Raw genomic sequence first — 72,089 nt, forward strand, 5'->3', positions numbered from 1 at the left:
GGTCCAAATTAATTAAAACTCCATTTCTTGGTTCAGATACACTATAATTTACAATCCACACCATCAATGACAAACCATAACAACGTTTTAACATATAGCATTAATCGACCTACCTTTACATTAATTAAATACTGACTACAATAATAATATCTGTATCACGGGACGTTAACTTATACAGTGCTAGTCAAAAGTCCGTACCCCCCTCGTATCTTTTGAACGGTTATACCTATAATAGTGAAATTTGGAGGGAGGAAATAAACGGACGTAAGCTTCTTAACTAGTGATGACAGGTGACGTAATAGTGACAGATGACGTTACAGAGCCACTGTGACAGATAATTTTAAATGGGACCTTATGGCAAGTGATACTTCGTTTGAAAGGTATTTAAAATACCTATTCAGTCATACTAATTTTTTTGGGTTTAAGTTGATTTTGATTTTGGTGAATAAATTAAATAAATATAATATTGTAGTTTCGCATTTAATTAATAAAAATTCAAATGTCCGCCTATGGTTTTTTTGTCAAAAAAGTTGACGTTTTTCAATTCTCTAGTAGTTTTTACGTCAACGTCAACCTTTTTGACAAGTTATCCTAGGCGGAATTTTGAATTTTTATTAATTAAATGCGAAACTACGATTTTATATTTATTTCATTTATTCATCAAAATTAGCTTAAACTTAAACAAAATAAGTATGACTGAATAGGTATTTTCAATATCTTTCAAACGAGGTGTCACTTGCCATAAGGTCCCATTTAAAATTATTTGTCACAGTGGCGCTGTAAAGTCATCTGTCATTATTACGTCACCTGTCATGACTAGTTAAGAAGCTTACGTCCGTTTATTTCCTCCCTCCAAATTTCAGTGTTATAGGTATAACCTTTCAAAAGATACGAGGGGGGTACGGACTTTTGACTAGCACTGTATATAGTCTAAACTTATATAACATCACGCGTTGCCTCGGTCATGGTCGATCGAGTGTATTATTTACTTTGGTTATTGACTTTCAATACAAACATCTTCTATACAGAGTGTTACTATAATACTACAGTTTCTATCCTTGTGAGATCGGTACTTACCGGATGAACAGCAGATGTTCGGATACAATTAGCGTCGTTTTGTAAAGACAAAGAAGTCTATTTTCAAAGTAACAAGATATTTACTCAACACACACACTACACTAGGTATCTGTTTGCAAAATCAACTGGTTCATGCCAATGGCCATTAGTTTTCGAGGCATTAAGCTAAATAAAAAAAAATCTGTGAAAATATTTGAAGAGTGGAGATATATAATAAGACAAGCGACAAAAAATAAATTTTTCTGATTTTGCTATTATAATGATCTATACAACAAAGCCGTTAACCTGTATTATGGGCAAAGTAATAGTCGCATTGGCAATAGTTCTAAATAAATTCAACAAATAGCGTCCGCCGTTAAGTATAGTGTTCCGTTTCCTGATAAAAACTAATTTTTCTCGATTGTACATTTTTGTCGCTTGCCCCGTTATATAGCTCCACTCTTCATTTAATCAACAAAGCTGTTACCAGGTTATGTTTATTCAAAATTGACGGTTAACCTTTCAATGCTAACGTGAAGTATTTTGACATAAATGCTAACGTCCGTCTCTGGGACCGTATGTTTTTACATGCCCTAGTACTGTAAATTTTACAAATTTTTAAAATTTAAATACTTCAAGGGTTTTATTAGATTCTTTTTTATTTAAAATATATGCAGTTTTATTTAAAAATTATATTTATAAACATTTATTTTGACAAAAATAATTCCTTAACAAAAACAAGCAACTATTCCAAAAAGTGAGAAAAAAACTCTAAAATCTTAATTTAAACAAAAAATTTGCTGAGTTATTTTTAAACTAAAGATGAAATTATCCACTTATAATAACCATACTTAAGCAATTCTAATAATACGAAGTAACTTTACACTTAAAAAAGTCAATCTTTTTTTGAACATTCTACACATATACCCTTTATGTGTTCTAAGCACATAAATTTATTACATGAGTAACAACTGTACATTGTTTTTCGACTTCTCGTAGTTCATTTCTATTTCTAAAAAGTAAAAAAAATAATATTTTATTCACTAAAAATACAACGCTAAAAGTTACAATCCTTACCTTTTGCACAGCCGCAAAAGCTAACATCCGTCTCTGAGACCGAAATCTTGTGTAACGAATGAACTATGCATCTACGTTCAACAATATTTTAATACTATCAACGGTTAGATAAAATACGAAGCTATTGAATGACCTAGCCCGAATATCGAAATAGATAATTATCGGTATGAATAGGTTAGCTCCGTCTATGAGACCATGCGTTAGCACTGAAAGGTTAACTGGCCTCGATGTTTTAGGCAGTAGCCTACTTTTTTGGCCCAATTTCGCCATCATCGGTCACATGATTCCCAGATAGTCGTACGTTGTTATTTTTTCTAATATTGTTCTTTTGCATTATTCCTCCTTATTGTTTTGGTTTTATATTTCATTAATTATCATCGTGTTTGTTTTATTTATAGTCACCTCCATTTTAATTTTTGGTATTTATTTAGCATACGAATTCGCCAACATTTTTATTTTATATGTATTTTTCGCTACCAGAACCTAAAATGTCAGAGGCAGAGGTGCTTATCGATGGCTTAGTGTGAAAACTTCATATCTCATTTTTTTTTTCGAAAATGACGTTTTGATGGTTTTATTTTGAAAACCTTGTATCTCCTGATTTACAACTGTTAGAAAAATTCCAAATACACTAGACTATTTTCTACAGCCGAAAAAAGAAACCACGTATATCAATTGCTCTCTTGATTTAGTGTGAACACCACGTATATTTATAGCCAAGAATTTGGTACTTAATTTGGAGTGTTTGTTTGAGAGATTCGAGTTGCAGAAAAGTTTTTTGTGAACAAAAAAAAGGTAGTCCGGCATATATGAACATTTTATGAACCTTAAATCAAAAGATTTGTATTGTATCGACCTAGTATTTGGAGGTGTGCAATAAGATATTAAAAATGAAAACCTCGTAAATAATAATAAACACAATCTCATTTGAGATGAAAAACACGTATATCAAGATATACGAGGTTACCATAGATACTTGGGCAAAGGCTCTATATACTGCAAGGATGTTTACGTGTTTTTTATAGTTAATATTTTAATTTCCAATTTAATAGCAATATTTAACCCTTTTAGCTCTGTGCCAATATCAGATATTTATCTCAATGTGCTCGAATTAAAAATACGTAACGTAATTTTTGTTTTTAGATTATATTATGCAGAAAATCAGTTTTTTGCCTCTCCTGTAAAATTGTAATTTAATGAGATACGAGGTTTTCACACTAAGCCTACTTTTTTGGCCCAGTTTTGCCATCATCGGTCACAATGATTCCCAGATAGTCGTACGTTGTTATTTATTCTAATATTGTTCTTTTGCATTATTCCTCCTTATTGTTTTGGTTTTATATTTCATTAATTGTCATCGTGTTTGTTTTACTTATAGTCACGTCCATTTTTATTTTTGGTATTTATTTAGTATGCGAATTCGCCAACCTTTTTATTTTATTTGTATTGTTCGCTACCAGTACGTAAAATGTCAGAGGTGCTTATCGATGGCTTAGTGTGAAAACTTCATATCTCATTTTTTTTTTTTCGAAAGTGACGTTTTGGTGGTTTTAGTTTGAAAACCTTGTATCTCCTGATTTACAACTGTTAGGAAAATTCCAAATACACTAGACTATTTTCTACAGCCGAAAAAAGAAACCACGTATATCAATTGCTCTCTTGATTTAGTGTGAACACCACGTATATTTATAGCCAAGAATTTGGTACTTAATTTGGAGTGTTTGTTTGAGAGATTCGAGTTGCAGAAAAGTTTTTTGTGAACAAAAAAAAGGTAGTCCGGCATATATGAACATTTTATGAACCTTAAATCAAAAGATTTGTATTGTATCGACCTAGTATTTGGAGGTGTGCAATAAGATATTAAAAATGAAAACCTCGTAAATAATAATAAACACAATCTCATTTGAGATGAAAAACACGTATATCAAGATATACGAGGTTACCATAGATACTTGGGCAAAGGCTCTATATACTGCAAGGATGTTTACGTGTTTTTTATAGTTAATATTTTAATTTCCAATTTAATAGCAATATTTAACCCTTTTAGCTCTGTGCCAATATCAGATATTTATCTCAATGTGCTCGAATTAAAAATACGTAACGTAATTTTTGTTTTTAGATTATATTATGCAGAAAATCAGTTTTTTGCCTCTCCTGTAAAATTGTAATTTAATGAGATACGAGGTTTTCACACTAAGCCTACTTTTTTGGCCCAGTTTTGCCATCATCGGTCACAATGATTCCCAGATAGTCGTACGTTGTTATTTATTCTAATATTGTTCTTTTGCATTATTCCTCCTTATTGTTTTGGTTTTATATTTCATTAATTGTCATCGTGTTTGTTTTACTTATAGTCACGTCCATTTTTATTTTTGGTATTTATTTAGTATGCGAATTCGCCAACCTTTTTATTTTATTTGTATTGTTCGCTACCAGTACGTAAAATGTCAGAGGTGCTTATCGATGGCTTAGTGTGAAAACTTCATATCTCATTTTTTTTTTTTCGAAAGTGACGTTTTGGTGGTTTTAGTTTGAAAACCTTGTATCTCCTGATTTACAACTGTTAGGAAAATTCCAAATACACTAGACTATTTTCTACAGCCGAAAAAAGAAACCACGTATATCAATTGCTCTCTTGATTTAGTGTGAACACCACGTATATTTATAACCAAGAATTTGGTACTTAATTTGGAGTGTTTGTTTGAGAGATTAGAGCTGCAGAAATGTTTTTTGTGAACAACAGAAGGTAGTGCGGCATATATGAACATTTTATGAACCTTAAATCAACAGATTTGTATTGTATCGACCTAGTATTTCGAGGTGTGCAATAAGCTATGAAAAATGAAAACCTCGTAAATAATAATAAACACAATCTCATTTGAGATGAAAAACACGTATATCAAGATATACGAGGTTATCATAGCTACTTGGGCAAAGGCTCTATATACTGCAAGGATGTTTACGTGTTTTTTATAGTTAATATTTTTATTTCCAATTTAATAGCAATATTTAACCCTTTTAGCACTCTGCCAATATCACATATTTGTCTCATTGTGCTCGAATTAAAAATACGTAACGTAATTTTTGTTTTTAGGTTATATTATGCAGAAAATCAGTTTTTTGCCTCTCGTGTAAAATTGTAATTTAATAAGATACGAGGTTTTCACACTAAGCCTACTTTTTTGGCCCAATTTTGCCATCATCGGTCACAATGATTCCCAGATAGTCGTACGTTGTTATTTATTCTAATATTGTTCTTTTGCATTATTCCTCCTTATTGTTTTGGTTTTATATTTCATTAATTATCATCGTGTTTTTTTTATTTATAGTCACGTCCATTTTTATTTTTGGTATTTGTTTAGTATACGAATTCGCCAAGCTTTTTATTTTATTTGTATTGTTCGCTACCAGTACCTAAAATGTCAGAGGTGCTTACCGATGGCTTAGTGTGAAAACTTCATATCTCATTTTTTTTTCGAAAATGACGTTTTGGTAGTTTTAGTTTGAAAACCTTTTATCTCATGATTTACAACTGTTAGAAAAATTCCAAATACACTAGACTATTTTCTACAGCCGAAAAAAGAAACCACGTATATCAATTGCTCTCTTGATTTAGTGTGAACACCACGTATATTTATAACCAAGAATTTGGTACTTAATTTGGAGTGTTTGTTTGAGAAATTCGACTTGCAGAAATGTTTTTTTTTTTCTATGGAGGCTATACAATGTGCAACTTCTCTCACTACTTACATATATTCAAAATGAACAATTCCTCAGGCAGTGAGAAAAGTCGGCCATTGCAGTGAGAAATATTTTTTCTCACGGGTTCACCGCCGGTTTACATACATATGATCGCCATTTCCATGGTAACATGCACAATACAAACACAATTATTTTTGTCAAACAAAATGTGTTTAAACTTTTCAAAACTTATCAAAAATTACCTTTTAAGTCTGTTCAACTGTGAATTATATTTTAAAATAAATAAAGTATATAAATATTAAGAATATTAAATACCTATTTGTATATATGTATTTTATTTCAATTCAGGCATATAATATACCTAAAAGCACCTAAATTATTTAATTTTAAAGTTTGAACTATTGACAAAAACGCATCCATAGAAAAAGTACAGTGTACAACACGAGAGAAAATTACACATTTCTCTCTCGCTTGATTTGAGATGAAAAACACGCATATCAAGATATACGATGTTATCATAGTTACTTGGGCAAAGGCTCTATATACCACAAGGATATTTACGTGTTTTTCATAGTTAGTATTTGTATTTCCAATTTAATAGCAATATTTAACACTTTTAGCCATGTGCCAATATCAGATATTTGTCTCAATGTGTTCGAATTAAAAATACGTAACGTAATTTTTGTTTTTAGGTTTTATTATGCAGAAAATCAGTTTTTTGCCTCTCCTGTAAAATTGTAATTTAATGAGATACGAGGTTTTCACACTAAGCCTACTTTTTTGGCACAATTTTGCCATCATCGGTCACAATGATTCCCAGATAGTCGTACGTTGTTATTTTTTCTAATATTGTTCTTTTGCATTATTCCTCCTTGTTGTTTTGGTTTTATATTTCATTAATTATCATCGTGTTTGTTTTATTTATAGTCACCTCCATTTTTATTTTTGGTATTTATTTAGTATACGAATTCGCCAACCTTTTTTTTTTATTTGTATTGTTCGCTACCAGTACCTAAAATGTCAGAGGTGCTTATACTAAACTTTGTAATTATTTTTCTAGTCAGTTTCAAGTTACTAACATAACCAATTAATGTATTTAGCTTTGATGTTCTTTATAATGTAGTCTATAATACGTCGAACAATAATGATGGGTTTAAACAATATCCTTGTTTTATTTTTTTTTCAAGTTTTTTAATATTTCAAATGCATTATTCATTGTATCTTTGGACTCCCAGTTGTACGTTTCGTCTGTCTCGTATGTGCTTTAACTAATTAATGTGGTAGATATTTTTAGTTGAAAGCATAATATGCGTCCCATTTTTGGTTTACGGGTTTACGGAAGATATCATTTCTGTCCGTAAGTTTGCATTTTCCTTTCAAGCAATAGTCTTTAAATGACAACTGTCGAACTATAGTAACTCCCAGATATTTAGAAAAAGTACACCGATGAAGGGTTTCAGTATACAAGTGAATGATTAGTTTTATGGAAGCCTTTCTGTTACAAATATCATGGTAACAGTAAAATACGATATACATAATAATATATTATTATATGGTCGATCGGCATCTGTTTAATGGATAAAAATTATTGGATATGTAATTTAGTATATTAACAATAATAAAAAACAAGAGGTGCCCGATCTAATAGTTTTGCTCTTACTATAATTAATTAATAAATTAAAACAATGCCTTTTGTATAAATTAAAAAAATGTCCGGGCAGATAATACTTTAGATTTTTTGGATCACTCTAAACAAAAAAGGTGTTTGATAATTTCTCTCTTAAGTTGATCGTTTTCGAGCTAAATACACAATCCACCACCAATCCCATCACCAAACGGATTAACGATAGGTTGTAGAATGGTGTTGAAGTACTTTTGAGCTGTAAGAAAGCGGTTTGGAAAAACGAGCTTCGTTCTGCCAACAACTATTATTTCACTTCGTACCATTAATGTACTACTTCTTATGTGTAAACTTCCTGGACATCTTTTAATAATTTTACATTTTTAAATTGTTTCCACGGTCTTACTAGGCCTGGATCCCGCGTATCAAAAAAGTTAATTAATAGCAAGCATAAGCAAATTTGTTAATAGCTTAAGGGTGTCTAGTCGGACAAACTTTGATGTACGGGAACACTGGAACAGGGAAGTATTAATAGTGAAACAGTTTAAACATTTTGAACGTCAGACTACGAAAACGTCCCACGTATTTTGTCGGACGGAACTACCAATTGATTTGTTACCCTCTCATTAAACTCTAATGCAAAAATCAGACTGCTATTTATCACCAATATAATTCCTTCCATTTGACATGTTCTACGTGTCGGACTTATTAATATACCCATCATCATCATCTTGGTGCTACAACCCTTCTGTTAGGTCCCTTACTTGCATTTTCCATTTGCCGACTCCGATCTTCTCGGCATATTGTGTTACCCCGTCCATCCACCTCAGGTTTGGTCTACCCCGTCTTCTCATTCTCGCGGGTTGCGCTGTTAGAATATTTTTTATCATGTTCGATTCAGGGGCCCGGGCTACATATCCTGTCCCCTGCAGGCGGTTTCGCTTAATTATAATGGTAATATCTTTTCCACCAAACGTATGCTTGTCGATATATTGGTCCAAAGTTATATCTACGCCTCCATATTCCGTTCTCACAGACCGCTCCGAATATCTTGCGTAGCACCTTTCTTTCAAAAATCTATAGAGCGTATTAATCTGTTTTATTTAGCGTCCATGCCTCTGATCCATATGGGGAACTATCCCCGCTAATTGGGTAAATACAACATCTAGAACCCCAGATCCAGTTGCAGAAACAGCAGTACTATTCTAAGATCCGATATAAGGTCGAATTGCACCGATCTGTTTAATGGAAAAAAATATTTTATATGTAAATTAGTATGTTAAATATTATAAAAAACAAGGGGTGCCTGATATAATCCTGTTCTGACTATAATTAATTAATAATTAAAAAATGTTTTTTTTTATAAAGTTGACTGACGTATTTAACAAAAAAAATTAACACTATCAATAAGTGCAAAGCCTATAGGATATGTAAAAATAGGGGTGCCTGTAAAAAGCCTGTTCTAAATGGGGGTTGAATAATTTTTTAAAATTGTACAGCGTCTACTTATGAATAATTGAACATGTGTAAAACTTTGTTATTACTAATTTTACGAAAAAAAGTTATTCTTTTATAAAAAGTTCTGCATGATGTAAGTCCTATGATTCAACCATCAGATGTCAAATTTTTTCAATCTTATACGAGTTATGTCAAAAAATGTCAAAAAATGTTAATTTCGGTCAATAGTGACTTCGGCCTTTCGGAAATTGTTATTATGAAACGGTATTAATAATCAAAAAATATGTATTAGTGCGCAATTACATCATTATAATTTTAAAAAATTTTCAAATTTTTCTGAAATTAGATTCTAAACTTCATTTTTATTTCTTACAAGTAGGATAACTCTTTTATTATCAATTTTGCGAAAAAAAAGCAATTGTTCATAAAGAGCTTTGAATTGTCTAAAACCTAAGGTGCAGCCATCATCAATTTTATAAGTATTATACGGGGTATGTCAAAAAATATGAATTTTGCTCGAGAAAAAAGTTATTCAGCATTAAAAATTTGTTGAAATATAGAATTACATCCTTAAAATTGGAATATTCTGAAATATAAAAGTATGAAACAACTCTTGAGCGAAGTTCATTGGCAAAATTGGCAAAAAAGAAAAATCACTGCCAAAAGCTCGCAATATATGTAGGTACTTATATAATTACAAGTACTATGAAATATCCAATAATTTGGAAATATATTTACACTGCGCGTCATAGAAAACGGGCACCCTAAAAAATGGGTGATTTTGATGTCGCGTATCTCCTAAATGTGTTGTCCGATTTACGTGATTTTTTGAATATGTTATAGCCTTAGTCTTTGTCAATATCCCTGTAATAATATTTTTGCTAAACAGGTAAATTGTCATTGTATATCGGGTGTCCGAATCAAACTGTGTTTTTTTCTCAAAGTTCGCAACACCCTGTGGAATATTCTAGCATTTATAAAATACTGAAATTAAAACCCAACTATAGCTTCAGGTTTTCTTAACATTCTGATTTTTAATCCATTCGCTTGTTGGATTATACAAGAGTTATGTACTCAGCAACTAGCCATGTTCTTCATCAATACAGGGCGTTATAAGTCTACAGGGTGTTAGGGACTAAATAAGTTCGACAAAACTCAAGGGGTAATTCTGCATTAAAACATAATGATAGTTTGCTTTATAATCATATATCCGCAAATGCTTCGTTTCCGAAATACGGGATGTTAAATTTTTTCTTGCAAACTGATGATTTATTTATTGATTTAAAACCGGTTGAGATATGCAAATGAAATTTGGTAGGTTTTAAGAGATGGTTATTGCGCATTTTTTGACATACAACTAAGAATTTTATATTCACCATTGGAGCGCATACGGGTAATATGACCGATCATATTATTCGTATGCACGCCAATGGTGAATAAAAAATTCTTAATTGTAGGTCAAAAAATGTTCAATAACTACGTTTTAAAACCCACTAAATTTCATTTGCATATCTCAACCGGTTTTAGGACAATAAATAAATCGTCAGTTTGTAGGAAAAAATTCAACATCCTGTATGTCGGAAACGAAGCATTTGAGGACATATGTTTATAAAGCAAATGGTCATTATGTTTTCTTGCAGAATTATCCCTTAAAGTTTGTCGTACTTCTTTAGAAACACCCTGTACTGATAAAGAGCATGCCTAGCTGTTAAAGTACATAACTTTTGTATTATCCAACATAAGCGAATGAATCAAAAAACATAATGTTAAGAAAACGTGAGGCTATAGTTGGGTTTTAATTTTAGTATTTTATAAATGCTAGAATATTCCACAGGGTGTTGCGAACTTTGAGAAAAGACACAGTTTGATTCGTACACCCAGTGTACAATGAAAATTTAACTGTCTAGCAAAAATATTATCACATTCATATTAATAAAGAATAGCGCTATAACATATTTAAAAAATCACTTAAATCGGACAACACGTTTAGGAGATACGTGACATCAAAAATTACCCATTTTTTAGGTTGCCCGTTTTCTATGACGCGCAGTTTATATTAGATTAATTAAAAAAAACTGTAAACAATAAATATTGAAATATATTATAATATATTTTTCAATAAAAATCCAAAAATCGGTCAGGAATTTAGATATTTTTGACAACTTTTTTGAAAGGAACGTTCGATATTTCCATATATTTAGATGTTGCCTGGAGACGAAAAATATCTGTATGGAAATCCTATTTCCTTACTGTAAGGAATAGTATACTGTACAACAAATGAGAAAAAACGACATATTTCTCACGAGCGCAGACATTTGTTGGCACGAGCCGAGGCACTAGGCGAGGGCCGCAAATCAAGCGAGGGAGAAATATGTAATTTTCTCATGTGTTGTACACTGTACTTTTTCTATAGCCGCGGTTTTGTCAAGAGTTCAAACTTCAAAATTTAATAGTTTAGGTGCTTTTAGGTATATTATATGCATAAATTGAAATAAAATCATCACATTTCCGAGTTACTGTAGCCTTCTTTCTTTAATTGTAAGTTCAACTTCTTTCTCTTTACCTACTCTTCTCAGTACTTCATTGTCCGTAAATCTATCTACCTAGGAAACTCTCACATTCTTCTATAGGTCCACATTTCAAAGGCGTTAAGTCGTCTCATTTTCTCCACATTTAATGTCCATGGTCCATAACTTACGGTTTTGAATAAAAAAATTCTTGTACTGAATAAAATATCTTTAATAATTATTTTTTATTTTTTAATTTGAAATTTTTGACAACTGACATTGTTCATTTATATTTACATCCTTGAAAAAGATAAACGTTTTAAGTAACTATGTGTTGCTTTCTGATTGCAATTTATAACGACACTTAAGGTACTAGTACACTTTAGAAGGCCAAAAATAAGCATTTTTTCAAGATTTTTTTTCTCAGAACCCTTATTAAAAATTAACATAAAACTTTTTTCATGTTAATATCTAATTCTTAGAGAATACAAAAAATATATCTTTTTTCATTTACGCACGTACACTAATATTGTAGAGGGCGCCAAAGTCGAGGCCTCGAAAAAAAGTAGTTCCGATGGCGGACAGTTAATCTCAAGATTGGGATCTCTGAAACAAAAAAATCGTACGCCATTTGAAAACGGAAGGTCTCTTACGTGACAATTTACCACCATTAGTGAAAAATTCCGCAAAAAAAAGATTTTACGGAAATTTGAAAAAAATTTGTGAAAAAATCGCCCGTTTTTCTTCAGTTTTTCATGGTTAAAAAATATATTTTCTTTATTTCTTGGTCAAATTGTGGTAAATTATCACGTAACAAACCTTCCTTTTTCAAATGCCGTACGATTTTTTTGTTTCAGATTTCCCAATCCTAAGATTAACTGTCCGCCATCATTTTTCGAGGCCTCGCCTTTTGCGCCCTCTACAATATTAGTGCACGTGCATAAATGAGAAAAGATATATTTTTTGTACTCTCTAAGAGTTAGATATTAATATGTAAATAGTTTTATGTTCATTTTTAATAAAGGTTCTCAGAAAAAAATTCTTGAAAAAAATGATTATTTTTGGCCTTCTAAAGTGTACTAGTACCTTAAATGGTTTATTTATAATGAATAATATATAATATATTTAAATATTTAATGTTTACAGTTTTTTAAATTAATCTAATATAAATAAGTTTCCAAATTAATGGGTATTTCATAGTACTTGTATTTATATATACATATATTGCGAGTTTTTGGCAGTGATTTTCCCTTTTTGCCAATTTTGCCAAGTTTGCCGATTTTGAAAATGAATTTCGCTTAAGAGATTTTTTATACATTTATATATTTGAGAATATTTCAAATTATAAGGATATTCTTCTATATTGCAACATATATTTAATACTGAATAACTTTTCTCCGGAGCGAAATTCAAATTTTTTTTTTATATACCTGGTATAAAGTATATAAAATTGATGATGGCTGCACCTTAGGTTTTAGACAATTCAAATCTATTCATGAACAATTGCTTTTTTTTTGCAAAATTGATAATAAAAGAGTTATCCTACTTGTAAAAAATAAAACTGAAGTTTAGAAATATAATTTCAGAAAAATTTGCAATTTTTTTTAATTATAATGATGTAATTGCGCACTAAAACATATTTTTTGATTATTAATACCGTTTTATAGTAACAATTTTCGAAAGGCCGAAATGACTCTTGGCCGAAATTAACATTTTTTGACATAACTCTTATAATATTGACAAAATTTAACATCTGATGGTTGAATCATAGGATTTACATCATGCAGAACTTTTTACAAAGAATAACTTTTTTTCGTAAAATTAGTAATAACAAAGTTTTACACATGTTCAATTATCCATAAGTAGAGGCTGTAAAATTTTAAAATTAGGCAACCCCCATTTAGAACAGGCTTTTTACAGGCACCCCTATTTTTACATATCCTATAGGCTTTGCACTTACCGATAGTGTTATTTTTTTTTTGTTAAACACGTCAGTCAAATTTATAAAAAAAATATATTTTTTAATTAATATTTACTTATAGACAGAACAGGATTATATCAGGCACCCCTTGTTTTTTATAATGTTTAACATACTAATTTATATATAAAATATTTTTTTCCATTAAACAGATCGGTGCAATTCGACCTTATATCGTATCCTCTACTATACCATTCGACGTCAAGAAGTTACCATAGAACCAACAACATAGACCACGCATAAGTATAATCCAAGAATTGTTAGTTTTTGGCAAGAATTTGAATACATTTGTTAATGCATTTAATAAGTCATATTTTTATTATATCTTTATTAAACAATAAACATGAGTAGTTAAAATATTGATTTGTTTGCTTCCATTCTGAATTTTCATGGTTCATGTTCAAGATTAGGACAAGACGAACATATACCTTGGGAGACTAAGCTAAGCTAGGGTGGGCGATAACTATCTTGGATGATTGAAATATTATCTTCAAATATTTTTTCCATGTTCTGTGTTAGTCTATTTCGCGTTTATTTCGCTTCACTGTATAAACACATTAAAAAATTTAACGTTGGATAAAATGGTAAACATATGATTTATCTTCTTTTGTTGCTTATTTTAAGCAGACGACCGGTGATTATTTCTGGTGTTCTTTATCTTTGTCGATACAATTATTGCAGAGGAAACAACAGTCCCTTGTTGTTTGTCTTTTTTACGAGAACATATATATACCATCGAACATTTCCCCTTTTGGCCCTGTTTGGTTGGGATGTAGTTGTTACTGTAGAAGTCGAAGTATCTTCTGAGTGTACGAATTACATATTGATTTAGACTAAGAGATTTATTCTTGCTAATATTACAAAGAACCCTGTATCTATAGCAAATACTTCTTGAACAAAAATCTCCATCATCTTTATCTGGATCTGCTACTCCGAATACACTTCTTCCTCTCCCAGCTCTTTGTACCATGCCAGCCATTTTTCCGGATCCTGGCTCATTTTTGACAACTACAGGTAATAATTCAAATAAAAAATCAAACTATAATAAAAATAAACAAATAACTCACCAACAAATAGCAAGCTCACAATGAAATTCAGAGGTCGCGTGGGGTACGTATGTGTCCCAGAACCAAATTTAACCTCACCAATAACTCTGAACAAAAAACTCACACATACGCACCCCACCTAGTTCTTGAGTAAACTGTTCGGGTGTATCACATGCACTATACAAGAACACATTCGCGGTTTTTCGGCTATTTTCTTGTGGAATGTTTATAATTAACTATTTAGATGGGAAATAAGCCGCAATTAAATTAAAAAAATAATTTCATTAACGTTTCTATGCCCAAATCGTTTGTCGTTTTCAAAATACAAAATACTACTAAATTAAACAAAAATGTGGTTGCTTAGTAAAAAATTCTTTTAATAATTTATTTAATCTGACTCATTTATATCGGCAATTTAGACATATATTATACATTTTAAAGTAGAGGACTTCCTCTACTGTTAAAATGATATTGCCAATATTTATGAGTTGCTTTCCTGGGACGACTTTACTGGAAGATAGTTCATAAGATTACATGAAATCAACCCCACCTTAATAATATTCGTCACAACAAAAATCATAGCATGTGATCTGTCTTTAAATTTAAAACGACAGCCAAATGCAACGATGACAGTAAAGTTCTCACGTTAGAGATTCCACAGCAAATCACAAGGGAAAACCAGGAAAAAACTCTTGATACTATCCCGACATCGTAAGTATTTGGTCTTCCATTTATTTTACTCTCAAAACTAATACCAAGTTCTGACTTTAATATATATATTTTGTTTAAATTATAAATAATACTAATAATACATAGATATATAAGTAATACTAAAATATAAAATATGTACTAATTCGATATGTTATTTTCTTACTAATCGTGGTATTTTATTTCTATTGACTTCCTCTTTCAGTATGGGTAACCACATCCTACTGCATTCTACCGAGGAATTTGCGACACAATTGGTTTCATTTAGCATAATTAGAGCCGCTTCTTTGATTTTTCTTTTTTTACTATCTGTTTCTTTCAGGACTATATTTGAATATCTCCACTGAACTCTGTGTTCATTATCCCATGCGTGTTGACATATTTGAGATGTATCAAATTCTCTATTTTTACTATAAGACTGATTCACTTATCCTAAAGTTTAATGGTCTTGATGTTTCACCTAAATAAAATTGTTCGCATTCACAAGGTATTTTATAAATGCAATTATTTTTTCTTTCTTGTTCATTGTTAGGTTTAGTTTTAGATAGAATAGACCTCAATATGGTTGTTGTTTTGCATATTGTTGAAATGGTGAATTTATTTCGTATTGTTTTAAGTTTCTCGGATTGTCCTTTTATTTATGATATTGATATTTTCATTTCGGCAAGTTGGTTACGTTGGCGTCCCAAGCAGGTACTGCATGGTTAATTGGACGCATGTTGTAAGTAATACGTTTTCTTCATGGTTATATTTTCTTCTATTCATAACTGTGTCTACTTTTCTCCCCATTTATTCCTTAGGGTAAAAAACCTGAATTGAAATTAAACTAAACAGTAAATAATTACGCAAAGTCAGAATTTATTTTAGAAAATATATATTCAAAGGACAACAAGGAGAGGGAAAATAAAAGAAATGTTATTTTTTTGTGTAATGTCGACAAATATCAAAGTGAGTAAATAAAATAAATATGCCGTATTGTTGTAAAATATATAATTTTAAGGTATACAGGGTGTTTGGTAAAGAATGGGCCATAGCTTAACCTTAGATTCCTGATCTTAAAATAGGCCGATTTAAGCTAACTTACCTTAATACGAAAGTTGATAATAACCAAAACACAGGGTGTCAAAGTTAAACAAAGTTATTTTATTTATTCTTGAATATTTCCTGACAGACATGGGATAATAACACGAAATTTGATAAATGGGGGATATTTGGGACGAGAAATCTAAATTGGTCACCAAAAATGATGTATTACCCAGAGTGCGCCACATACGTCTTTCAGCACTCATTTATTACTTGCATTTTTTTTATCCCCACTCTACATTACTGTTTGAATTAAAACTTTTATTCTGTTAATATTTTTACTTAAAAAAGGTATACTACAGTTATCTTGCTAAACTCAACTCTTTTCGAGATAAACGCATTTTAATTCTGCGGCGCAACATAATTTTTTGCATTATATCATTGTTGTTACACCCGAAAAATAAACTTGAAACCCTAATAATAATTGTGCAAATTCTTATATTTATGTCATTGCATCGCAAATACCATTTAAAGGAATTTGCGATACATTTTTGGAAATTATTATGGTTTAATTTTATTTTTCGGGTGTAACTACAATGATATTATGTTAAAATTGTGTTACATTACAGGTTAAACTGCGTTAAACGGTTAAACGGTTGAGTGTAGCGGGATAATTGTAGTATATTTTTTTAAGTAAAAATATTAAGAGAATAAAAGTTTTAATATACACGTATTTAGAATGGGTAAAAAACATTGAACGTATTAAATGAGCGCGCTGAAAAGCGTGTGTGGCGCCCTCTGGGTAATACATTATTTTTGGTGGTAGAATTTAGATTTCTCATCCCAAAAAATCCCGCCAACAAAATTTCATGCTGTTATCCCATGACTGTTAGGAAATATTCAAGAATAAATAAATAAAAGTTAGCTTAAATCGACCTATTGTTCAGAAATCTGAGGTTAAGCTATGGCCCAATCTTTACCAAACACCGTGTGTATAATTTTAACTTAAACGGAGGTAGGTTACTCTATTTGAGTGTAAACTTTAATTTCGTAGTATAGTTTTGTGAATAAACCAGAAGCAATATCAACGTGCACATAGTTAAACCCAATTCCTGGAGTAACTACTGGTATACTAGTACCTTTGTAAAGATCCTTTATCTGAAAAAGGCGATAACAAAATATTAATATAATAAAAATTATTAAAAATTGCGATTATGCCAATTTGTATTAGGTCTTAGCTATTTCATTTTTGTAAAATGGTATGCGGGAAATCACCCTAGGTATAACAATAATCAAAAAAATCTCCAGCAGGAAATACTAGAACTAGTAGGCCTTAGGATGTGGTCTCCAATAAATGCCGTAATTCGCGTCTGTATGCTTAATACAATAAATAATAGTGTAACGGTCTGTTATCGTACTTCGAACGTAGCATCAAACTGCTGTACACGGATTGATAGGCGGTGGCCACAAATAAACGCCGTACGCTTCCTACACTGTCACGCAGTACGTTGCGTATGTGTGCCGTATACAATAAATAATGGATGCCGCCTCTACTGGATGTCTAAGTGACATCCATGACGCAGTGTCTATCTGCTATGAGCGACATCAGTGGCAACATTTGGAATCAGCGTCTTTAGTCATTTGCGAGCACTGCAACGTATATTATCAACTTAATATTGAAAGTTGAAATATAGCACTTTCCTGGTAAAAAAAAGATCGAAATATTGTTGCCGGCGATCGACAAACGCTCTACCAAACTTACGGCATTTATTGGTGACGACAGCTGACTCTGGACGCGACCTACGGTGTATATTGATCATCATTTTCTATATTTTGTATTGACTACGTGAACTTGCCCCTAAGTCTAGATTGACGCTGTACGTAACCTAGAGCATTTATTAAAGACCACACCCTTAGGGGTATAGATTCGACTCAGAACTTTTCCAAAGGCCATCTAATATTAATAGCTTCGTTAAAACGATTTAAACATAATGTATACGTATAGATGGTCAAATAAACGGTAAGAATATACATTGGTGGTGGATACTGGGCCTACCAGAACCACTATACGCCAGATAGTTATGAACAGACGTAAAAATCTTTTACTAACGAGGTTGCGAATGCGGACTGCAACGGATAAAAAGTCAGCATCCACAGAGAAATCTGTAACCTTTCAGGAATTGGGGCAGAAAAATTTGTCCACATTATTATAGTTGCTGACATCAAAGAGGATATTATATTAGGAATTTACTTATTTAATCTGTGGCGTTACAATCCTTCGTGGGTTTTAGCCGACTCGACAACATGCCTACACTGTTCTCTGTCTTGAGCAACCTCTATCCAATTATCCGCGCCCATAGCTTTCACGTCTCCTGCTATGTTATCTCACTAACGAATTCAAGGGCGTCCGCATGGTCTTCTTCCAGTTGGAACTTCCTCCCACACCAACTTAACAGTTATTTGGTCAGAATGTCATCTGAGGCCCATTGGAGTCTTCTGGACTTTACTTCTTTTAAGATGATGGCGTCTGGTACAGTTCATCGAGCTCTTTGTTAGTTCCTATTGTATATTGTCCTTATGCTTTACCTAGCACAGGCCCAAAGAACTTCCTTAGGATTTTTCTTTCTCAAACACGTATTCTCTCCCCGCTTGCCTTTGTTGTCGTTCAAGTTTCGCTACCATTCCTTGCAGTGGTTCGTATATTGTCTTATCCACTTCTATCTTCGTACGTATTATTAATTGTTTTGATTTTACAAAGTTTTGGACGGCAAAAAGACATCTGTTGCAGGAGTGTATCCCATTGTTTTTTTTTTGTTGGTATCTGCTCTTGTCTTCAATTATTGTTGTTCCAAGATACTTAAATTCTCTAACGCGCTCAAAGTTAAAATCATCGATGGTGATGTTCTGACCGATTCTGTCTCTGCTTTGATTATTGCGGCCCATATACATATATTTCGTCTTATTTTCCTTGATTAGAAGCCGCGCAGTCTCGAACCTCTCGAAAGTTTCCTTCATCCTTAATCGGGTGTTTCCTATTAAATCGATATAGTCTGCAAATGCCAATAGTAAGTTTGGTCATTCTCGATAAAATACTCTAGTTGGTTGTTCGATTCTTGCACTTATGATTATGTGTTCCAGAGCTAAGTTGAAGAGCTGTGGTAAAAGTGCATCTCCCTGTTATATGTTTTTTTATATTAGGAATGAACGTAATGAGTCCGTTCCTAATATAATGTAGTAGTGTACCTAATGGAATGGTCCAAATCAAAGTAGGTAGGTAATGACGAGATACTTATTTATTCACATGCCTTGTAGTGCAGTAGGTGGATATGAGCTATTACCTCCGATTTCCTTGAACTTCCATAGATTTGCATGAAAATTGGTGAGTGGTTAGAGGATATCTCAAGGAACAAAGGTGACATGGTGCCAACTTGCGCTTTTACCCTGGGGGTGGATGCCACCCCTTCTCGTGGGTGAAAATTATTTTATTGAAAATAACCCCATAATTCGATAGAGGGACAAATTCTAAGCAAAATTTGTTATATAAAGTTATTAAAATAAATCAAAACTTTTTGGGTTATTGAAGATCAAAGATTTTAATTTTTCTTGAGAAAAATGCATGTTTTGAACCGATATTTCATCAATAACTCAAAAACTATAAGTTTTTGCAAAAAAGTTAATTTTACCAAAATTGAAGCTAATAAAAAATTAAATAAATCCTTTACTAGAAAAACCTTTTACTTTTAACTAAAAGTGAGTTATGGGTAACTGAATATATATTTTCTTCGGCGAGTAAAAAAATTTTATTATTCAAGCTGAAACAACGGGAAAATGATGCATTTTAAAACATAAACTTATTTAACGTTTGTCAAAGTACTTAAAAATATCTATTAAATGAGCCCCCGAACATGTTAATAGCATAAAATTTATGCACAAAAACTTTTCCAAAATTTATTTTTTTTTTAATTTTTCCAAAGAATGTTATTGTTTTTTTTAAACCTCCGTTTATTTTTAAGATATTAGGTTTATCTAAAAACCGTTTGGAAGTTAATTCCAAGGGCTATTATTTAACCACGTTGAACTTAATTTTTCACATCCCTCACTTTTTTAAAAATAAAAGGTTAAATGGCCCCTATTGCATGGTTTTCACAGCAAAATTTGAGATTTAAACGTTTCTATCTCGGTTATTTATTACCCTATGGAAATAGTAAAACAGGTAAAATATTTGACACAGAATAAAATAAAATTTAGTTATGTACCATTTTTTATGTATATTAAGTATTTTTGGAGTTATCATCAAAAGAATATGAAAATTACAATAATTTTAAAAATTATGATTTTTTTACATTACATCTTTTTTTTTCAAAAGTGTGCATTCTAAAGCAGTCAAAATTATTGAAATAGTTACTTATGCTAACATAAAGAAGTTATTGTAAGGATTATTACAAATGTTAATTTTTGTGGAAATGGCGTATGTTTCATTTTTCACTTTTTCCTAAAAAGTTCGAAAGGGTTCTTTTATTTTCATCATAACTTGCTTAATTTTGACGCTATTAACTTGTTCTGAAGCTCATTTAACAGGTATTCCGAAGTACGTTGACAAAAGTTTAGCAGGTATATTTTATACATTGCATCGTTTTCCCGTTATTTAAGCTTGAATACTTTAATTTGAGTACTCGTCGAGAAAAATGCACATTCAATTGCTAATAACACACTTTGAATTAACATTAGTTTAGTTCTTTAAGTGAGAAATCTATTCAGTTTTTTATTGTCATCAATTTTAGTAATAATAACTATTTTTTAAAAGCTATTGGAATAATGACGAAGAGGTTGAACTTGGAACAACAATTAGAAAGAAATTAGCTACTTATGTCAAGGAAATTCCTGTAAGACTGAATGCCAATGATTACCTAGTGACCATCAAGAAAGAGACAAAAGTGTGTACAAAGAGACAAAATGTGTACTGGTGTATCAATGACGTCCATAATTCGCCAGACGGTAAAATCCGATAATTTCCACGTTAAAAATCGATCAAATTATTACAGTTACTCTAAATCAGGCAGAGAAAACGAAATTAAGAAAATCTCTTCCACGATATCGTGGCATCTTCACATAAAAAGGAAAAAACATAGGAAAAATTACCGTTGCCGAATATAAGATCCATACTGGTAATGACCAGTAAACAATTCATCAAACAGATCGACGAATACCAGAGGAAGCAAGAAAGGAAGCTAAAAGCATTGTTCATAAAATAGAGAAAGACGTGGTGATAGAACCTCATACCAGTCCATGGATCCCTCTCGTAGACCTGATCAAGAAAAAAGACGGAAACACGAGATTTTTCTGTCGAATATCATTTGTTGAACAATGTTATCAATAAAGATAATAGTTATCCTCTTCCTCACCCTACCTCTCAAAATGCGACTTCTCAAATGTTTTGTATATAGGCTTAGGCAAATATGCAAATAAAAAGTATAAAATATGCGCATAAATATGAAGAAATTTACGTAAAATATGCATATTTATCTTGAAAATGCGCATATCATAAAAAGTATTGACAATATTTTCTTATTTACAAAAATATTTACAATAAATATTTACAATATCTTTACATGTTATATTAATTAACATGGATGTGTGTATGTTACAAACTAAGTTTATGTAATTAAATATTTAAGTATTTTAATAAAATAAATAATATTATTTCGAATTCCGTTAACAATAAATTATCAAATGCCGTTAGAAAATTTCCTTTCTAATATTACCTTTAAAGTTTTGACACACTTTTTCTTGACACTCATCCTTTTATTAAAAATGTACTATCTAACAATGATACTTTGGAGGAATCTGATAGTGTTCTGAACAAAACTATAACTTGATTTTATGAATGACAGTTGCTGTTAAAGAATGTTATTTTGGGATGCTTGCTTAGCTTCCAATACAGATTGGCAACTATCATCCGTTAAAAGGTTAATTAGTTTTTTCAAATGAACAAAATGATCAGCATAGAAATTAACTGCTTCCAACTTCCAACCATGTTCCCCATCGTGTTAAAATGGGTTGCGGTCGCAGTGGAACAACAGGAAGCGTATCTCTGTAATATTGTATTCTTACAGGTGATTTCAGGAATATTTTTTGATGCTTGATATTAAACTGTTAACTAGTCAAAAAGTTTTTCTTATTTCCTCCGCAACTCTATTTATTCCATAAGCTATACATGTAACATGTATTAAGTTTGGATACAATAGTGTAATAGTATCTATCTATCTATAGGTTCTATCTTCTGGACACTGCCACCCACATGGGGCAAAGTTATTTATGTTGCCTAAATAGTCCATTCTTTCACGAAATAAATAAAATAAATTTCGACCAAGAGTCAGGATTCTGTTAACCGAGATACGATAGTATCAAGCGGCGCCGCTAGGAGGAGCTTCTCCAACAATGCCTCTCAGAATACCTTAAGAACACTTGGTCATTTTGTACTCTAAACCGAGTAAAGCATGAAAAAGAAAAAGAAAATAATCGTTTTCGTTTTGATTCAATTCGAGTCTCTTGCCATCCTCTGACAGAGTGTTTCTGGTTCTCTACCCTTTATCGAAGAGGCTATTGCAAGTAGACTGAATTGAATCAACTCGAGACGAAGAAGAACTGCATCTATTAAAATATCTGCAGTATATTGTGGTTAGACTGTCCTCTAACGGGGAATGACAAAATAAATAAAATAAATTTCGACCAAGAGTCAGGATTCTGTTAACCGAGATACGATAGTATCAAGCGGCGCCGCTAGGAGGAGCTTCTCCAACAATGCGTCTCAGAATACCTTAAGAACACTTGGTCATTTTGTACTCTAAACCGAGTAAAGCATGACAAAGAAAAAGAAAATAATCGTTTTCGTTTTGATTCAATTCGAGTCTCTTGCCATCCTCTGACACAGTGTTTCTGGGTCTCTACCCTTTATCGAAGAGGCTATTGCAAGTAGACTGAATTGAATCAACTCGAGACGCAGAAGAACTGCATCTATTAAAATATCTGCAGTATATTGTGGTTAGACTGTCCTCTAACGGGGAATGACAAAATAAATAAAATTGAAGAGACTCGAATTGAGTCAAAACGAAAACGATTATTTTCTTTTTCTTTTTCATGCTTTACTCGGTTTAGAGTACAAAATGACCAAGTGTTCTTAAGGTATTCTGAGACGCATTGTTGGAGAAGCTCCTCCTAGCGGCGCCACTTGATACTATCGTATCTCGGTTAACAGAATCCTGACTCTTGGTCGAAATTTATTTTATTTATTTTGTCATTCCCCGTTAGAGGACAGTCTAACCACAATATACTGCAGATATTTTAATAGATGCAGTTCTTCTTCGTCTCGAGTTGATTCAATTCAGTCTACTTGCAATAGCCTCTTCGATAAAGGGTAGAGACCCAGAAACACTGTGTCAGAGGATGGCAAGAGACTCGAATTGAATCAAAACGAAAACGATTATTTTCTTTTTCTTTTTCATGCTTTACTCGGTTTAGAGTACAAAATGACCAAGTGTTCTTAAGGTATTCTGAGACGCATTGTTGGAGAAGCTCCTCCTAGCGGCGCCGCTTGATAATATCGTATCTCGGTTAACAGAATCCTGACTCTTGGTCGAAATTTATTTTATTTATTTTGTCATTCCCCGTTAGAGGACAGTCTAACCACAATATACTGCAGATATTTTAATAGATGCAGTTCTTCTTCGTCTCGAGTTGATTCAATTCAGTCTACTTGCAATAGCCTCTTCGATAAAGGGTAGAGACCCAGAAACACTGTGGCAGAGGATGGCAAGAGACCCGAATTGAATCAAAACGAAAACGATTATTTTCTTTTTCTTCTTCATTCTTTCACGGTTTTTGCTCTAAATTTTAAAGAACCGCTTGTATTGACATGAAATTTGGCATAAGCATAGCTTACATGTGAAAGAAAAAAGTGATATTGTGCCGATGTGTGCTTTTGCCCTGGGAGTGACTTTCACCCCCTCTTGGGGGTGAAAAAATATATGTCCAAAACAGGTCCGGAAATGGGTAAACTGACTAATTTTAAGTAACTTTTGTTCTATAGAGCTTTTTCGCTAAGTCAACACTTTTCTAGTTATTTGCGAGTGAATATGTTCATTTTTCAACAAAATAACCACATTTTTAGACGGTTTTTCACAAATAACTCAAAAAGTAAGTATTTTGTCGAAAAAAACGTTCTTAGCAAAAATATAGCCTATAAAAAAGTATAAAAAATGGTGTACGCTTTAAGTCTCTGGATCTCGTAGAACCAGAGTTATAGCCAATGAAAAATAGATTCATATTCACCAAATTTCAAATAGAATATTTCGACGTGAAATATCCAAAAAACTAAGCACTTTTTGGGGAAAACCCATTATAACTTTTTTGAAGCGTTTAAAAAAAGCTTTATTTATGTTTTTACAAAAAGTTTCTAGCATTAAATTTAAGCAAGTTACGCTGAAAATAAAGATGGTCCCTTTTGTTTTTGCAAAAAAAAATCGGGAAGACCACCACCTAATTAGCAACTTAAATGAAATTAATCGTTGCCACTCCACAAATTATTTTACTTATATTGTGTTTATATGATCTGTAAGTTTCATCGATTCAAAGTGCTTATTTTTGAAAAAATTTGGTTTTAAAATAAAATTTTTAAAAATTTAAATTGTGAAAAATATGCTTTTTTCAAAATAACTTAAAAATTGTTAGAGATACCAATAATCTCGAAACGCAAAAAAGTCAGATTTGCTTTTCACAATATCATGTATTTTTTGTTTTTGTGTTAGACAAAAATTGATCAAGATTTGGTGTTTCTAAATTTGCATACATTCGTGATCAGTGACTCGTTCAACCCATTTAACTACAGCCCTTTCAATAATAAGAACTTTGAACCGATGAAACTTACATATCATATAAACAATATATACACGAGTCAGAAACTTGTGAAGTCGTTACGATTAAGTTCATTTAAAATACTAATTAAGGGGTGATTTTCTCGATTTTTTTACCAAAACCAAAAGGGACTAACTTTATTTTGAGCGTAATTTGTTTAATTTTGATGCTAGAATTTTTTTTTATGAAACAAAAATGAAGCTTTTTTTAAACATTTTAAATAAGTTTTAATGAGTTTTCCCCGAAATGTGGTTCATTTTTGGTTAATTCACGTTAAAGTATTCCATTTGGAATTTGACGAATATGAACCTATTTTTCATTAGCTATAACTCTGCTTCTACTAAATTAAAAGACGTTATATATACACCATTTTTTTAAATTTTTTATAGGCTATATTTTTGCTAAGAATGCTTTTTCGACAAAATACTTACTATTTGACTTATTTGCGAAAAACCGTCTAAAAGCGTGGTTATTTTGTTGAAAAAATGAACATATTCACTGCCAAATAATTCGAAAAGTATTGATTTAGTAAAAAAACTCTATAGAACCAAAGTTACTTAAAATTAGCCAGTTTACCCATTTCCTGACTTTTTTGGACGAATATTTTTTAAACCCTAAGGGGCTAAAAACCACCCCAAGAGCAAAAGCACATATCGGCACAATATCACTTTTTTTCTTTGACTTGTTAGCTGTGCGTATGCCAAATTTCATGTCAATCCAAGCGGTTCTTTAAGATTTAGAGGTTTTGCAATATTTTACCGTTAAAGAATGGACTAAAAGTTAAATCCAGGAAAATTTTACATACCTATCCTATTAATTTAACAAGATTATTTACATTTTTTATAAACTAAAACACATTTAAAGGGATTTAACCTAATATCTTGGTGGCTCAGGCATGCTAATCTGAAATAAAATTTTTGGAGTTATCATCAAAAAATATTAAAATTACAATAATTTTAAAAATTATGATTTTTTTACATTACATCTTTTTTTTCAAAAGTGTGCATTCTAAAGCAGTCAAAATTATTGAAATAGTTACTTATGCTAACATAAAGAAGTTATTGTAAGGATTATTACAAATGTTAATTTTTGTGGAAATGGCGTATGTTTCATTTTTCACTTTTTCCTAAAAAGTTCGAAAGGGTTCTTTTATTTTCATCATAACTTGCTTAATTTTGACGCTATTAACTTGTTCTGAAGCTCATTTAACAGGTATTCCGAAGTACGTTGACAAATGTTTAGCAGGTATATTTTATACATTGCATCGTTTTCCCGTTATTTAAGCTTGAATACTTTAATTTGAGTACTCGTCGAGAAAAATGCACATTCAATTGCTAATAACACACTTTGAATTAACATTAGTTTAGTTCTTTAAGTGAGAAATCTATTCAGTTTTTTATTGTCATCAATTTTTGTAATAATATCTATTTTTTAAAAGCTATTGGAATAATGACGAAGAGGTTGAACTTGGAACAACAATTAGAAAGAAATTAGCTACTTATGTCAAGGAAATTCCTGTAAGACTGAATGCCAATGATTACCTAGTGACCATCAAGAAAGAGACAAAAGTGTGTACAAAGAGACAAAATGTGTACTGGTGTATCAATGACGTCCATAATTCGCCAGACGGTAAAATCCGATAATTTCCACGTTAAAAATCGATCAAATTATTACAGTTACTCTAAATCAGGCAGAGAAAACGAAATTAAGAAAATCTCTTCCACGATATCGTGGCATCTTCACATAAAAAGGAAAAAACATAGGAAAAATTACCGTTGCCGAATATAAGATCCATACTGGTAATGACCAGTAAACAATTCATCAAACAGATCGACGAATACCAGAGGAAGCAAGAAAGGAAGCTAAAAGCATTGTTCATAAAATAGAGAAAGACGTGGTGATAGAACCTCATACCAGTCCATGGATCCCTCTCGTAGACCTGATCAAGAAAAAAGACGGAAACACGAGATTTTTCTGTCGAATATCATTTGTTGAACAATGTTATCAATAAAGATAATAGTTATCCTCTTCCTCACCCTACCTCTCAAAATGCGACTTCTCAAATGTTTTGTATATAGGCTTAGGCAAATATGCAAATAAAAAGTATAAAATATGCGCATAAATATGAAGAAATTTACGTAAAATATGCATATTTATCTTGAAAATGCGCATATCATAAAAAGTATTGACAATATTTTCTTATTTACAAAAATATTTACAATAAATATTTACAATATCTTTACATGTTATATTAATTAACATGGATGTGTGTATGTTACAAACTAAGTTTATGTAATTAAATATTTAAGTATTTTAATAAAATAAATAATATTATTTCGAATTCCGTTAACAATAAATTATCAAATGCCGTTAGAAAATTTCCTTTCTAATATTACCTTTAAAGTTTTGACACACTTTTTCTTGACACTCATCCTTTTATTAAAAATGTACTATCTAACAATGATACTTTGGAGGAATCTGATAGTGTTCTGAACAAAACTATAACTTGATTTTATGAATGACAGTTGCTGTTAAAGAATGTTATTTTGGGATGCTTGCTTAGCTTCCAATACAGATTGGCAACTATCATCCGTTAAAAGGTTAATTAGTTTTTTCAAATGAACAAAATGATCAGCATAGAAATTAACTGCTTCCAACTTCCAACCATGTTCCCCATCGTGTTAAAATGGGTTGCGGTCGCAGTGGAACAACAGGAAGCGTATCTCTGTAATATTGTATTCTTACAGGTGATTTCAGGAATATTTTTTGATGCTTGATATTAAACTGTTAACTAGTCAAAAAGTTTTTCTTATTTCCTCCGCAACTCTATTTATTCCATAAGCTATACATGTAACATGTATTAAGTTTGGATACAATAGTGTAATAGTATCTATCTATCTATAGGTTCTATCTTCTGGACACTGCCACCCACATGGGGCAAAGTTATTTATGTTGCCTAAATAGTCCATTCTTTCACGAAATAAATAAAATAAATTTCGACCAAGAGTCAGGATTCTGTTAACCGAGATACGATATTATCAAGCGGCGCCGCTAGGAGGAGCTTCTCCAACAATGCGTCTCAGAATACCTTAAGAACACTTGGTCATTTTGTACTCTAAACCGAGTAAAGCATGAAAAAGAAAAAGAAAATAATCGTTTTCGTTTTGATTCAATTCGAGTCTCTTGCCATCCTCTGACACAGTGTTTCTGGGTCTCTACCCTTTATCGAAGAGGCTATTGCAAGTAGACTGAATTGAATCAACTCGAGACGAAGAAGAACTGCATCTATTAAAATATCTGCAGTATATTGTGGTTAGACTGTCCTCTAACGGGGAATGACAAAATAAATAAAATAAATTTCGACCAAGAGTCAGGATTTTGTTAACCGAGATACGATAGTATCAAGTGGCGCCGCTAGGAGGAGCTTCTCCAACAATGCGTCTCAGAATACCTTAAGAACACTTGGTCATTTTGTACTCTAAACCGAGTAAAGCATGAAAAAGAAAAAGAAAATAATCGTTTTCGTTTTGACTCAATTCGAGTCTCAATTCCCCGTTAGAGGACAGTCTAACCACAATATACTGCAGATATTTTAATAGATGCAGTTCTTCTTCGTCTCGAGTTGATTCAATTCAGTCTACTTGCAATAGCCTCTTCGATAAAGGGTAGAGACCCAGAAACACTGTGGCAGAGGATGGCAAGAGACCCGAATTGAATCAAAACGAAAACGATTATTTTCTTTTTCTTCTTCATTCTTTCACGGTTTTTGCTCTAAATTTTAAAGAACCGCTTGTATTGACATGAAATTTGGCATAAGCATAGCTTACATGTGAAAGAAAAAAGTGATATTGTGCCGATGTGTGCTTTAGCCCTGGGAGTGACTTTCACCCCCTCTTGGGGGTGAAAAAATATATGTCCAAAACAGGTCCGGAAATGGGTAAACTGACTAATTTTAAGTAACTTTTGTTCTATAGAGCTTTTTCGCTAAGTCAACACTTTTCTAGTTATTTGCGAGTGAATATGTTCATTTTTCAACAAAATAACCACATTTTTAGACGGTTTTTCACAAATAACTCAAAAAGTAAGTATTTTGTCGAAAAAAACGTTCTTAGCAAAAATATAGCCTATAAAAAAGTATAAAAAATGGTGTACGCTTTAAGTCTCTGGATCTCGTAGAACCAGAGTTATAGCCAATGAAAAATAGATTCATATTCACCAAATTTCAAATAGAATATTTCGACGTGAAATATCCAAAAAACTAAGCACTTTTTGGGGAAAACCCATTATAACTTTTTTGAAGTGTTTAAAAAAAGCTTTATTTATGTTTTTACAAAAAGTTTCTAGCATTAAATTTAAGCAAGTTACGCTGAAAATAAAGATGGTCCCTTTTGTTTTTGCAAAAAAAAATCGGGAAGACCACCACCTAATTAGCAACTTAAATGAAATTAATCGTTGCCACTCCACAAATTATTTTACTTATATTGTGTTTATATGATCTGTAAGTTTCATCGATTCAAAGTGCTTATTTTTGAAAAAATTTGGTTTTAAAATAAAATTTTTAAAAATTTAAATTGTGAAAAATATGCTTTTTTCAAAATAACTTAAAAATTGTTAGAGATACCAATAATCTCGAAACGCAAAAAAAGTCAGATTTGCTTTTCACAATATCATGTATTTTTTGTTTTTGTGTTAGACAAAAATTGATCAAGATTTGGTGTTTCTAAATTTGCATACATTCGTGATCAGTGACTCGTTCAACCCATTTAACTACAGCCCTTTCAATAATAAGGACTTTGAACCGATGAAACTTACATATCATATAAACAATATATACACCAGTCAGAAACTTGTGAAGTCGTTACGATTAAGTTCATTTAAAATACTAATTAAGGGGTGATTTTCTCGATTTTTTTACCAAAACCAAAAGGGACTAACTTTATTTTGAGCGTAACTTGTTTAATTTTGATGCTAGAATTTTTTTTTATGAAACAAAAATGAAGCTTTTTTTAAACATTTTAAATAAGTTTTAATGAGTTTTCCCCGAAATGTGGTTCATTTTTGGTTAATTCACGTTAAAATATTCCATTTGGAATTTGACGAATATGAACCTATTTTTCATTAGCTATAACTCTGCTTCTACTAAATAAAAAGACGTTATATATACACCATTTTTTTAAATTTTTTATAGGCTATATTTTTGCTAAGAATGCTTTTTCGACAAAATACTTACTATTTGACTTATTTGCGAAAAACCGTCTAAAAGCGTGGTTATTTTGTTGAAAAAATGAACATATTCACTGCCAAATAATTCGAAAAGTATTGATTTAGTAAAAAAACTCTATAGAACCAAAGTTACTTAAAATTAGCCAGTTTACCCATTTCCTGACTTTCTTTGGACGAATATTTTTTAAACCCTAAGGGGCTAAAAACCACCCCAAGAGCAAAAGCACATATCGGCACAATATCACTTTTTTTCTTTGACTTGTTAGCTGTGCGTATGCCAAATTTCATGTCAATCCAAGCGGTTCTTTAAGATTTAGAGGTTTTGCAATATTTTACCGTTAAAGAATGGACTAAAAGTTAAATCCAGGAAAATTTTACATACCTATCCTATTAATTTAACAAGATTATTTACATTTTTTATAAACTAAAACACATTTAAAGGGATTTAACCTAATATCTTGGTGGCTCAGGCATGCTAATCTGAAATAAAACCTGATGATGGAATTGTAATTCCCAAGAAGGTTTATCCTGATGTAGCCCTTTTTAGGGATTTTATAAGTACCTTTATACCTACCTTTTACAACCAAATTGAAACTTTTTTTGTCATTCATAGTATACAGCCAGCTAAACGAATTTAATTTTCCAGTGGAAATTTTATTAAAATATATTTCCAATTTTTAAAATCTTTGTTTATACCACCGTGTAAATATTTAAAATAAAAAACCAAATAATATATACATATGTACTTATTTTTTGTCACAAAATGAGTAATAAATTTAATACATATCCACAAGTAGCTCTTTGAGAGAAGGTTATATCCAAGTTGAAACACAGTTTATTTTAGGCATTTTCAACGCAAAATAATTATTCACAAATTACAATGACACGTCTTTAAGGCTTTAATTTTACAATAGCATAATTGACCCCCAAAATAAAAATTTTTACCGACATAAAAAACCTACTTGTATAAACTGCAGATTTTGGAACCCTCAAGGAAAAACGTGAAAAAACTATTAGGCCGCTCACTTTTATTAGTTAGGTATTCCGCTACCAAAAATTGAAATACAAAGAGATTATAAAACAAAATTAAATATTAGGATTTCCAAGCCATTTCTAAATGTGAGTAGAAAAATATATATAGTATTTTTACTACATAATGTAATGTGGCAATAATGAAAAGTCACATGCTAATGTTTTGACAGTTCTCTTACGTCAAAAATTTTGACCTACGTAATGTCGCTTTTGTAGTAAAAATACTATAGTTATGACCAAAACTCCAAATTACTTATATGAATTTTATGCACACTTTTATAAAAATATGCAATATTTGGTATTTTTGCATTTTTATGCATATTATTTATGCAAAATATACAATTTGCATATTTGCCTAAGTCCAGTTATGTATCCCCGGTTTTGATGTATGGATTGGAGGCGCAAACAACAACAGCACTATTAATGAAAAAAGAAAAGGTCTTCTAAATGTGGACTTACTGACGTATATCACGTATACCCTGGACCAAGCACGTGACCAACTAGGAGGTCGTACGCCGGATAGGTAAGGAGGAGAGCCAGGAATAACTCAGTTAACTATCCAAGGGAACATAGACAACAGAAGGGGTCAAGGCAGGAGGAGATACTCGTGGCTTTAAAATTTGCGTCAATCGTTAAGATTGTCATCAGCCGAATTAATCAGATCTTCCGTAAACAAAGTAAGAACAGGAATGTTAGTTGCCAACGTTCGGAACTGGCGAGGCACGTTTAGACGAAGAAGAATGTTTAGGTTAAAATAACTCAAAGTTATAAGATTAATGAAATATACAGCGTGTCTGTGGATACAGTGGATGAGAATTGCCAAGAGTAGAAATCGATGGAAGCAAATGGAAAAGGCCTATGTCCAGCAGTGGACGAACACAGGCTGAAGAAGAAGAAGAAGAAGACAGCGTGTCTACTTGAGTGGGAAACATATGGGAAACTTTTTTATTATTAATTTTACGAAAAAAAGTTATTCTTTATAAAAAGTTCTGCATGCCCCAAAACCTAAGATTCAATCATCAGATATCAAATTTTCTGAATATTATACGAGGTATGTCAAAAAATATGAATTTCGGTCAAGGGTAAAGTACCTTTATTTCTCTCAATATCGAAAATTCTTATGATAAAAAGTTGTTTGGAATTAAAAACTAAGATAAAATATGCAATTACATGCTTCTTATTGAAAAAAAAATTTTTCTCTTTAAGGATACCCAACATTGTTTTTAATTATTACAAATATGATAACTCGTTTATTATTCATTTTACGAAAAAAAGTTATTCTTCGTAAAAAGCTTTGCATGGTCTAAAATCTAAGACACAACCATGATATATCAACTTTTATTAATTTTATACGAGGTGTGTCAAAAAATATGAAATTCGCTCAATATTATAGCACCTTTATATTTCACAGTATTTCAATTAGAAGGATGTAATTGCATATTGACACATAGTTTTTAGTTCTAAACAACTTTTTTAATAACTGTTTTCAATATTGTGAAAAATAAAGGTACTTTACTCTTGAGTGAAATTCATATTTTTTACATAACTCGTATAAAATTAATAAAATGTGATATCTGTTGGTTGCATCTTCGGTCTTATGACCTACAGAGTTTTTTATAAAGGATACCTTTTTTTCGTAAAAGTAATAATAAAAGAGTTACCGTATGTGTAATGAATCAAAACGAAGTTAGTATCAATAAATTTGAGAAAAATTTGGAAAATATTTTTTTCCAATTAGAAGCATGTAATTGCATATTTTAGCTTAGTTTTTATTTCCAAACAACTTTTCAGAATAAGCATTTTCGATATTGAGAGAAATAAAGGTACTTTACTCTTGAACGAAGTTCATATTTTTTGACATACCTCGTATAATATTCAGAAAATTTGATATCTGATGATTGAATCTTAGGTTTTGGGGCATGCAGAACTTTTTATAAAGAATAACTTTTTTTCGTAAAATTAATAATAAAAAAGTTACCCATATGTTTCCAACTCAAGTAGACACGCTGTATTAAAATTTGGATACTTGACTCGCATTACATGAGGCATAAAGAAATTGTAGATACAAAGACAAATCTCATAATGAGCGAGAATATGATTATTAACAATAATACCATACAACAAACAAACACTTAAGAATATCTGGGACACGAAATCAAAATAAATATATTATATGTATATAAACATATAAAATAAAATGATGTCAGTGAAATTTTGTAATTGATAAAGAGGTATTGAATGTTGTGTGTGTACGCTCCTCAAACAGATCTGGGTGAGAATGAAAGAAGAGTTTTCTATGACCAATTAGGACACGTACTGAGTGATATTCCAGCAGAGGAGAAAGTTATAATAGGAGGTGATTTCATTGCACATGCGGGCCGAGCTAAGGCAGGATATGAAACAACATATGGGGGATTAGGCTTCGGAAATAGAAATGAAGCTGGAAATGATATGCTTGAATTAGCAACAGCATTGGATATGGCGATTGTTAACACATTCTTTAAAAAGAGAGAAACTCAACTTATTACCTACAAAAGTGGACAACATCAATCCCAAATAGACTACTTCATGATAAGGAAAGAAGACATACGTGAATGCAAGGACTGCAAGGTAATAGTTAGTGAGACAGTCAGCCAACAACATAAGCTGCTTGTTCTGGACATCGAAGTAAAAAGCAAAACTAAACAAAAATATAGGAGGGGACCACAAAAAATCAAGTGGTGGATGTAAAAGGTGAGAAATAAGGTCTATTCAGGGAAAGAATAGTAGAAAAAATATGTTGGAATATAAAAGGAAGCCCTAACACAATTTGGAGAAAATTGGCCAACATTATTAGAGAGACTGCTATTGAAATACTTGGGAAAACGTCAGGAAAGAAGTTTGAGGATAAAGAGACTTGGTGGTGGTCAAACGAAGTACAAGGAAAAATAAAAGAGAGGCGAACATTAAATAAAAAGTGGCAAGAAACCAGATCCGACACAGATCTTCAAAACTATATGGTGACGAAAAAGGAAGCGAAAGTAGCAGTAGCAAAAGCCAAGGCAGAAGCGTATTCAAGCCTATACGATCAACTTGATACCAGGGAAGGCGAAACGAAGATACATATGTAAAATAGCCAAACAGGCCAAACATAGCCAAACGAGGAAGTGGCCCAAGCGCTTCAAAAAAAAAAGAAAGGAAAAGCGGTAGGACCAGATGATATTCCTGGGAAAGTATGGAGAGCATTAGGAGAGACAGGAACAAGGTGGCTAGCAGGTTTATTTAATAGAATTATGGAAGTTGGACAAATGCCAGGCGAATGGAGAAGCAGTATTCTAGTACCTTTCTACAAAAACAAGGGAGATATACAACAATGTACAAACTACAGGGCTATAAAGCTGCTTAGCCACACCATGAAAATATGGGAAAGAGTAATTGATAGACGGATTCGTGAAGAGACCGAAATATCCGAGAATCAGTTTGGCTTTATGCAGGGCAGATCAATAGAAGAGTAAAGAAACAAACGCTCATATGGTATTCATTGATCTTGAGAAAGCATATGATAGAGTTCCTCGAGAGATTCTGTGGTGGGCACTCAATAAGAAAGGACTCTCTGGTGAATATGTAAAGATTGTAAGGGATGTGTATGAGGGAGGGACGACTAGTGTTAGGACAGGTGTGGGAGAGACTGATAAATTTCATGTGAAAGTAGGATTGCACCAAGGCTGGGTGCTTAGTCCGTATTTATTCTCATTAGTTTTGGACCCGATAACAGCGAAACTACAGGGTAACATTCCATGGTGCTTAATATATGCTGATTATGTCGTGTTAGTAGGAACTAGTGAAAGAGACTTGGAGCAAAAACTGGAACAGTGGGGACAAGCTCTGGAGGAAAAAGGTTTAAAGCTTAGTAGGACAAAGAAAAAGTGTTTGAAATGTTCATTTAAAAATGGAGTTACTACAAATAACGTGGTATTTTTGGATGGTGAACTGATTGTAAAAAGCAATAGTTTTAAGTACCTGGGATCGATATTACAGAGTAATGAAGAAATAGATGGAGATGCATGCAGTAGAATTAGAGCTGGATGGATGAAGTGGAAAAAAGTGAGTGGTGTGCTGTGTGACAGGAAAATTCCAATGAAGTTGAAGGAAAAATTCTATAAAATAGCCATAAGACCGGCTATGATGTACAGAACTGAATATTGGGCAGTGAAAAAGAAATAGGAACAACGAATGCATGTGGCGGAAATAATAATGCTTAGATGGATGAGTGGAGTGACAAAAAGTATAAAATTAAAAATGAGTATAGTAGGGGAAGTCTAGGTGTGGCACCAATTGACGCCAAAATGAGAGAGCATATATTGAGATGGTTTGGTCATGTTCAACGTCGAGGCGCTAATCACTCAGTATGAAGAATTGCAGAGGTGCAAATTCCTGGAAGGAGTAGGAGAGGAATATAAAAAAAGACGTGGGGTGAGACGATTAGGCAGGACATTTTGGTAAAGGGGATTAATACTGATATGATTCAAGATAGAAAAGTATGGGGAAATGCAATAAGGGAAGCCGACCCCACATAGGGATAAGGCAAAGAGAATGATGATGAATCAAACACATAAAATATAGATGCGAATAAGACTGACATGGGGAGTATTTGGCAAACTAAGCTATACTGTAAAAAGTTCAGTACCCATGTGTCTCAAACGAAAGGTTGTCCCCAATGGGTTTTGCTAGTATCTACAAAATTATAGAGCAGAGACTTTAACACTGAGGCAAAAATCCGCGAATGAACTTATGAGTTACAGAACAAGACATGGAACGTACAGTACAATGCTGAGCACGAGCCCTCTAAACCTCAATAACAAACCAAAAAATCAGGCAAATATCAGGAATTCAAGAAGTCATCGAAAGAACTAGGACGCTTAAGTGGAACTGGGTAGGGCACTTAAGCCAGAATGTAAGATGAACGATAAACAAGACGAATCGTGGAATGGAGGCCCAAAAACTATAAAAGAAACCGAGGACGACCACCGACTAGATGGACCGACGATATAAAAAGAGTAGCGGGGAATTGGCTACAAGAGGCTTAGTGTAGAGAACACTGAAAAGAACTGAGGGAGGCCTTTGTCCAGCAGCGGACGCGATTGACTGATTGATGATGATGATGAAGGAAATTGTTAGAAGATATCAAAAAGAATTCAGTAATAATTGATTTTAAAGTACTTACCAGTATACATGTAATCTGTGATGTATAGAATCCAGTGGTAGGGTAGCGTACATGTATCGGTTGATTATAATCCATTGAGAGTTTTTCGTCATTCTGCATGTATCCTCTGACAAATAAATTGGAAAATATTAATATAAAACTTACAGTTAAGAAAAAAACGAGGTTATGGTCCTGACAGTGGTAATATATTTATGTCACGTTGTAAACCGTTGAGAAATTTATCAGTTTTTAAAGGATAAAATCACAGTTTAAAATTATTTTGTTACTTCCTCCACATAGTTATAGTTCAAACTTCATGTCAACTTAGCAAACCTGACGTGAGTACAAAGAATTACCTGATATTATTTATATTAATAAAAATATAACCTATAAAATACCGAAGAAATATAAATCAGACCAGTTTTGGGGCAAGATCTACACAAGTTTTTGAACCGGCGACAGGGCCGGCTTTGCAGCGTCTCCGAAATTAATCAATCATGACTTCGAATAACACCATAAAAACTACCCACACTTCATCTCACATCCTCATATTCCAGTGTTGTTAACACATTTAAAGATCCAACAAAAGACCAAGCCATAATTCGTTCTAGTATTGAAGAAACCAAAGTTCAAGAGTAAATCATAGCCATCGGTTCACTAGTTTGTCCACGTAACGTATCCTTCGCTTCCAGAATCGCCAACAATAGGATATGTTATCTTCCTTTTAAAAATATAGTTGACTCACTGCTGCATTCTCACAAGTATGATAATATAAAAGAAACTCAAATAGAAATAAGAAGACTTACCAAGCCAGCTCAAAGAATGATAATATCAAATGCTTGTCCTACTGTCCCAACTACGTTAATTGAACAAGAACTACGAAAGATAAAGAATCTCTAAATTGACTTTTCTAAGAGTAGGAATGCCTGAAAGCGAATACAGCCATGTCTTGAGTTTTAGAAGGCGAAGGTTTATCACACCTTTATAAAATATCTCCATTCCTGATTCTTTCATTATCTCTCACGACAATACCACTTATAGATTATAACTTTTCATGAAGGATTTAACTACAAAATGCAAGACTATTCGTCACCAGGAAACAGAATGCTCTGACAAAGAAAACACAACCACTTCTAATCCAACCACTTCTGATTCAAGCACTTTTAACCCAACAATTTCTAATGAGCATCTTGAAACTTTCCAAAACATACAATCTACACCAAATACATCTAATAATCAAACAGAACAAGAACTCTCTGACAAAGCTAACTCATCCACTTCTAACGCATACCCAAAAACTTCCCAACACAGGTATCTAATAACCATAACCAAACAGAACAAACTATGGAAATTGACGACATGACAAGATCTATAAATAATACAAGCGAATCAACCTCCTTAAAAGTCCCAACATCATCAACTTCTAACAATATTATCAGTCCTACTCCAATAGACACAGCACCATCTCCAGTTACTCCAAACGTCACCAAATAACTAAAAAGGCTCATCTCATCTTTTCCAGACATTAACGAAAACACCCCACAGACCGATCTTCACAGATCTCCACTTCTCCTGTAGCAAGGAAATAAAAAAAAAGACAAAATCATCAAAAATAAATTCTTGCGAAGATATTTTGTTTTCCCTAGCCCTTTGTTTGGCAAGAATATAACCAGCTATAATACATTAGTTATTTTCAAGATCTGGGAATCTTGATTTTTTTTTATTATTAGTCAACTTAAAAAAAAATAAAATCTACCCTTAACGAAGGGGATGATATATACAAGTTGATACACTGCCACGAGTCCCATATTTAAGATGGTTATGATTTTGTATCCATATGGATATTGCGCCAGTTAAGGTAATACAATACGACATACAAAAAAATCATCTTCAACGAAAGAAAACAAATTTAATATATTTCAGGTAAATCAAAAACATTATTTAAGCTTAAATAAAATAAAATTATTTCTATGATACGTCAAAAAGCAATTTCTGTCCTTTTCAAGGTATATTCGGAAGGTATTCTGGGCGACAGTGGCACATTTCAAGCACTGAATTTGGCTTTGTGCCTTCATAACTGGTTATAACACGTGATAACTTCTATATTTATGTAGTTTCTCCAAGGTGAATTGGATTGAACGGTCATTTGTACAGCATATATGTTTGTTCTGCACACAATCATTTCCAAAAGATCATTAATTTGACATATACTTGCAGAAATATTCAAACTCAGTTGGTAAATTTTGATATTGTGAAATTGGTGGTTCTCTCTCTCCCACCTCAATCGGCCAGTGCAACGATTTATCCGCAAGCAAGTATTGCCTTTTTTCAGACTTTTCACCCTTAATTTTTTATTAGCTTTCAAAGGAGGCGTGGATTTTTCTTTTTTCAAAGAAGTACAGGCTGCTATCACCATTGGAGATTTGGCCCGTTTTCTTTGGCTCGTTCGTATTGGTGTTTTTACTGACGCAGTGCTCGGATCTACAGTACTCTTAGGAGTTATCAAAATCCGCTTCTTCGTCATCATTCATAATAAGAGCAGCTTCTGCAGCTAGTACAACAGTAACCGTGGGTTGGTCCAACGATTGATATTCAACAATAATAGTCGGCATCACTGAACATATTTGTTGGTTTCAAAAGTTGTGAAAGAATAGCTCGGCAAGAGGCATCGGGAGCAGCATCGATTTTCAGCTCCTTTAAGCAAATTGAGCGAATGTAATAACAAATAGAGCTACTGTCTCAAAAATTAAAATAGCTATGATGATTGACAACCTCCGTAGCGGAAATGGCATAACGAAGAAGAACAGCCAATACGCCTTGTATGAAGCAGTGGCATAAACGCTGTAATTTAAAGTAACAAAAATTACATGAAGTATTTGCAAACCTATAGATATCAGCCAAAGCTTTATTTATACTAATAGCAAAATTAATAATATTGAAAACATTAAATATATTACTAAAAGATTTTTAAATTAAAAACTTATTGGTAAATTTCTCTGGTGACACCTCCAAGGCTTCTACAATTTGCAAGCCAAATGGATGCTGCAGTGAAGACAAAGGGAAGGAATTCTACACTATGCAATTCACATCCCCGTCTGCAGCTCGGTAAAGTTCCAACGGAAAATGCACCTGATTACTCTACGGAGTAATACGACTATAAAATAAAAATGTATACCATTTTTATTCAGCGGCAATGCGAAGGCAAAACAATCTTACTTTTCAATTAGAATACGGAGCGCAGTCCAGTCCTCTGAATCGCGATTTTCGGCTCTTATTGGAGCCTCATCGGAAAGAACGTAGGCACTGTTCTCCATACCCCAATTGACTAGCGTCGAGAGTTTTTCCCACCCATTGCAACCGAAGTGAAGGTATTAGGTGACTAGTGTCATCTGGCAATTGAAAGATGAAGTTAGTTTTCAATCCTAATAGCAAAATTAATAATATTGAAAATATTAAAGATATTACTAAAAGATTTTTAAATTGAAAACTTATTGGTAAATTTCCCTGGTGACACCTCCAAGGCTTCTACAATTTGCAAGCCAAATGGATGCAGCAGTGAAGACAAAGGGAAGGAATTATGTAAAAGTATGTAGAGTGGGGGATAAACAAAATTGAATGTATTAAATGAGCACTGAAATACATATGTGGCGCCCTCTGGGAAATACATCATTTTTGGTGGCGAATTTAGATTTCTCGTTCCAATAAAACCCCGCTTACCAAATTTCGTGTTGTTATCCCATGCCTGTCACGAAATATTCAAGAATAAATAAAATAAAAGTTTAACTTTAACACCCTGTATTTCGGCTATTATCAACTTTCGTACTAAGGTAAGTTAGCTTAAATCGACCTATTTTAAGCTCTGGAATCTAAAGTTAAGCTATGGCCCATTCTTGACCAAACACCCTGTATATTGCTAACCTTTCTGAAGGCAATGGTACCTGATTTAAGCCTTTAGTCGTATTCTCATAATTAAAGTTATGAAGTTTTTAAAGTAGAAGATGAAGATTCGTGAATTGCAAAGTTAATTCGCGAATGTTTAGTGACGAAATTTGAAATTTAGCTTTTTAATCACGTTTATGTTAAAACATCGAGTACAAAGAAGTTTTCTGGAAAGTTTTAGAATAAAATTTTTTATAATAAAAAAATGGTTCACATTTATTCTAGACGTTATACATCCCCAAAACGCTTATTTTTCGAGAAACTGACCATGGGCGGTGAATGGCTAATTTTGGTCTGACTTTATGTTTTGAATGGTGCTAAAAACAAAAATGAGTTTTAATTTTAATTTTTTTTTAGGGGAACATTGTCAAAACCGCAATTTTAACCTACAAATTAAAAAAAATTGTGTTTAACTGGCCACAACTATGTTTCATATTAATATTTTTTTTTGAAATTTTTTCAGCATATATTTCTCACCTTTGTGAAGACTATGAGAACGGTTGTAGGCTTTCAGTCTTATACTCATAAAAGTTATGCATTTTTTAAAATAAAAATTACAGATTCGTGAAATACAAAGGCAAATCGCAAGTGACAAAATTTGAAATTTATCTTTCTGATCACGTTTGTGTTAAAATATAGTGTCCAAAGAAGTTTTATGGAGAGTTTTGGATCTACATCAGTTATAGAAAAAAAATGATGCAACTTTCAATTTTAAGAAAAACGTAATTTAATTTTTTTTATCTTTAGGGTAAAATTGCGATTTTGATAATGTTCTCCTACATAAAATTTATAATAAACCTCATTTTCGTTTTCAGCGCCATCAAAAAAATAAAGGTAAAACTTAAATTAGCCATTCACCACCCATGGCCAGTATCTCGAAATACAGTATAAGTATTTTGAGGATTTATAACGTCGATATTAAAAGTTGCACCATTTTTTATTTCTACAAAATATTTTGATCTAAAACTTTCAAGACAACTTCTTGTACTCTATATTTTAACATAAATGTGATTAAAAACCTAAATTTCAAATTTCGTCACTTAACTTTTGCGACTAAATTTGGCAGTTCAGGAATCTGCACCTTTTGCTGTAAAAAACTCATAACTTTTGTTATAACAAGACTAAGAGCTTAAAACAGGAACATTTGACTTCAGAAAGGTGAGTGCTATATACCGTAAAAATTGCAGAAAAAAATATTAAAATGGAACAGACGTGTTGCGAGGTAAACGTAAAAAACGTGATTTCATCTTTTTTTTAGGGTGAAATTGAGATTTGACAATGTTTCCATTCATAAAATTCAAAATAAACCTCATTTTAGTTATCAGTACCACCAAAAATATAAAGTATGACTAAAATTAGCCATTCACCTCACCGTGGTCAGTATCTCGAGAAATAAGCGTTTTTGGGGATGTTACTCGTCTATTAAAACTATGTGCATTTTAGGCTATTATTAAGCTAACAAAGAAGAACTACTTTAGCGTTACTTACGGTTTCGCCGTATTTTGACATGCGACCACATCCTCACTTTGAATATGTCCTACAAGACAACTTACGACACCTAAAATAAAAACAATTTTGGACATTTTGATAAACTTGAAAACTGTGTGTTTTTAGGAGTAAACCAATAGTTTTAGTTGATCTGTTAGGTTTTATATAATCTCAAAACATACTCAATGATAAGATAGTTTCTTAATCAATAGATTATTTTTTCCATACAACTATTATTGTTCTGGATTAAAAAAAACTACATGGTTTTATCATATTTATGAATAAATATTATTTTTGTAAGTTTACCTGATTTTTATAAGATTTATGATATTAGTTTATGATACTAGATTAAGAAATAATATTTATATACTGGGTGGTGAAGCGTCAAATGGGGCATAGGAGATTCAATGGAAAACTTTAAACTTTTGAATCCCTGCTTCGCTAATAGCCCAATAAATGACCGTTTTGGAGTGTAATTTCCAGGGGCAACTCTGGATTGCATGGAAATTTGGATTTAGGTTCTACTTACCCTCCACTTCAAAGTTGAATTTGTGCCGTTGGTTGCTTTTACTTGGGGGGTGACATTTACCCCTTCTCGGGGGGTGAAAAACGCGTATTTAAAATAAGGCCGGAAATGGATAAATTGACTTATTTTAAGCACCTTTTGTTCTATAAAGTTTTTTACATTAGTTAATATTTCTCGAGTTATTCGCGATTTAAAATCTTGATTTTTCGACAAAAAAACTACGTTTTCATACTGTTTTTCCCAAATAACTCAAAAAATAAATATTTTATCAAAAAAATATTTTAGCAAAAGTGTAGCCTATAAAAAAACGAAAAAAATGATGTACCAGTAAAGTCTACAAATTGAGTAGAAGCAAAGTTGTAGCTTATACGTTCTTATTCGTCTAATTAAAATCGAATATTTCAACGCGAAGTCACCGAAGAAACGAGCGTTTTTCGGGAAAACCTTATTAACATTTTTAAAGTATCGAAAAAAAGCTTATTATTTGTTTTTTACAAAAGTTTACAGCATCAAAAATATACGAGTTACACTGAAAAAAAAAGTTGTCCCCTTTTTTGGTAAAAAAAAATCGTGAAATCTTCCTCTATTTAGCACCCTAAATGAAATTAATCGTTTGGCTTTACTATCTATTTTAACTGTATGTGTATTGTTTATATGATCTGTAAGTTTGATTGGTTTGAAGTTCTTATTTTTAAAAACATTTGGTTTTTTAGTAAAAAAAAATTCTAAAAATTTTTGAAAAATTTCATTTTTTCAAAATAACTTTGAATACTAAAAAGTATTAGTGATAATAAAAATCTTAAAGAGTAAAAAATGTAGGTTTTGCTATTATAAATATGCTAGTTTCATTTTGTTTCTCCGTAAGACAAAAATTGGTTAAGATATGGCTGTTCAAAATTTGCATACACTCGTGATTAGTGACCCATTCAAGCTTCTCAATTATAACCCTTTCAAAAATAAACTCTTTAAACCAGGGAGATTGACAGATCATATAAAAAATAGATAGGTAAGTAAATTGTTTGTAAAGCGGTAGCGATTAATTTCATTTGGGGAGCTAAACACGGCGAGATTTTCATGATTTTTACAAAAAAAAAAGGGCCAACTTTACTTTGAGCGTAACTCGCTTATTTTTAATGCTTAAACTTTTGTTAACAATTAAAACAAAGCTTTTTATAAACACTTTAAAACATTTTAAATGGGTTTTTCCCGAAAAGTGCTTAATTTTTCGGTGATTTCACCTTGAAATATTAGATTTGGAATTAGACGAATAAGAACGTATTTTTCATGAGTTACAACTTTGTTTTTATTTGATTGAAGGACTTTACTGATACACCATTTTTGGGTCTTTTATAAGCTACACTTTTGCTAAGGATATTTTTTTCGATAAAATATTTACTTTTTGAGTTATTTGCGAAAAACCGTCTGAAAACGTAGTTTTTTTGTCGAAAAATCAACATTTTCAATGGCAAATAACTCGAAAAGTATTGACTTAATTAAAAAACTCTATAGAACAAAAGTTGCCTAGAATCACTCAATTTATCCATTTCCGGTCTTATCTTGAACGTGTGGTTTTTCACCCTCGAGAAGGGGTGACTGTCACCCCCCAAGTAAAAGCAACCAACGGCACAATTTCAACTTTAAAGTGGAGGGTAAGTGGAACCTAAATCCAAATTTTCATGCAATTCGGAGTTGCCCCTGAAAATTACACGGTATCGCCGAATTTCCCGTTCATTTACTGGGCTATAATTATTTTTGTTCAAAACTCATGAACTTTTTGTGGAGGACTGAAATCTATATTGAAAACAAATGTTTAAATTGTTGTATGAGTTAAAAACATTCCAAAATTTTACAAAAATATAACACTTACATTATTTTGCCAGTGTGTTTTTGTATAAGTTAGGCCACAAGTAGTGCAAAATCTGTACCCACATACAGAGTGAGTTTTATATATGGAAACCCTCAGTTATCTCGGAAACGGCTTGAACGATTTTATAGATTTTGGTGGCTAAGGGTTTTCTAGTACGGTGGATATTGCAGTCGTAATTACATTGTTGTCACATCTTCTGCTTTTCTGGACACCTAATTAACTTTCTTATTTCAAATGGAACTGCTGTAAATTTTTTGCGTTTTGAGGAGTCCTTAAGAAATTCTGATTATTTTTCATATAATATTCCTATATCGCCGCTTCGCAAGAACGTAGTCAAAAAACACGATTTTAGAGGAGAGGCATTTTTCAGATTTTATGGCTATGATTATAAGCATATCTCCGAATAAGTTGTTACTTTAAAGAAATTACCTATACAATTTTGTTAGAAATATATCTAAATACAAACTGTGATAACTAGATAAATTTATAAAGTGTTTTTGTTAACCCTTATTACATTTGAGTCTTTTTTAACCAGAAACATTTATTTCAACTTTGTTAAAACGCTGGCCTAACTACAAAAAGGGTCCTTATTTTAGAGAGAATTTTCACAAAAACTAATCGTAAGTATAAGATCGGTCGTCCTTGACGAGAAGTGAACACACAAATTGCTTCACATTCTGCGCTATTCTGCGGCGTAACTAGCTTGGGTCTGTATTCATACGAAAATGTTAAATACATAATATTTAACTAATTTCGCCCTAAACAAATATAGACACTTGGTGTCATCTCTTAGCGACTATTATTATTAACGTCATAGGTCTTTATTCACGCGATAGATTCTTTTATTTTTAGTAGATCTGCATTAATAAGTCAATTTCGTCAAATTTTGACTTAAGCCTACGTTCTTGCGAAGCGGCGGTATCTAAATGCCGTAGTTTCGGAGTTATTGCTACATTAACCTTCGGATGACCAAGCGGCGGAAATTGTGACCCCAGCGTATGTTTTTTTTTAATAAATTCAAAAGTATTTTCAATTTTTAATTCATTATTTTTTTATTTGACTTTAATATCATTCTATATATCCTCATATTTTGAAATAAAAAAAATTCCCTATATTTTACGAATAAAAAATATATTCTGAAGTTGATGTTTAGTAAAATACCGTCTATTATATGTAATTCCAAGTAGTTTTACGCAAATGACGTCGACTTTGCAAAGTAACAAGACACTTACTTAACATACACACTACAGACGACACTAATACTCATGTTGTGACTGGCTGAATGACAGAAAGTCCATGCCATAAAAAAAAGATAAAAAAAAATTAAAAAAGAAAAATTAAAAATTTTTGACATTTTTGACCTGGGGTCATTTTTCCCCCCTTGGTCATCCGTGTAACAAAAAAAGGTTGGTCATCGGAAGGTTAAAAAAAAACTTTTTGGGCCTAAGGATAATAAGCATAGGTATAAATATCGGCATAGGGTAATCTTTGAAGTAGGAGGTAAGTAGAGTCTATTTCTACAATTTCAAAGAAAATCGATACACTAGAAATGAAATCGGAGGTAATAATCCTATTTTTGCTGTCATTGATTGGACTATACAGGGTGTTGAAAAATTTTATGTCTTATTATAATTTTATGTTTTAAGTCTGAATTTTTTTAAAGAAAAAAATAGTATGCCACTGAGATATTTCGAATTAAAAATTATTTTTAATTTTCACGTCTAATTTATGATTAAAAACCTTTCTTTCCTTTTTTGCATATGGTTGCACCGTTTTTATGCAGAAAAATAAAACATCTTGACGCGTATTTTTCATTTTTTGAATACATTATCAAGAAATATCCAATAATAATTCTAAACTGGAACAATAACAAAAAATGTTGTTCTGAAGCTATTTCCTTGTGGCATTTTTATAATTACGTATTTTTTATGGGAAATAAGCCACAATTTTATTAAAAAATGAATTTATTAACGTTTCGAAGCCCAAATCGGGTTTCGTTGTCAAAATACAAAATACAGTGGAACCCCGTTAAGTCGGCCTCCGATAACCCGGAAGTCCGGCTAACCGGGACCGATTTTCATCAGACAAACATTTCAACAATAAAAACGTAATATTGACAACCGAAACTGACTGAAATTTTTACCAAGGAATGAACAATACTGTATATAACTGTACGTAATTCACATGTATTGTGCATAATGTATTTCATGTTTTTGCAATTATAATGGAGCTTATCTCTAAGGATACCGTATTTGATTAATTTTTACTATATTCTACGGCTAACACGGATTTTCGATAACCCGGATTGCCCGCATTCTCGATTAATCCGACTTATCGAGGTTCCACTGTACTATTAAAATAAACAAACATGTTGTTGCTAAGTAAAAAAATTCTTCTAATAATTTATTTAATCTGACTCATTTATATTGGCAATTCAGACGTATATTATACATTTTAAAGTAGAAGACTTTAAAATGATATCGCCAATATTTATGAGTTGCGTTCCTGCGACGACTTTGCTAAAAGATAGTTCATTCGATTACATGAAATCAATCGCAACTCAAGAATTTCCGTCGCAAAAAAATCATAGCATGTGATCTGTCCTTAAAAAGACAACCAAATGCAACGATGACAGTAAAATTCTCGCGTTAGAGATTCCATAGTAAATCACGAGGGAAAACCAGGAAAAAACCTCGTGATACTATACCGACATCGTAAGTATTTGGTCTTACATTTAATCTACCTTCAAAAAACTAATACCAAATTCTGACTTTAATATGTTTAAATTATAAATAATATTAATATTACATAGATATACAATAAATAAGTAATACCAAAATATAAAATTTGTACTAACTCGATAAGTTATTGACTTACTAATCGTGGTATTTTCTTTCTATTGACTTCCTCTTTCAGTATGGGTAACCACATCCTACTGCATTCTACCGAGGAATTTGCGACACAATTGGTTTCATTTAGCATAATTAGAGCCGCTTCTAATTAATTGAGTCTGAATTGCCAATATAAATGAGTCAGATTAAATAAATTATTAGAAGAATTTTTTTACTTAGCAACAACATGTTTGTTTTATTTTAATAGTATTTTGTATTTTGACAACGAAACCCGATTTGGGCTTCGAAACGTTAATAAATTCATTTTTTAATAAAATTGTGGCTTATTTCCCATAAAAAATACGTAATAATAACAAAAAATTTTACTAATAAGATTTTAACTAGGTGCAGAGCTACAACAAATGTTAAAAAAGACCTCCCTTAGAGGTTATAGAAGGATTCTATATTCATCATTGGCGCGCATACGGGTAATGGTCTGAATTTTTTTAAGAGAAAAATAGTACGCCACTGATATATGTCAAATTAAAAATCATTTTTGAATTTCTGGTCCAATTTACGACAAAAAATCTTCCTTGCCTTTTTTTCATATGTGGCGCCGTTTTTATGTGAAAAATAAAACATCTTAACGTTTACAAAGTATTTGAACTAAGTTTCTATGCATATGGAAACTACCTCAAATACTTTATAAGTGTTAAGATGTTTTATTTTTTTGTATAAAAACGGCGCCTCGTATGAAAAAAAGGTAAAAAAAATTTTTTGTCGTAAATTGAACGAGAAATTCAAAAATTATTTTTAGTTTGACATATCTCAATGGCGTCCTATTTTTTTCTTCAAAAAATTTGGACTATTACTTGTAAAGGAGATCATTTTAAACATTTTTTGCAGCTTTGCACCTAGTTGAAATCTTATTAGTAATATTTTCTGTTATTGTTGTAGTTTAGTATTATTATATGGGATAGTTCTTGATATACGCGCCAAGATGTTTTATTTTTCTGCATAGAAACGGTGCATTATATGAAAAAAAGGCAAGAAAATTTTTTTATGAAAAATTAAACGTGGAATTTAAAAATAATTTTTAATTTGAAATATCCCAGTGGCGTATTATTTTTTTCTTTAAAAATATTCAGACTATTACCGGTATGCGCGCCAATGATGGATACAAAATTCTTAATTGTATGTCAAAAAATGCGCAATAGCTCCCTCCTAAAACACACCAAATCACACTTAAACTTCTCAGTGGATATGTACTACTTACTATTTAAAAAAATTTGGATCAAGGAAAAGATACCAAAAGATTGCGGTGAAGGAGTTATAATAAAGCTACCAAAGAAAGGAAATCTCACACTATGCGAAAACTGGAGACCAATCACTCTTCTCACTGTAGCTACCAAAATAATGGCCAGAATAATATTGGAGAGAATTAAAGATCCCATAAATGAAAAATTAAGAATTAACCAAATAGGATTCAGACCGAACAGTTCCTGTATTGACCATATAAATACCCTAAGAATCATCCTGGAACAATCAGCGGAAATGAATCAGGAAGTTTATATCAACTTTGTAGACTTCGAAAAAGCGTTTGATTCAATAAATCGTAATATGATGTGGAGGATATTAAAACTCTATGGAATACCAGACAAATATATAAGAGTAATAAGGCTTTTCTACGACGAATGTTTTGCCAGAGTTGAACATGAAGGGGAACTATCCCAACAAATAAGCATCAAAAAAGGAGTAAGACAGAACTGTGTCTTGTCACCGACATTGTTTATAATAGTCATAGATTGGATAATGAAACAAACTGAAGATAAAAAAACAGGTATACAATGGTCACTACAGTCGAACCCGCTTATTAGAATACCGGTTATAGGAATATCTCGGTTTAAGGAATACAAATTTTAGGTCCTGAAACGTTTTTACTAGCCACAAATGATCGGTTATTAGAATATCTCGGTTATATGAATAATTTTGCTTGGCACGAAGGCTATTCCAATAAGCGGGTTCGACTGTATTTACAAAACTAGAGGATCTAGAGTTCGCTGACGACATATGTCTCATAACATCAAACAGACAACACATGCAAAACAAAATCACCAGATTGAACAACATAGCAAAAACAACCGGCTTAAAAATAAATCCCAAAAAAAACGAAAATACTATCAAATGGGGAAACGAACGGAAACAATATACAGTATGTCCCTGTAAGTTGTATCCATATGGAAAACTTTTTTATTATTAACTTTACGAAAAAAAGTTATTCTTCATAAAAAGCTCTGCATGGTCCAAAACCTAAGATTCAACCATCAGATATCATATTTTATGAATATTATACGAGGTGTGTCAAAAAGTTTGAATTTCACTCAAGGGTAAAGTAGCGTTATTTTTCACAATATTGAAAATTGCTATTATGAAAAGTTGTTTGGAATTAAAAACTATATTCTAATATGCAATTACATCCTTCTAATTGAAAAAAATTTTTTTTTGAAAAATTATGGATAACTAACATTATTTTCAGTAATTTTAATTCTAATAACTCTTTTATTATTAATTTTACGTAAAAAGTGATTCGTAATAAAAAGTTCTGCATGGTCTAAAATACTCTAAAACCTAAAATATGTTATGACCTTATGTCAATTTTATACGAGGTGTGTCAAAAAAGATAAATTTAGATCAAAAGTAAAGTACCTTTATAGTTCAAAATATTTCAATAAGAAGGATGTAATTACATACTGAAGCATGGTTTATAATTCTTAATAACTTTTCATAATAACAATTTTCGATATTGTGAAAAATACAGGTATTTTACGCTTAAGCCTAATTCATATTTTTTTACATACCTTGTATAAAATTGATATAATTTGGCATAAGATGGTTGTATTTTAGTTTTAAGACCATGCAGTACTTTTTATTAAGAATCACTTTTTTTCGTAAAATTAATAATAAAAGAGTTATCAGAATTGAAATATCTGAAAATAATGTTAGTTATCCATAATTTTTCAAAAAAAAAATTTTTCAATTAGAAGGATATAATTGCATATTAGAATATAGTTTTTAATGCCCAACAACTTTTCATAATAGCAATTTTCAATATTTTGAAAAATAAAGCTACTTTACTCTTGAGTGAAATTCAAACTTTTTGACATACCTCGTATAATATTCATTAAATTTTATATCTGATGGTTGAATCTCAGGTTTTGGACCATGCAGAGCTTTTTACGAAGAATGACTTTTTTTCGCAAAAATTATTAATAAAAAAGTTTTCCATATGGATACAACTTACAGGGACATACTGTATATTTGGAAGGGAAACAAATAGAAGAAGTAAAAGATTTCTGTTATTTGGGCAGTCTGCTATACACAACAGAAGGCAAAGAAAAGGACATAACACAAAGAATAAGCTTCGCACAAAACGCTTTCAACTCTTTGAGCAAGATATGGGCCTCGACAAACACCAGCAGAAGAACAAAGCTACGATTATTTGAAACTAATGTAAAGTCTGTCCTGTTATATGGAGCAGAAACATGGAAACACCATAAAAAATTCTTTCAGAAAATACAATCCTTCATTAACAGGTGCCTACGTATTATACTGAGAATATTTTGGCCAAACAAAATTACTAATGAAGAATTGTGGAGAATAACAAATGAAGAAAGGATAGAACATACAATAAAAAAACGGAAATGGAAGTGGATAGGACACCCTTTACGAAAACCAGCAACAAATATTGCTAGACAAGCTCTACATTACAATGCTCAAGGCAAAAGAAGAATGGGTAGACCATCTTATACGTGGAAAACAACAATAGAGAAAGAACTCAAAGAAAATAATTTCATATGGAACGATACAAAAAAGATAGCAAAAAACAGAAGAGAATGGAGAAAACTAGTAAACAAAATTGGACGGAACTCAACAGATGATGCGTGGGACTAGCAACCTCACCATAATTCCTCATGCTACGTGAAACACCGCAAGGTGCCCTTTGCTCCACTTGGAGATGTATGATTATGATGATGAAAACACACCAAATTTTATTTTCATACCTCAACTGGTTTTAGAGCAATAAATAAATTGGCAGTTTAAAATAAAAATTTCAACACACCGTATCTCGCAAACGAAGCATTTGCGGACATAATATGTTTATAGAGCAAACCGGCATTATTTTTTCATGTAGAATTAGCCCTTAAATTTTTTTATACTTATTTACTAACACCCTGTATGTCGTGTCAAATTTATATTTTTACTCTGTTTATTTTATTGATTTTCATTACAACTAATAAAATTAATTTTGTAAATAATTTACCCTTGCGAGAAGTTTTTAAAATTGTAGACTTCGTCAACACTTTTTTTCAATAAAATTTTCGTCCACCGTATTTTATTTAAGCTGCGTCGAAATTAATTTCATGGATTGTTTCAGTCAGCAATGAGACAGTAACTGGCGCGTGAAATTTAAAAATAAAAGCCAGTTTTTTACACAGTTGGCAAAAATATATGAGGGGGAACATGCAAATGAATCCGAATTTATTTTCGTGTATTCCTCTCCTGGGTTTTTCTCTTATATTACAGATTAAATGAAGGAAGTAACAAGATACAATGAAAAAGAATGAGTTTATAAATTGAATCAAATGGCTGGTGGAATCTTCAGGCTATTCTTTTTTTAAAAAAGTATTAAAAACAGGAAAAAAAGAAACGTGTGTATGTTTTTGTACCTTTGACAGATAAGCTCCAATTTTGAACACAGAGTGTGTCTTTCTAACATGAGAAGTATGGGAAACTTTTATCGCTTTATTTAAATAATATGCTCTTCGTGGATTAAAATCCAAGATGCAACCATCAAATATCAAATTTTATCAATTTTATACGAGATATGACAAAAATGGTCTCAAGCAAGAATGTATCTCCCTCTCTTGTCGTTTCCCTATTACTGAGGATCGTGATTTCTTCCAATATTCCTAACAATGTTTCTTCATTAATCTCTATCCTCAGCTGCTCTAAGAGCTTCGCAGAATGAGTTTCCAGCTGAATGCTTTATTTGGTCAGACCATCTAGTTGGTGATCGTCCTCTTGATCTTCTCCTCGGAACGTTTCCAGAAACAATTAATCTCTCCAAACTGTCGTCACGTCTGCGAACCACGTGGCCAAAGAATTGCAGAATTCGTTGCAGGCATATTCTGCCGTGCTAAGCCCAAAGGCGGTAACTGATTTTTTATCGAAAATGAGATTTTTGTATTTTTAGTTAGAATAGGGTATTTAGTATATATTTACAAAGTCTTTGGAGTTGTAGAAGCATTATATTTTAAATAAAATTGCAATTTTGTTAGCGGTATCTACACTTTTCAGTTAAAACACTAAGCCATTTGGCGGTAAATGTTAAATACTATGCCGTTTTGACGGTATCTGCTCCAGTTGCCGTCCATATACCTTAGCATATTGCACTTACCGCTAATCTACTTTAAAGAATGCTACGCTTACATTTAGAAACCGCCAAATCGCCTTAGTATTACGAAGTAAATTCGGCCTAACTTTACCAGGTTAAATTATTGTGTTAGTTAAAACAGTTGTGTTAGTAAAAGAGATAATTAGCGAGGATGATGAGAACTTTTTGAGATTATTATATCTATTGAAATGTATTTTCATTTTTGTTTATAGTGTTTCAAGAATTAACCAATTATGTTGTCCTAAACAATATGACTCTGCGCCAAGTGGATGATTTATATCTTGAATTAGGCAGTAAGAGATTTTCATATTTAAAAATATTCCTTTTTTTTTAATTAAGTTTTAAAAACTTAATAATATATCCACACGCTGTTCACAAGTATTTTTAGAAAAAGAGACTTAAAATATTTTGTTTTTTTAGAAAATCAAGTAGAGTCGAGTAAGAGTTGTGAAACACGAGGTGAAACCACTGAAGACAATATTATAGAAAGAGGACAATTTATTGTAAAGTAACTACAAGTGGTGAAAAAAAATTATGTTCAGCCTGTACAGGCGCAAGGTTTGTCTCATACTTAAAGTTTTCTGTAGTTAACCCTTTGTTGGTCGTACATGGGATTAGCAGTCCCATTGATTGCATTTTTTTTTGTTTAAATACAAGCTATTATTATTGTTTAACTAGACAATATCTAGTAGTCTAGTTATACAATGCTATTATAAATAGATAAAAGACAATGTGATCATATTTTAATCATAACTTATAACTAGTTTGTACAATACAACTAATAAAATGTTAAAATTTGCCCTAATTACATTAAGTAATGGTATTTTAATACCCAATATGATATTGTGAAATACCCAATAATATAACAATGCATAATAAATAATAATATAAGGGTAGGTGTCGGCTATCATAAACATCTATAAGCTCTATAATAACATGTCGTAAAATAGCGAACCTTTCGAAGTGAAAAGTATGGTTTACAATCACATTCACAGTTGAAGAATTCTTTAAAACGCTAAACATCAGCAGCTGTTTAAACATCGATAACAATCTGAAGGGATTCTGTTTTTTCCTTGTATAAGTACAGTTTCGCCCAAATTATTAGACGCACTATAAAAGATTTTATAAAAAATGTTAATTATGAGGTAATACCATTGTAATACCAAATAGGTTTTTTGGTATGTACCAGACACAAGGTATGTTGTTCGGTTGTCTATTTAATTGTCTATATTTAATCACAAAATAAATGGAACATTATTATTAATGAACCAATATATATTTATTGACTCTTGAAAGAAAACAGATATAACAACAACAAATTGACATTGTCAATTTGTTGTCATATCGTGGCTCAACAAAATAATAACATTTAATAGTACTTTAATTCTTTAAATTTAATAAACTTTAATTCACAGAAAAGCTTTTTATTTCATATCAATCACAACTGTAAACCACATACCGCTAATAGGCTTAGTATTATAGTAAGTTTTGATAAAACGTTTTAGCGGTATCTACCTCTTTTTATATAAAACTTTGTTTTAAAATATAATTAATGGTTCCCTTGATAAACTGGGGCATATATCGATGTATTAAATCTATTAGCTAGTACATAAATCCCTAACGGGCCGAAATTGTAGCATTCAATTTTGAAATCGATTTTGCCACTATTTTTTCAAATGTTAGTTACAGTCTTTGGGCCTAGCACGGCAGTATTGTGAACAGCCTTTTTTTAATATTGAGTTGATTTGAAATGGAAACGTTTGTCCTATGAGCTGTACAAAGTATGCGCAGCATTCTTCTCCAGCACCACATCTAAAAGGCATCAATTTTTTGGCGCTCGCATGCGCGAAAAGTCCAAGTCTCTGCTCCGTATAGAAATATTGAGAATACAAGGACATTCATTAGTCTCATCTTGATATTTTTAGAGGTAGATATGTCTTTCCAAACTTTAGTTAGGCAACTCATCGCATTTTTTGCCATACCAATAAGTCTCCGAATTTCTGCTTCACAGTTACCATCGTTAGTTATACTAGACCCGAGATAGACAAAGGTGTTTACTATCTGGTATTCCTGTAAGATGTTAGTCAGTTGAATAGTGTCGAATCTGTCGACCACCATTATTTTTGTCTTAGCTTTATTGATTTTCAGACCAACTTTATAGCTTTCGTACTCAACTCTTTGCAGACGATCAAACATTTCTTGCTCATTTGCTGATATAAGTGTAGTGTCATCAGCAAATCTTAAATTGGAGATTTTCCTACCAGCTACTGTTACTCCCCCGGCCCATCCTTCTAAAACCATCTTTATGACATGTTCACCATAAATGTTAAACAGGTCAGGTGACAACACGCATCCTTGTCTAACACCTCTCTTGGTCTTGAATTGGATTGAGAACTTCTGATCTAGTCGTACTGTCGCTATATTAGACTGGTACAGATTTTTAATAAGTGTCACCAGGTGCATTGGTGCGCCCATTTCTATTAAAATTGACAACAGGTTTATCCAGCTTACACAATAAAATGCCTTTTGGTAGTCAACGAAGCATATAATCATAGCTACTTGAAATTCTCTAGACTTTTCAATGGGCTGCCTCAGGTTCAGGATTTGACCCTTGTACCGTTACCCTTTACAAACCCCGCTTTTTCCTAAGGTATTTGGTAATGTAGATAGGTTTTTAATCTGTTTTTGATGATATGCAACAAGATTTTACTAGCATCTGTTATTAGTGACACTGTGCGGTAGTTTTCACATCTGATAGTAGTTCCTTTTTTGTGTAGTGGGATATAAATTGAGGTACACCAATCAGATGGACATTTTCCTTAATTCTAAACAGCGACATAGATAGAATCGATGACAAGGATGTATAGTATCTCCATAATTATTTAATATATGGGCAGCATATTAGGAGAAGAGCACTTGAATAATGGGAAAAGAGCATCTCAATAAACGGTCATAAAATAAACGAACAACGTTTCACAGATATCACAGACCTTCTTGCGAAAAGTCCAGCAGAGGTGATTGATCTTATACGACTGGTCGAAAACGATAGTCAAATATTTGGACTTCAATTAAACACAGTAAAGACAAAGACCACCTTAGTGGATAGACCACATAACAATCATCCATACATAACCGCAATTGACCGGTTTGAAGTTGGGAGCTCATATTTATATCTGGGACAATTATTGATCACAAACACAGGGTAATTAGAAGAAGAGACTAAACTTAGATTTGATCTAGCAATAGTTGCTACAGCTAAAATGACAATAATATGAAATGACTGTCAAACTTCAAGAGCATAAAAGATGATATTGATTGATTGCTTAATATTCCCAATACTGACTTATGGATGTGAATCTTGAACCCTAAGACAATCGGAAAGAAGAATTATAGACGCCACTGAAATGTTCTGTTGGAGACTAATGTTATTAATTTCTTGTACTGATGTCTATTAAGCAAGAATGACCATTTCATAAGGGAGCCATGAGACATACCCCATATTTTTTTGCTAATTTATTACGCAAATTAAAAATTTATTTCTTCATCCCCTTCAGAGAAACAGGTGGCTATTCCAGCTTAATATTAAGCTAGAAAGGCCAACATTCATATATCCGGAACGAAAGTAGATAGAGAGTTGCTTCTGGTGGCCTATTTTATTGCTAATTAATTGCTAATTTATTATGTGAAACAAAAATTTATTGCTTCAACCCCTTCAGAGAAACAGGTGGCCATTCCAGCTTAATATTAAGCTAGAAGTGCCAACATTTATATTTCCGGAACGAAAGTAGATAGAGGGTATCTTCCGGCGGCATATTTTATTGCTAATTAATTGCTGAAAGATTGGCTTTACAAGAATTTACAAACTCACCCCCTTCAACCCCTACCGATATCATTTCCCGGAATCCACAGAAAGTGAAAATAACCAGTTTAAAGACCTAAAAGAAAGTGGGTATTTTTTGCTTATTAATTGCTACAGCTCTAAGCAAAAATGAATGTTTTTCTTCATCCCCTAACGAGCCACAATGGCTATTGCGGTATAATACTGAAGGCTACAATACCGAACACTCCTATTTCAGTAAAGAAAGCAGATAGAGGGTCTCTTCTGGCGGCATATTATATTTTTAATTAATTGCTGAAAGATGGGGTATACCAGAATTTACAAACTCACCCCCTCTAACCCCTACCGTTATCATCGTTCCACGGATTTCACAAAGAGTGAAAATAACCAGTTTAAAAACTTAAAACCAAGTGGGAACTTTTTCTACGCCACAGGCCTACGCCAAAAACGAATTTTTTGCTACATCCCCTAACGAGATACAATGGCTAATGCGGTTTAATTCTTAAGCTACAATATCCAACACTCCTATTTCAAGAACGAAAGCAGAGGGAGGGTCGTTTTCAGCGGCATATTTTATTGCTAATTAATTTCTGAAAGACATGGTATACAACAATTTACAAACTCACCCCCTCCAACCCCCACCGTTGTCATCATTCCCAGGATTTCACAGAAAGTCAAAATCAGTTTTAAAAGCTAAGACCAGGTGGGTATTTTTTTCTAAGCAATTGCTGCAGGTCTACGCCAAAAACGGTTTTATTGCTTCATCCCCTAACGAGCAACAATGGCTACTGCGGTTGAATACTTAAGCTACAACACTCAATTCTCCTATTTCAGTAACGAAATCAGATAAAGGGTCGCTTCCGGCGGCCTATTTTATTGCTAATTAATTGCTAATTTATTACGCAAATTACAAATTTACAGCTTCAACCCCTTCAGAGATACAGGTGGCTATTCTAGCTTAATATTAAGCTAGAATAGCCAACATTCATATTTCCGGAACAAACGTAGATAGAGGGTAGCTTCCTTCGGTATATTTTATTGCTAATTAATTTCTGAAAGATTGGGTATACCAGAATTTACAAACTCACCCCCTCCAACTCCTACCATTATCATCGTTCCCCAGATTTCACAGAAAGTGAAAATTACCAGTTTAAAAACCTAAGACCAAGTGGGTATTTTTTCCCATGCAACTGCTGCAGGTCTACGCCAAAAACGATTTTATTGCTTCATCCCCTAACCAGCAACAATGCTAATGCGGTTGAATACTTTCAATTCTCATATTTCACTAACGAAAGCAGATAGAGGGTCGCTTTCGGCGGCCTATTTTATTGCTAATTAATTGCCAATTTATTATGCAAATTACAAATTTATAGCTTCAACCACTTCAGAGAAACAGGTGGATATTCCAGCTTAATATTAATATTAAGCTAGAATAGCCAAATTCACATTTCCGGAACCAAAGTAGATAGAGGGTAGCTTCCGGTGGTATATTTAATTGATAATTGATTGCAGAAAGATTGGGTATACAAGAATTTACAAACTTACCCTCTTCAACCCCTACAGTTATCATCATTCCCCGGAATATACAAAAAGTGAAAATAACCAGTTTAAAAACCTAAAACCAAGTGGGTTTTTTTTTATTATTATTTGCTACAGGTCTAAGCCAAAAATGAATGTTTTGCTTCATCCCCTAACGAGCCTCAATGGCTACTTTTCAGGAAAGAAAGCAGATATAGGGTCGCTTCTGTCGGCATATTTTATATTTAATTATTTGCTGAAAGATGGGGTATACCAGAATTTACAAACACACCCCCTGCAACCCCTACCGTTATCATCGTTCCCCGGATTTCACAAAGAATGAAAATAACCAGTTTAAAGGCTTAAAACCAAGTGGGTATTTTTTTCTAATTAACTGCTGCAGGTCTACGCCAAAAGCAAATTTTTTGTTTCATCCCCCAACGAGCAACAATGGCTACTGCGGTTTAATTCTTAAGCTACATTACCCAACACTCCTAATTCAGTATTGTATTGGGTGTAAAGAGTCTTGGGTATTGTAGCTTAAGCCTTAAACCTAGTAGCTATTGTTGCTCGTTAGGGGATGAACCAAAATTTTATTTTTGGCGTAGGTAGACCTGCAGCAATTAATTAGCAAACAATAAATACCCACGTGGTATTAGGTCTTTAAACTGGTTATTTTCACTTTTTATGAAAAGCAGAAGACAAAAATAACGGTAGGGGCTGGAGGAACTGAGTTTGTAAATTCTGTTATAATATATACCTCATCTTTTAGCAATTAATAAGCAATAAAATATGCCGCTGCAAGCGACCCTCTATCTGCTTTCTTTCCTGAAATAGGTGAAGGGTATTGTAGCTTAAGAATTAAACCGCAGTAGCCATTGTTGCTCGTTAGGGGATGAAGCAAAATACCCACTTGGGTTTAAGTCTTTAATAAATGAAAAAAAAATACCCACTTGGGTTTAAGTCTTTAAACTGATTATTTTCACTCTTTGTGAAATCCGGGGAACGATGATAATGGTAGGGGTTGAAGAGGGTGTGTTTGTAAATTCTGGTATACCCCATCTTTCAGCAATTAATTAGAAATAAAATATGCCGCCAGAAGCGACACTCTCTCTGCTATCTTTCCTGAAATAGGAGTGTTGGGTATGGTAGCCTTAAATATTAAACCGCAGTAGCAATTGTGGCTCGTTAGGGGATCTAGCAAAACATTTATTTTTGGCTTAGACCTGTAGCACTTAATAAGCAAAAATACCCACTTGGTTTTAGGTCTTTAAACTGGTTACTTTCACTCTTTGTGGATTCCGGGGAATGATGATAAGGGTAGGGGTTGAAGGGGGAGAATTTGTAAATTCTTGTATACCCAATCTTTCAGCAAATAATTAGCATTAAAATATACCGCTCGAAGCTACCCTCTATCTAACTTTCGTTCCGGAAATATGAATGTTGGCTATTCTAGCTTAATATTAAACTGGAACGGCCACCTGTTTCTCTGAAGGGGTTGAAGCAATAAATTTTTGTTTTGCGTAATAAATTAGCAATTAAATAGCAATAAAATAGGCCACCGGAAGCAACTCTCTATCTACTTTCGTTCCGGATATATAAATGTTGGCTATTCTAGCTTAATATTAAGCTGGAATAGCCACCTGTTTCTCTGAAGGGGATGAAGCAATAAATTTTTAATTTGCGTAATAAATTAGCAATAAAATAGCAAAAAAATATGAGGTAGGTCTCATGGCTCCCTTATGAAACGGTCATTCTAGCTTAATAGACATCAGCTAAGGGGCGTTTCTTGCATTTTAAAATAAAAAACATTCCAGAAACGATTAACATTTACGATCAAGTTTATTTTTAATTATTAATTATTATTCGACATTGATTTAACTATATACTTTTATACCACATTTTCTATTTGGAAATAAGCGACCAAAATACTTCGTGCCAAAATTCGTATTTCGAATAAACTTTATAGAATTTGCGCTGTTTAAAATGCCTGATGTAACGTAATAATACAATGTCGCATCAACAACAATATACATACACAAAGGAAACTCCGCTGTACCTCAGGAAACTCCACATTTAGTGGAAGTATTTGGCTCACTTAGCAGTACCATACATTATTTCTTGATCACCAGCAACTCAAACATATGTGTTTAGATTTTCTGTTGATAAAGAAAAAATAGCCTTCTGCAGTATTAACTTTGTTCTATTTGATATACTTATTTAAAAAAGTATATCAAACAACCGTTCTCGTTGGAAAATGGCAACAAACTAACCTTATTAAAAATTTTACACATGCTGCAAAAATCTGTAAAATGCTTAGGCAGAACGCCGCATCTAGTGCCTGCTTAGGCCGATGTCAGATTATGCGTTTTGACCGGATGCGGTGGAGACGCATCCGTTTCCAACGCAACCGGACCGACCTGTCACTATGGGTTGCCTGGTGCAGCTAGTAAGCGCGTAACGATGTCTCAAAACGCATCCGTTTCCAACGTAACCGGACCGATCTGTCACACTATGCGTTTTGACCGGATGCGGCGAAAACGCATCCGGTCAAAACGCTTAATCTGACATCGGCCTTAGGATAAACGCGGAAAGTGACCTTTAAATACTGCGTTTTTTCTTAATATTTTTCAGATGACGCATTTATTCTAAGTATCCATGAACATTTTTGCAGATACGGCATAAAATGCGTTGTGTTTAATGTATTTTGGCTTAACTTACGTCATTTTTAGTGATAGGCAAATAAAATATATATGCACATTTGGGTTCGAAAAATGTATAAACCCAATTTTTTCAGATTTTTGCAGATACAGCGTTTTCACTAAGCACGGCAGAATACTAAAGTACAGAATTACTAACTACACAGAAGCGAAACTCAGACAGAAAACGGTGACATAATTTTCATGCTCATTCGTCACATAAGTGGTGTAATCTCACCTTTGCGACTGACAGTGACAGTTGTTCATAGTTAAATTTTATATTTATATATGGTATATTTTATATTTTATTTATATTTATATTTAAGTTTTATATTTTATATTTAATTAATCACTACTTGTCAAAAATATCACATAATTTGGAATGGTCTATTCCTTAGAACATCAAGTTTTAATCTCTAAGTGGTGCACAAGGTCAAATATTTTGGTATCAACAAAATTAATGGAAACGACAGTCAGATTCGCTTCTGTGTAGCTAGTTATTCTGTGATTAAACCTAAAGATCAGCCAATTATACAGGGTGTACCGAAAAGATTGGCCATGAATTATACCACACATTCTGGGGTCAAAAATATTTTGATTGAACCTAACTTACCTTAGTACAAATGTGCTCATAAAAAAAGTTACAGCCCTTTGAAGTTACAAAATGAAAATAGATTTTTTTCAATATATCGAAAACTATTAGAGATTTATTATTGAAAATGGACATGTATCATTCTTATGTTAGGAATATCTTAAAACAAAATTATAGTGAAATTTGTCCACCCCATAAAAATTTTATGGGGGTTTTGTTCGCTTAAACCCCCCCAAACTTTTGTGTACGTTCCAATTAATTCATTATTGTGGTACCATTAGTTAATCACAACGTTTATAAAACTTTTTTGTCTCTTAGTATTTTTTCGATAAGCTAGTTTTTATCGAGATGCGGCTTATTTTTTAATATATTTACATACAATTTTTATGGGGGTTTAGTTCCTTTAAACCCCCCAAATGTTTGTGTACGTTCCAATTAACCTATTATTTTGGTACCATTAGTTAAACACAGTGTTTTTAAAACTTTTGCCTCTTAGTCTTTCTTTGACTAGTTACCTTTCATCGAGATGTGGCTTCTTTTTTAAAATATACCTAAAAATGTAAATTATAAATAAATTTTCAGATTATTAACAGGGCCCTGATTCTAATTCATTTCGACAGTCGCAATTTCATTTCGACACCGCCATGACAGCCGCAGAAAATAGCGATTCTTATTCATTTCGATATTAGTTACAACTGGGGATATTAATCTTATCATGTTGAGACTGCTCAGAATTTGGGTTGGCGCTCCCGTTTATTGGAACTTGTTGATAGTCTGGGAAAATTATCGAAAAAATGCCATTTTTGGGAAAAATTATTTACCAGCTATTTTATTGCTAAAATCGAATCTTAAGATTGCATATACAGTGCGTCCATAAAGTAACGCATAAATTCATTATTTCGTAAACCAGCGACATTAATGAAAAATCCTGAAACGGGTCGATTTTTATTTTTAGATTCAGATTTTTTGGCATATATATCATACTAGTGACGTCATCCATCTGGGCGCGATGACGTAATCGATGATTTTTTTAAATGAGAATGGTCATGTGATAGCTCATTTGAAAGGGTATTCAATTCTCTATTCACTAATATAAACATTTACCTAATTATTTATACAAGGTGTTCAAAAAACATTTTTTTAATTAAAATAATTGAAACAAAAAGAAGAATGTACGTAATTTATTTAATTCAAAATACGTTTTACTGTTGTCCGAAAACAGGAAAAAAATGTTTATTTGAGAAATAAATATTGTTTTTTGCTTAAATTCAATGTTAAAGCTGCCACCCACCTGTCGCTTGGCAGTTTGAACATTTCGTTTAAGCGAAAATCAATGTTTATTTGTCAAATAAAATTTTTTTCTGTTTACTGACAGTAGTAAAATGTATTTTGAATTAAATAATTACATTATATTCTTCTTTTTGTCTCACTTATTTTAATTAAAAAATGTTTTTTGAACACACTGTATAAATAATTATGTTAATGTTTATATTCTTGGATAGAGAATTGAATACCCTTTTAAATGAGCTATCATATGACCCCTATTCTCATTTAAAAAAATCATCGATTACGTCATCACGCCCAGATGGATGACTTCACTAGTATGATATATATGCCAAAAAACCGTAATTTAAAAATAAAAATCGACGTGTTTCGGGAATTTTCCTTAAAGTAACCAGTTTACGAAATAACGAATTTATGCGATACTTTATTAGTAATATGGGGTATGACAAGTCCGCAGAAAGTGTGTTATTTTATTTATAAACAAATTAGCACTTCTAAATCTTCTTTATTTTTCAATTAGTGGTCTGTAACTCCTAAAATTTTTCCTTTGAGCCAAAAACACTCAAATAAAAATTCACCGTAATTTAGTTCTGCACAAAGTTATTTTTTTTTCCGATTTCCTTCAACAAAAATTTTACTCAGAAAATCCGAGTTTTCCCAAAAAATCTGCAATTTTCAATTAAAATTTTAGGGAAGTACCTAATTATTTATCAATAATTAAATAATTAATGACATGAAAGATTTATTATAGTAGATTATACAGAGGGGCTAAATTATGGAATAAATTCATTTCTTTAAAACGGACGATTTTGGAGCAAAATCCCGAAAGAGGTCGATTTTTATTTTTAAATTACAATTTTTTGGCATATATTTCTTACTAGTGACGTCATCCATCTGAGCGTGATGACGTAATCGATAATTTTGTTAATGGGAATAGGGGTCGTGTGGTAGGTCATTTGAAAGGGCGTTCAATTCTCTATTCAGTAATATAAACATTATTATCATTAGGTATTTATACAGGGTTGCCAAAAAAAATTTTTGAATTTTAATTTATTTAACTCAAAATACATTGTACTGCTGTCAGAAAATAGAAGAAAAGGTTTATTTCACAAATAAGCATTTCTTTTCGCTTAAATTAAATCACAAACAGCCTCCCTCCTACCTATTGGCAGTTTGAACATTTAATTTAAGCTAAAAGCAATGTTTATTTGCAAAATAAACATTTTTTTCTATTTTCTGACAGCAATAGAATGTATTTTGAGTTAAATAAATTACATGCATTCTTCTTCTTGCGTCAATTAATTTAATTCAAAAAATTTTTTGGCCTCCCTGTATAAATAATGATATTAATGTTTATAATACTGAATAGAGAATTGAACGCCTTTGTAAATGAGCTACAACACGAACCCCTATTCCTATTTAAAAAAATAATCGATTACGTCATCACGCTCGGATGGATGACGTCACTAGTTTGAAATATATGCCAAGAAATTTAATTTAAAAAATAAAAATCGACCTGTTTCGGGATTTTTCTCTAAAATCGTAAAAAATTTTAGAGAAAATGAATTTATTCCATAATTTAGCCCCCCTCTGTATATCAGGAGACCGGCGACAATCTAACCAATAGTTTAGCAATAATTAAAATGTTAATTAAAAAATTTCGGTCGAAATAATAACCAGAAAGATTATGATACACCAGAATAACTATGATTTTCGTATAAAAAAGCACTATACCTATTCAACGTTCCTTACAGGATTGAAATTGGACCATTTGAGCGGTCTCGGGAATGTTATAAAGAAACAATTTTTTGGCTTATAAACAAATAGAACCCCTCAGAAAATATTAGATTTAATTAAATTAAGTTAACGCTGTTGAAAAGGGCACGGCTTCTGTGTCCTTTTCGAAGAAAAACAAATTGAATTGCGAGGAGTGATTCCAGGTATAACCGGTCAAATCTGACCGGCATTTGTGACAGAGTTATAAACAACAGGATTTTAATCTTTGAACCATTAGATACCTTTTAATTCCGGTCCTCTTTGTACATACAAATTTTCATATCTTCAAGACACTTATAACAAAAAAGATTTATGTCACTGTCACCAAATTATTTAATTATTGATAAATAATTACTTCCCTCAAATTTTAGTTGAAAATTAAAGATTTTGTTTGGAAAACCCGAATTTTCCGAGGAAAATTTCCGTCGAAGGAAATTGGAATAAATTATCAATGTGCAGAATTACTGTCAATTTTTATGTGAGTGTTTTGGTTTAAAGTTAAAATTTTCGGAGTTATAGAGCAATAATAAAAAAAATTTCGGAGCGCTAATTTGTTTATAAACAAAATAGCACACTTTCTGTGGACCTTGCACAGCTATATTACTAATATAGGAAGTCTTAAGATTTGATTTCAGCATGTCCAGCAATAAAATAGCTGGTAATTAATTTTTCTTGTTTTTTACTAATTTTCCCAGATTATTACCTTACATCTTTCATTGAGTTGATGATTCATGTTGTGGACATTCTCAATTATTATATTTCTAATTTAATACTATTCTATCTAATTCCTCAAAACAAGCAAATTTCAATTAAACCCAGCTATATTATAATACCTTTTGCTTTAGTTTTCCTTGCAAGAAATAAACAAAACACATCTAAACTAAACCTAACCTCGCTTTTGGCCAATCGTTCATCTCCGTGTCAAATAATTTCGACAGTCGAAATTATAATATCAACACCCTTTTTAAAGTCGCTATTAATTTCGATAGTCGCTATTTCATGACGTCACTTCGTTAGTTCAACTAAAATCCACAAGGCTCGCACAATCGCATTTCAACCGTCGCCATATTGAAAGCGACTTGTTTAATGTCGAAATTTGATTTAGAATCAGGCCCCAGGTCTCTATAAGTCTATAATCGTACTTAACCATATACAAATATGTGGTGGATTCGACAACTATTCAAAATATCTCGATAAACAGTGGCTTATCTAAAAAGTACTAAGAGGCAAAAAAGTTTTAGAAACATTGTGTTTCACTAATGGTGCCACAATAATAATTTAATTAGAGCGTACACAAAAGTTTGGGGTGGTTTTAGGGAACAAAACCCCATAAAATTTTAAGGGGTGCACAAATTTCACTTTAATTTTTATTTAAGATGTTGCTGCCATAAGAATGCCACATGCCCATTTTTAATAAAAAATCTCTAAGAGTTTTCGATATATGAAAAAAAATCGATTTTCATTTTGTAAATTCAAAGAGCTGTAAAAAATTGTAAGAAAGTGAGGTTCAATCAACCTATTTTTGACTCCAGAATCTGTGGTATAATTTATGACCAATCTTTTCGGGACAATTGGCATTAAAATATGGTATATTGGCAATTAAAATTTTAATTTTCCTTTTGTTTAATTTTTCGAAGGATGTTCAGTTTTTGATTTACTTATTACTTTCTTTTGGGTTGTATGTTTCTCCTATTATTACTTGTTTAGTGTATTCAATAAGTAGGTTCTATTGTTACGTTTACTTCCTTTACATTTAAAGTACTAACACATACAGAACAAAAGCGGTTTTTTTGTCTACAACTATATACAGTGCGTCCCTAAAATTACGCATAAACCGGTGACTAAAGGAAACCTCTCGAAACAGATCGATTTGTATTTTTAAATTACCATTTTGTGGCATTTATGTCATACTAGTGATGTCATCCATCTGGTAGTGATGACGTAATCGATAATTTTGTAAAAGACAATAGGGGTCGTGTGATAGCTAATTTGAAAGGGTATTCAATTCTCTATTCACTAATTAACCATTAACATAATTATTTATACAGGGCGTTCAAAAAAAGTTTTTTTAATTAAATTTATTGAGACAAAAAGAAGAATGTATGTAATTTATTTAATCAAAAATACGTTTTACTGTTGTCGTAAAACAGGGAAAAAATGTTTATTTCACAAATAAATATTGCTTTTTTGCTTAAATTCAATGTTAAAGCTGACATCCACCTGCTCCGTGGCAGTTTGAACATTTCGTTTAAGCGAAAATCAATGTTTATTTTTCAAGTAAATCATTTTTATATTTTCTGACAGCACTAAAATCTATGTATTAAACTATGTAATAACAAATTACATAGATTCATCTTTTTGTGTTAATAAATTCAATTTTTTTGGACGTCCTGTAATGGTTATTTATGTATCAAGTCAGTAAAGTTACTCTTTATCGAACGAGTCTGATATTATGAGCAGGGCGAGCTTTAGCGAGCAAGGCGAATAACAGAGAAGTTCGATAAACAGTCTTTACTGACGTCGTGCATACAAAATTTTATCGCCAATTATAAAAAATATTAACACTTCCTTAATTACACCCTAATGAAAAAAGAGTGTGTGTACTTGGTACGCACGTAAGACGTTATACTTGTATTATTATAATTGCAACGAAATAAATATATCTTAAACAGTTTAATCGTATTTTTATTAAAATATTAAACCAATTTTAACACTTAACATAAAATAACAAAAATTAAAAATACCGTTAATAGTTACGTTATTTTTTATGAAGTGTAGCCTTCCACAGCGCAGTTGCTTTTTCCTTGATGCATAGTAGAAAATCTAAATAAATATATTTGCTAACAAATTATCATTAATATCTGTCACCGTCCTATATATAATCGAATTAACAGAAAGACACCATTTCATAATATATTTGCATTAATACAACACATAAAAGATTTAAGAATTTTATTAATTTTAGACGAAATAAACATTTCGTATGACAGTAATGACGATAACATAATGCTTTTGCATAATGGCAGATTTCAATGTTTAATCGATAGTTGTTCGAGTAATCAATATTGAATAAGTATTTATGTATGTATATTTATGTTTTATGAATATACTTGCAAAATACTACAGAATTTCACTTTCTGACATAAATTTAACTAATAATAACGTAAATTTTGTACAATATTTTTAATAATGAAAGTAAATAAATTGTAAGTTCACTCAAATAAATAATCGATTACTGCCATTGACCGCTTACATTCAATCTCAGTTAATTTGAATAATCGCGGCAGGTAAAGTAAAATTCTCCTTTCAGTACAATAAAGTGTTACTTTACTGCCGCAACTGGCGTCAAATGAGTACAATAATCAATGACTTTAGTAAAGGTTGACGATAAAAATAATTATGTTAATGTTTATATTAGTGAATAGAGATTTAAATACCCTTTTAAATTAGCTATTGCATGACCCCTATTCTTATTTAAAAAAATCATCGATTACGTCATCACGCCCAGATGGATGACAACACTAGTATCATATAAATGCCAAAAAATCGTAATTTCGTTTCGAGATTTTTCAAAAGTCGCCGGTTTACGAAATAATTAATTTATGCGTTACTTTATTGACGCACTGGATAACGTTTCCTTCACTATTTCTAAACTCTAGAATACATATTAATAAATTTAAATAATAAATTTTTAAATCTAACTTAACAACATATTTCATCAATTATTTTCCTAGGATTTACTGTGGTTGTTGGAGAGCGCACACTATTTTATTACTTTTACTGTACTTTTATTTATAAAATCCATGTACATAAGTATATATTATGTATACGACTGGACTACGAAAACTCCCGAAACTGTCAATATCTGTGAACTTCCTGTTTGAAGTGCTTCCCGTTCGGAAATCGCAAGAACGTGCTAGCTATAAATTCTAGGAAAACACGAAGAGAAAAATTTTTAAAAGGCGACTTTAAAGTAATTTATTTCACTTACGCGACATATACAACATAAACATTCTTTTGTGCTGAAATGATATTAAATATTATAACAGCACTATAACGATTTCTAATAGAGCGAACTGCAATTTATTACCACCTGTTAGATACTTTAGTATGTTAAAAATTAAAAATTTGTAAACAACATAAATTTATCCCGTATACTACGTTATTACCGACGGCTAAATGTCCCTAAAAACTTCTATAATGTTTATTTTAATTTATTATTCTAATTGGGAAATTAGCCACAATTTAACTTGAGTTTAACAATCAGTTTTTTTTTCAATAAAACAACGCCTGTGCCAATATCCCCGTGGAAAAAAGTTATGGGGCAAAAAACAAACATGCTATTTTTGTGTTGTTTTTTTGTTTTTCTTTTGAATATATTTTTGAAAAAAATATATTTGTGACTTTAAAATGTGATGTTTTGATAGCAAATTTAACCTAGAACAATTTTCCTGTAGACATTTTTGTACCAAAAGTGCATAGATCTCACCCTAATTCGCCCTGTGCCTAGGGACTAATTCACTCCTTTCTCAAAAACGCACCCCTTTAAATGGTAGCACTCCGCGGGTTTTTCATCCTAGATTAATGAATGATTGTATGAAACAATAAAACCCCGTTAACGTTGTAGTTCGTTTCTAAAATACATAATCAATATCCTACATTATGACTTATTCTAATTAAAGTTATTTATTTGCTGTACTTTATTAAGACTTCAAAAGTAGTTCGATTAGTTTGTTTTTGTTGTGACATTTCTATATTTGAAGTGTAAATATCTTGTTTATTACCGTATGCATTTATGTAGTTAGGTATCTTTGATATCTTGGTGTGTTTAACTACATACGGTAAAATATTGATAGTAGCGCTGCCTTTTACCTTTTAATGTTGATTAGACATTAAATATCCTTCTAGATATCACTTGCGTCAACTGAAATCCAGCATTTATCGACGACTGCTTCACTAATTTCCCCAAATTTAGGAAATAACTAGGATTCCCTGTAGAAATCTGGAGTAACAACAAGATATCAATTTGTTGATTGTGGAACTGGCGCGGCGGGGCTATATTATTTTTTAAGTAAGAAATTCAACTTAAAAATATGTCATCTATTTTATTTTCTAGTACGAAATTTGAGTGATTATTTCATTCATAGGAGATTCTGACCAATAGAAAGCTACAGAAATCTGAATTAAATCGATAATTTTTGATAATTGCCCGTCGTTAAGTATATTACGTCAGATGCCCTTCGTTGCTATGAAAAAATATATTCAGTGACATTAATGACAATTAATGTTATAAAAATTATAAAAGTGATGACTTTCAATCGTCAAATATTTATAAAAACTTTGTGTTTAATTGTACTAATTTGTACTTACATAAATAAATTACAATAAAATTTTGGTTTTGAACAGTGTTATTCATGAAATAATCGCAACAAATTGCACTCGAACTCTAAAATTAATATAGAATTTTAGAGCTCTTGTGCAATTACTACTGATTATTTCATTCATAGGAAATTCTGACCAATAGAAAGCTACCGAAATGCAAATTAAGGTTAAAATTTTTGATAATATCCCGTCGTCAAGTATATTAAGTCAGATGCCCTTCGTTGCTACGAAAAAATACATTCAGTGACATTAATGACAATTAATGTTTTAAAAGTTATAAAAGTGATGAGTTTCAACCGCAAAATATTTTATATCAACTGTGTGTTTAACAGTATTAATTTGTACTTACATAAATAAATTACAATAAAATTTTGGTTTTGAACAGTTTTATTCATGAAATAATCGCAACAAATTGCACTCGCTCTCTAAAATTAATTTAGAATTTTTGCCCTCCTGACACTTTGACATAATTTCAATCGCCTTCGGCTCGTGAAATTAAAACTGTCAAAGTGTCACTCGGGAAAAATTCAATAATTTTAGAGCTCTTGTGCAATTACTACTGATTATTTCATTCATAAGAGATTCTGACCAATAGAAAGCTACAGAAGTAAAAATTAAACTGATTATTTTTTAATAGTTTTAACTTCCAATCGTGTAGTAAGATTTTTTATCACGTGTTTGATTCTGTCAAAGCGTACTATTATTACATCGGTAATTTTCTACTGTAGAAAATTACAGTGGGAATTTTTTTAAGTAGATTGTTTCTGTTTAATTGCAACCAGTTTCTTAGGTTTAACAACTGTCACACTGAAAATAAATATATATATAATAAACTTTTAGTTCTGCATCTACTGTCAAATTTTCACGAGGAGAACACAAATCGGCAAATTTAAGCGCTCGAGTTTACTTCGATAAGATTATTTCATGAATTCAACTTGTATTCAACATGTATTTATAAATAATTCTTCGTCTAATTCTAATATCTTCATCTAAATATTAGAGAAGCCGTGCTGTTCACTTTGAGAAGTTGAAAAATGTGTGTCACATTAATTGGGATCAATGTCACTAAATGTTTTTTTACAAAGACTTGAATTTTATATGGAAGTATTAAAAAATAGAATTACGAATATCACACGACAGTACGAATAAATAAGAAAATAATGTTCCACTTTTTCTCAACTGGTTGTCATTGGGCAATAGCCACTCTAGCCGCCGTGCGGGCTCTTGTGTCTATTGCCAGACAACAAGTTTTCGAAAAATTGTCGCATTATTTTCAATTTATTCTCACGCTCTTGTGATATTAACATCCCGTCGTCCAGCATTACGTCAGATGTTCTTCGTTACTACGCAAAAATGAACATTCAGTGACATTTTATGTACACTTTCCAGATATATACCAGATATTCCAGTTCAAAAGTCCGGTCAGTAATTTCTAGATTTTTCAAATGCATTTTCGACTTATTTTCATAGGGTATTAACTACAATTGAAATTTTATAAAGTTCTACTAGTCCTGTCGCCAGGGGGGGTACAACGGCCTCGTTAATTCAGATGGACTTACCCAAGTTTTTTTTATGTATTTTGACCCGTAGAACACGAATTTTTTGGGTAACAGTTGATCCGGATGTCGATAAGATTGTTATAGACCAAGAACTTGAGGAATCAAATAACAGCGATTTTTGGCAAAACAAAACAATATTTTGTATTTTTTGGGTCATTTTAAGCAAAAAATATTTCTACAAGTTTTTTAGTAGGATGCACAGTTTTCGAGATAAACGCGGTTGAACTTTCAAAAAATCGAAAAACTGCAATTTTTAAACCCGAATAACTTTTGATTAAAAAATAAAATAGCAATTCTGCTTAGCGCCTTTGAAAGTTCAAGTCAAATTATGTCGGTTTTGATTATTTGCATTGCTAAAAATTTATTGTGTTATTGTTAAACAAAGCTACAAACAACTAGTGCGTGAGTGATGTTTCTATGATTTCTCATTTAAAATCGAACGAGTAGGTAGAATAGGTACTAGTGCAATCAAGACTATTTCTACGTTACATGCGTTAAAACGCATGTAAAAGCACGGGAAACCCTACGTGTTTATAGCTTTGTTAAACAATAAAAAAATAATTTTTTACCAATGCAAATAATCAAAGCCGATATAATTTGACTTAAACTTTCAAATGCGGTAAGCAGACTTGCTATTTTATTTTTTAATCAAAAGTTATTCGGGTTCAAAAATTGCAATTTTTCGATTTTTTTAAAGTTCAACCGCGTTTATCTCGAAAACTGTGCATCCTACGAAAAAACTTGTAGAAATATTTTTTACTTAAAATGGCCCAAAAAATACAAAATATTGTTTTGTTTTGCCAAAAATCGCT

The 72,089-nt window shown here is 31.9% G+C and overlaps 1 protein-coding gene across 3 annotated transcripts; it reads right to left on the reverse strand.

Annotated features, from left to right (window-relative positions):
- Positions 1-16,066: 16,066 nt before the first annotated feature.
- On the reverse strand, positions 16,067-42,117 carry LOC126883225 (uncharacterized). 3 transcript variants are annotated; one of them, XM_050648503.1, is made up of 3 exons: positions 41,951-42,117; positions 36,545-36,650; positions 16,067-17,334 (listed from the first exon to the last, which is right to left on the reverse strand). In XM_050648503.1, exons 1-3 carry the CDS (start codon positions 42,043-42,045, stop codon positions 17,197-17,199), a joined length of 339 nt encoding a protein of 112 aa, XP_050504460.1. In that variant the 5' UTR covers positions 42,046-42,117; the 3' UTR covers positions 16,067-17,196. The 3 variants fall into 3 exon arrangements, with proteins under 3 accessions (XP_050504460.1, XP_050504462.1, XP_050504461.1); XM_050648505.1 differs by lacking the exon at positions 16,067-17,334 and adding an exon at positions 25,803-25,989; XM_050648504.1 differs by lacking the exon at positions 16,067-17,334 and adding an exon at positions 30,605-30,789.
- Between the last annotated feature and the right edge of the window lie 29,972 nt (positions 42,118-72,089).

The sequence above is a fragment of the Diabrotica virgifera genome, chromosome 4, assembly GCF_917563875.1.
Source record: "Diabrotica virgifera virgifera chromosome 4, PGI_DIABVI_V3a".
Lineage (NCBI taxonomy): Eukaryota > Metazoa > Arthropoda > Insecta > Coleoptera > Chrysomelidae > Diabrotica > Diabrotica virgifera.

Coding starts and splice junctions, on each gene's coding strand:
- LOC126883225 (XM_050648503.1), bottom strand. CDS start 42,045: ATGTCCAAAATTGTTTTTATTTTAGGTGTCGTAAGTTGTCTTGTAGGA. Junction 36,651..41,950: donor TGTCAAAATACGGCGAAACC/GTAAGTAACGCT, acceptor TTTATTTGTCAG/AGGATACATGCAGAATGACG. Junction 17,335..36,544: donor CACAGATTACATGTATACTG/GTAAGTACTTTA, acceptor CGCCTTTTTCAG/ATAAAGGATCTTTACAAAGG.